Source organism: Henckelia pumila, chromosome 1 (genome assembly GCF_033568475.1).
Source record: "Henckelia pumila isolate YLH828 chromosome 1, ASM3356847v2, whole genome shotgun sequence".
NCBI classification, from domain to species: domain Eukaryota; kingdom Viridiplantae; phylum Streptophyta; class Magnoliopsida; order Lamiales; family Gesneriaceae; genus Henckelia; species Henckelia pumila.
The window spans coordinates 65,125,400-65,197,488 of NC_133120.1; the positions used below are offsets into that span (position 1 = coordinate 65,125,400).

General features: G+C 35.5%; 2 protein-coding genes and 1 long non-coding RNA gene across 11 annotated transcripts; 1 reads left to right on the forward strand and 2 right to left on the reverse strand.

Moving 5' to 3' along the window:
• Positions 1-13,920: 13,920 nt before the first annotated feature.
• On the reverse strand, positions 13,921-15,880 carry LOC140874606 (small ribosomal subunit protein uS19). The gene is made up of 4 exons (XM_073277923.1): positions 15,769-15,880; positions 15,541-15,686; positions 15,162-15,219; positions 13,921-14,382 (listed from the first exon to the last, which is right to left on the reverse strand). Exons 1-4 carry the CDS (start codon positions 15,769-15,771, stop codon positions 14,134-14,136), a joined length of 456 nt encoding a protein of 151 aa, XP_073134024.1. The 5' UTR covers positions 15,772-15,880; the 3' UTR covers positions 13,921-14,133.
• A 3,865-nt stretch (positions 15,881-19,745) lies between these two features.
• Positions 19,746-20,384, reverse strand: LOC140863873 (glutathione S-transferase T3-like). The gene has a single exon (XM_073267641.1). The coding sequence runs from the start codon at positions 20,382-20,384 to the stop codon at positions 19,746-19,748; it is 639 nt and encodes a 212-aa protein (XP_073123742.1).
• A 28,917-nt stretch (positions 20,385-49,301) lies between these two features.
• On the forward strand, positions 49,302-52,689 carry LOC140885610 (uncharacterized). 9 transcript variants are annotated; one of them, XR_012151059.1, is made up of 4 exons: positions 49,302-49,407; positions 49,525-49,739; positions 49,852-50,320; positions 51,747-52,689. It is a non-coding gene; the product is annotated as an uncharacterized lncRNA (long non-coding RNA). The 9 variants fall into 9 exon arrangements; XR_012151071.1 differs by having other exon boundaries at positions 49,343-49,739; positions 51,747-51,910; positions 52,237-52,689; XR_012151053.1 differs by having other exon boundaries at positions 49,343-49,739; positions 49,852-49,960; positions 50,054-50,320.
• The last annotated feature ends 19,400 nt before the right edge of the window (positions 52,690-72,089 follow it).

Here is a 72,089-nt window from a genome sequence, read left to right on the forward strand (position 1 = left end):
AAATAGACATAAAAATTTCACAAAATAATGCATAAAAAATGCACTTATCAACACCCCCATACTTAAACCTTGCTCGCCCTCGAGCAAGAAATGCAAAAACACTATGCAAAAAAAAAACATAAGTGAGAACGAATCATGAATGTGCACAGCCTCCGAGAAGTTCAATCACAAAAACAAAATCACCGACATGCTCTCAACTTTTCATAATACACCTTCGGTTTAACGTGAACGTGTGTGTGTAAAATGTCATTCCAGTTTCATACAACTTAGACCGAATTCGTTTCAAAACTGCTTGGCGACCTATAACAAATCAGTGCAAGTTTTACTCTTCAAGTGCCCTTTCCTTCCAAGGACCTCTAGACTAAACCCACCTCCCTTGAGATAATGAATTACACACCTCCGGATTTTGCACCCGGTATTGCTTTAGCCCCAATAATTACCCGCTAACTTAGCTATAACTCGCTAGGATACGAAAATTCATTCTATTTTTTCTTTCTAATACCCTCATCTATAGCCCGAATGGAGCATCAATCCTATTTAATCCGCATACTTAGCCTTAAATTTAATCTTTTATAGGATTTTAATCCTTTCAAGGCCCGGATGGAATTGTATATAAATTTTTTTTTTCTAGGTGCGCCCAAGATCATTAGTGTAAACTAGAGCCTCATCAAAATTCATAGAACACAATCAAGATCCACAAACCACCTATTGTCGTGCAATGGTAAAACAGATAGAAACTTCCTCAAATCTTTCGCTACAATTCACTGGTCTAACACAAGTGCTTATAAATATTCACGGTTCAACCTATGGTTTTTCATGTCAAGTCAAGAGCAAAATTTTTCAAAAAACCAATTTTTCAAATAAACTTCATCATCATTGGCTATTATGACTCATCCTACCCATGCAAGACTAAACAAACAACAACAAAAACAAACTAGATTCAAACAAACACAAAACATGACAGCTGCAACACAAACATAACTAACAACTCAATAAACTAGTCTACCCCCCATACTTATCCAAAGCATTGCCCTCAATGCTTCAGAATAATGAACAGAATGCATAACAAACATACAAATGCAAAGATGAATAAAAACACAATGAGAACAAAAATAGCACTCCCCTGGTTTTCGATTCATCATCTTCCTTCTTGACAGTATCAGCTGGAACAACAACAGCACACTGTGTATATCGGCAGGCTAGGCAAACTGGAATGGGAAAGAAGTAAAAATTAAATAAAAAAACAAAAACCAAAAATAAAATAAAAAACAAGGGAAAGAACACTGGTTGCCTCCCAGTCAGCGCTAAGTTTATAGTCTACAGCCCGACTATGCAGAAGCAACCATCAAAAAGCGGTTTCCGCCCATAGTAAGAATCATACGACTCTAAGTATGGGTTTTGATTTCCTTCGCCCTCAAGCTTGGCGTGATATATGCAGTTTAAGCTTGTCGGTCCAACAATACTCGACATAAATTTTTTCTTTTGGAAGGAGACTCCGAATCAAGGCTGAAACTCATAGAGGATGCAATATTGTGGAGTTGGCGTCAATGGCAAGAACATATCTTCTAATGGTAGACATGTAAAGACCATTGACGAGGTCAAATCTTTTTCCTTGTATGTTTCTTCCTCCTCCACTATCACTTTTAGCTCCTCGTCACATAAAGATTATTCAAAAAATAGTTCTTCTTGCTCTGGCTCAATTACTTCATTCTCTTGGAAGATCTCAAAAATTTGTTCTCTAAGAAGCACAATCTGTTCATCCAAAAGATTCAAAGACTTGATGCGGCTTTCTAAGAACTGATTTGTCTCTGTCTGCCGTCGCACCATGTTCTCCAACTGAGCCACATGATCCTCAAAATGTCCTATATACTCTTCTTGATTTGTGGAGTTTAATTGTGGAGGATATTTGTGACTCCAACCTTGCAATGAAGGATCACAATGCCAATGGTAGTCAAAATCTGTCATATCATTTAACAAGTGCATCGCACTGTCTTCATCTCTTCTAAACAATTGACTGCCAGTGGCCAAAGCTCCAGAATCTACCCAACTTCTTGTAATCTCATCCAAACCACCATAAAAAATTTTAGTGAGGGTGTAAGTCGAAAACTGATGGCATTGAAATCTGTTCGCCAAATCATTAAATCTCCCCCAAGCAGCGTAGAAAGGCTCCAAGTATTGTTGGCCAAATCTTGTGAACACCTGTTGATGGTCCATCTCCAAGTACCTCACAAGCAAGAAAAAAATAAAATAAAAATTAAGAAATAAAAAAATGCAGGAAAAAAAATTGTCTAGTCTCAAACAAATAATCTATCCTAATATTAACTAAACAGTCCCCGACAACGGCGCTAAAAACTTGACCGGCTAAATCGGTGTGATATAAATCTACTGGCAAGCGTACCAGGTCAAGTAATAGTAAAATGGACAGAGAGACCAAGTATCGATCCCACAGGGACTGCAGTCAATTCTCAAGAATTAATTATTTACCTTAATCTAGATAAAATCATAAAAAGCAATTTGATTTAAATAAAATAAGAATTTATAATAAAAACTTCTGAAGAAATAAGAATTCAAATAGTTGAAAAGAAAATTTAATTAAAACGAGACAACCAAGACACACGTAGGTACCGAACAAATCATGTAACATGTACCGATTCAGGATTCAGATTTAATCTTAGATTACGGGAATTCTTCTAACTTGTTCAAAGGTCTATTTCTAGAACAATCAAACCTATTCAAATATTGATGGATTAAACTTTCGTAATTATAATCAAATTTGAATGCATTAAATATTTGTAAAAATTCAATTTACTCCCAAACCGTACTCTGAAACCGAATTCTATTTCTAGTCGGTTTTACAATACGTTGATTATCAAAGTGATCGAAATCAATACCTCCTCTATCGACTTGGAATCGATTAACATACAAGCAAACAATTGATCAGACTATTCACAAGACAAATATAAATATGACAATAAATAAAATAAAATCAAGTCTGAAAAAATTCCAAACAAACATCCAAGTTTTCTACATGAATTTGTTCGGCCCAATCACACCGTCTTGGTTGAAAACAAACTACTCAATAATTGAGAACAATAGTCAAACAAAAATTAAGAAAGAAAAGAAGAAAAGAAGAAAAACTCTGATGGAGCGTCTTCAGTCTCCACGCCCGTAGCCGCCTCTCGCCTCTTGTCTGTGTTCTCTGCGTGTTGGAACCCTTAATCTGATGAATAAATTGGTATTTAAGTGTCCAAGGATCTCTAAAAGATAGCCTCCTTTTCGACCAAGAGTTTCCAAATATATGGAATCTGCACGCCACGCTCGCTCGAGCGAGCACAGGTCTTGCTCGAGTGAGCAACTCTCTGTCCAAATATATTTTTTTTCAGTCCAGGTCTCGCTCGCTCGAGCGAGCATAGACTCTCGCTCGAGCGAGTCAATTTTTCTGCTCCACGCGACAATTTTGAAAAAATTCATATCTTGAGATCTAGCCGTCAGATCGAGCTGAAATTTGGAGAGCAGCTTCAAAACATCTTGAAATTTATTCTGAACGGTGAAGATTGGATTTGGATCTTTCAAAAATTAAATTTGATTTTTCGACCAAAGCTGCTTCGTAATTAGTGCTTCACAAATCTATTTTCCTACAAACTTAATACCCAACGAGTGAAATACACACACATGAACTAAAACACACAAAAACACATAAAAATAATATGAATGCACATAAAATAGACATAAAAATATCACAAACTAATGCATAAAAAATGCACTTATCATCGATCCTCGCAGAAGGGCCCCAACAGACAAATGGAGCCATAGTGACTTCCTTTGCAAGAACTACTTTATGAATGGGATTGACAATGTGTTATACAATGCGTATAGTAAAGTAAAAATTATAAAGAAATTATGGGAGATGTGTAGTGACTCATCCCGAATCACTTACTAAACAATTTTTAATAGCATGCAATTAACTTAATAAAATTGAATCAGATAAATAGTGGAAACTAAAACATAGTTAGTAAAACACAATCGAAAGAAACATTTAAATACCAAATATTTTACAATCATATCGAATCAAGTACTAAAAACCCAACAGAAAACTATGGACCATGTACGCTCGTCACTCTTGACAGTGGTGCTTCTACTATCTTAGCGACCACTCCAGCCGGGTCCATCCAACCTAAGGTCTGCCTTGTGGAATGGGGTGTCCAAAAACAAAACCGAGAATGTGGGCGATGAAAATTCTCTATACGAAAGTATGAGTGCATGAATGCAAGTGTACATGATACCAATGATCAAGATCAAGAACTCTGCTCAGTCAGGTGGCGCCATAGCATGTAGCACTTTGTGACGTCGCATGAGGAGGTGACTCTCACAAATTAAAATATGTGTGCAATGATGACATGAATCCGTACCAATGGATCTAACAATCCACTCAAAGAAGAAGGGGTTGAGCAACCCCACTACGGGCTATCTCAAGAAGGTAAGATCAACAACACCTCCTTGGACTAGTCTGTCACACAGGGCTTGCCTAGTGTGGTTTACTTGGCTAATATAGTTTGCAGGCTATTGCATTAGTCCGGCGGTTTACCCAGTGCGCATCAAAGGTAGCGACTTCGGATTTTCACGTCACAAAAAAAAAAAGGTAAGCTCAACATGATGTGTATGCAGCATAATAACTGTCACATAAGATATGCACATAAAAAAACATGTCATATAAAATGAAACACATAGAACATGCATACTCAACTAGGATATTTCGGATAGTACTTTTGTACCTCAAACAAGCAACCTAGATGCACTGGGTCGAGGTCCAAGCCTATAATCAAGCGAATACCATATCACTAATACTTTATTAATAGTCTTAACTAGACTAATAACTATTCTCAAAATCTAATAAAGTTCTATACTTATACATACATCCGTCGAAAGCCCGTTGTCGAAGGCCCCACAACTTAGGCACAGCTCCGCTATGACTCCGTAAGCGTCTTGCTACCGTCCGGCCTTCGAGAAGACAATTAGAAGAACTCAAAATATATAATACACACAGCAAAACAAATCAAACACACTTAGAATGATAAATTCAAGGGCAATTTATAGACGGAGTTCGAAAGCTCAGAAACCTAGTTCGGAAGGTCTGATCTTACATGTTGTGCCATGTTTCCGAACGATGGACTTCGGAAGCTCCAATCAGCACTTCAGATGTTTTTATTACATTCATGAAATGAAGTGTCAGTTGCATCTTGACACTAAGTGGACAGCTTCCTTCGGAGGCTCCGATCCCACCTTCGGTAGCTCCGATCTTCCACGTGTTTGTGCACTTTTGACAACTTATTTGTGTGTATGGCCTAACACACTTCAGAAGGTCCAATCTAATTTCGGATGTTCCGAACTCACCCTCTACTTCCAAACTAAACATTGATCAGTTTGGTGCTTCCGAACTTACTTCAGAGGGTCCAATGCTTAGTTTTTTATTTCTGAACTATTTAATCTCTTTGTTAGTTTAAATAATGTTTCTTAAATAATTTTTTTTACTATTTAATCTCATATAACGGAACTAGGGTTACTAAAAGATGCTTGAAAATAGATACAAAAAGTATTTCGATCTTAAAATTCTCATTGTGGGACGTTTCATAGACTTAAAGATGGCAAATTCCAAATATATAGTGAGTCAAGTGCAATAATTACAATTACTACTGCATGAGATTCATGCGGAGAGGATGCGTCTAAGAGAGTCCTTTCAAGTTGTCACACTGGTCGAGAAAATCCCTTTTTGTGGAAGGATTTCAAAAAATACTTGAAGCACGAGAGAAAAGAAATGAAATTCGAATATTTGATCACAAAAGTGAGGATTGAGGATATAATCGTGATACTGTGAACAAGATGGTTTCAAAAGTTAACATTGTGGAGTCAAGTAACAAAGGGACGAAAAAAATGTATGAATGGGAAAACAACCACCAAAGAATTAGAAGAAGTTCAAGGGAAACAGTTAGAACTGCCGAAAAATAAACCATATGGAAAAATATTGCATGCGCCCAAAAAAAGAAAAGAAACAAGCAAATATGGTTCAAGAAAGATCGATACCTTTTGATTTTTCTGATCTTGACTTCACTACAGTTGTTTTGTAGATGAATCTGGTGGACAAACCAAATGAATGGTGGCTTGATACGGGTACTACCCCCCCACATATGCTCTGACAAAGATATGTTTTCCGCATACAATCCAAATTCTGGGAGGAAATTTTCATGAGAAACTTTTCTTGGTCAGACATTGTTGGAATCAGAAAGGTGGTGTTCAAGATGACTTCGGGCATGGAAGTGAGACTCGTGGATATGCTTCATGTGCATGAAATAATAAAGAATCTTGTTTCAGGTTCATCTTCGGTCAAACATGGGTTTAGCTTGTATTTGAGTCTAATGAGTTTTTATAGATAAATAATGGTCATTTCGTTGGAAAGGGGTATCTAGATGAGAGCCTCTTTAATTTGAATGCAATTGCGGTTCACCGCAACTTTGATGGTAATGACATTAAAGATTTTATTTACTTGCTTGAGTGTTTTATTTGCGGCATGCTTGTTTAAGACATGTAAATTTTATTACTCTGCGACATTAATTTGGATTTATTTTCTAAGTACAACATTGATCCCACACATAAATGTGAAGTTTGTGTTGAACTGAAAATAACTGAAACGTCTTTCCATTATATTGAAAGATGTACAAATCCTCTAAAACTGATTTACTCCGATATTTGTGCCTTAAAGTTTGTAAAAACAAAATGAGGGAAGAAGAACTATATAAGGTTCATTGATGACTATACGAGTTACTGTTATGTATATCTTTTGAGTAGTAAAGATGAAACACTTGATGGGTTCAAAACCTATAGAATCGAAGTTGAAAATCAACTTGGTAAGCGAATAAAAGGTATTCGCAGTGATAGATGAGGAGTATATGAAGCTCCTTTTGATGAGTTTTGTTCATCCTTGGGAATTATACATCAAACTAATGCTTCATATTAGCCTCAATCTAATGTGATATTTGTTGAAATTAAGAATCGAACTCTGAAATAAATGATGAACGCAATGTTGATAAGTTTGGGCTTATTCCAAAACTTATTGAGGGAAGCAATATTATCGGCTAATCACATACTGAACAAAATTCTTCACAAGAAAAATGAAAAATCGCCATATGAATTGTGTAAAGGTCACAAACCTTCCTACAAGTACCTGAAAGTGTGGGGTGCTTGGTCAAAGCTGAAATACAAAAGCCAAAGCAAGTGAGAATATGACCAAAGACGATCGAATGTATATTCATTTTTATGAAGATAACAGTAGTGCCTATAGATTTATATTGCACAATTCTGAAAATTATGAAATGAATGCATGCATGACAATTGAGTTAAGAAATGTTTTTTCAAAATATATTTCATCTTCAAGAAAGGAAAGAAGTAAGTTCCAACAAGAGATCTTTAGAAACGGATAATGAAGGTTCTATACCACAAGAAGAATCTAGACGAAGTAAAAGAGCTTGAAATGTAAAATATTTTGGTCCAAATTTTCTCACTTACATGCTGAAAAATGAACCAAATACCTTAAAATATGCATTGTCTAGCCATGAAGTACCATATTAAAAAGAATCCATGAATGCTGAAATGGATTCCATTATGAAGAATCATAATTGAGAATTGGTGGATCTTCCACCAGCAAAGGCGTTGTGATGCAAAAGGGTCCTGAAAAAAAATTATAAAGTCGATGGAACAGTCGAAAAAATATAAGGCTAGATTGGTGGCTAAAGGATATAGATAAAAGAAAGGTCATGAATTTTTCGATACATATTTATCAGTATCAAGAATAACTTACATGGTGTACTCATTGCAATTTCATCATTGCATAACGTTGATATACACCAAATGGATATCAAATCGCAATTCCTGAATAAGATGAGCTTTATATGGATCAACCCAAAGGATTTATCATTCGGGGTAAATATAATAATGTGTGCCAACTCGTTAAGTCTTTATGTGGGCTAAAGCAAGAACCTAAGCAATGATATGAAAATTTTGACAAAGCTATGTTGTCAAATGGATTTAAGATTAACGAGTGTAACAAATATATCTACATTAGGGGAAGAAGATATTCTTATGTGATAGTATGTCTATATGTGGATGACATGCTAATAATGGAAAGTCATCAAGATATATAAATGCAACAGAAAAAATATTGACAAAACATTTGATATGAAGGATTTGGGTGTCTCTAATGTCATATTAGAGATTAGAATCTCTAGGACTTCAGAGGCAATCTTCATTTCTCAGTCTCATTATGTTGAGAATGTTTTGAAAAATTTTAATGCATATGATTGTTCTCTTGTAAATATGTCTCTTGATATGAGTTTTCACTCGAGTAAGAATCATGGAGAATCAATTTCTCTATTGAAATACTCTAGCATTATTTGAAGTCTTATGTACATCATGAATTGTACACGACAGGATATTGCTTATGTAGTAATAAGCTGAGTCAATTCATGCGTAATCCAAAAGGTTCATTGGAAGACTTTGACAAGGGTTAGATATTTAAGGCACACATTAGAGTATGGTTTGCACTATACTAAATAGCCTGAGGTACTAGAGGGATATACTGATGCAAATTGAATTTTTTACACGAAAGACTATAAATCCACTAGTGGTTATGTATTTAGCATTGATAGTGGTGCAGTATCTTGGAGGTCATAAAAACAAATATCCATGATGGAATCTGAGTTAACAGAACTTGATAAAGCCGCAGAAGAAGCATATTGGCTTCGTAAATTTCTAGAGGACATTCCTTGTTGGTCAAATCTAGTGCCTGCAATTATGATACATTGTGACAGTCAAACGACAATTTCAATGGCACAAAATAGTATAAATAAATGATAAGTCTCTAAATATTTATTGAAAAAACAATACCGTGCGACAGTTGATCTAAAATGGAGTTATCATAATTTATTGTGTCAAATCAAAAGATAACTTAGCGAATCTGCTTACAAAAGCATTGAATAGTGATCGATTATATAGCTTGTCAAGAAGAATGTGATTAAAATCTACAAAATAAAGCTCTCATAGATATAACCCAATATTATTGATTGGAGATCCCAAAATCTTGGTTGAGACAACTAAATTATGAGAACTTGAGCAAACACTCAGGATTTTTCTCCAACTCATTCCTAAAACGAAAAGTGTTGTAGTCTACCAAAGTAGTGAGGTAATGTTTGAAATTTTAATGGTTCTTGCTTGGAAAAGATCAAGTCTGGTAGAATACTCTTAAAAAAAACCACCTATGTAAGTGTGAGGATGAGCAGCCTCAAAGAAACACTTGTGAAGCCAAGAGATATTTCATGGCCATAATGGACACAACCGAAAAACAACATAGAAATGAAGGAAAGTTGTTGTATATATATTGTTATCTGGTTTTAAACAAACCGCCAAGAAGTTCAAGACATCATGTTCACTTTGTGTCCTAGTAAATTTGATAGTATTCTACCGAGTAAGATTCAAAGTCACAAACTACCTCTCCTGGTGCAATAGCTTTCCCTGTAAACTCTCTTTCGACATCATGTGCATTCATGAATTAATTTCATTCATGTGGAGAATTTTGAAATTTTTATAGGCCTAAAGAATTGAAATTAAGCAAACGGACTTGAAAAACTCGAAGAAAACAAAGAAACTCAGCTAAGAACTTTTTGAGAATGGGCGACAGCCCGATCCAGCAATATCGACTGTCGTTCCAACTGAACAACACTACCAGCTTTCGGGTCAGGAGGGAAACTTTTATTATCCTTTTCCCTGGCGCAACTGGGCTAGTCCCCCCTCCCCTGAATGAAAAAGTATTGGGGGCCAAAATACGACGAGAGTTTCGAACAATAGAAATATGAATATTCAATGGGTCACCAACCAATGGTTGGAAAAGACTCCTACCTTCACTTCATAAGGAGCTGCCTGGAAATTCTAGGATTCAGGGGGGCTGTATAGGATTCCCAGTTACCGTGGTCAACACAGGGGCGCCTAAAAGGAGGCACCCCTATGCCCCCTTTAGTGCAGGCACACCCATAAGTGGAACCCCTGTGCTCACGCTTCTGTCCAGAATTTTTCCGGACAAAGCATGCAGCGCGGGGACACCTTAGGCGCTGATTCACGGAAAGGTGACGTATTTTCGAGTTATCTGGATCCAAATGACATCTCTTGAGGGTTCTAGACAGTGTTTTGAACAAAGAGATACATCACATTAAAATTGTCCTTGCAGACAAAAAACTTAAACATGAGAATTGAACATACTTTTAAACATAAATTCTCATATTTTTAAATGAATTCTCTGCTTTCAAGTTGCTTCTCTTTCTTCTTTCTACCAAAGAGAGTTTACTTCATTTTTGTGTTAAGAAACTTGTTATATATTGTGTTATTATCACAAGTTGAAGTTGTTGTATCTTGGGAGAAGATTATCGCATTCCATCAGCACCAATATCGGGACAAAATATTCTTAAGAAAATAGTATCCAAAAACTAGAATCAACTTGTTGAATATGAAATTTGTGTTATGATTGCAATTGTTTGTTTTATATGGAGTAAACAACGTAAAAAATATGCATCGAAAAAATAAAAATAAGGACACGAGATTTTTAGCGTAGTTCTGTCAAAAGACCTACGTCTACGATGCCACGCCCAGATTTCAAATGATTTCACAAAAGTTCCAATGTGTTGCAACTAAATAAAGACCTAATCAAAAACCAAAAACTCCTTTTTGTTCATGACGCCTTAATGAAGACATAATTGGACTTGTCAAAATCACTCTTATTAAAATGATGAGACATTTGAAAATTTTAATACTTTAATGTAATGTATACTTTTTCTCATTGCAAATAATGTTCTTTTAATTTTATTTCTAATACAAATAAGGGAAAACATATGTTGTGCTTGTTGGACGTAAACATGACAGAAGCACATAATGAAGTTGAATAAATTTAGTGGCGCTTCACACAAATCATATTAATCAGGGAAGAGGCAGAGAAAGCTTATGATGCATTTATGAAGAAACAAAAACAGTCTGCAACTGCTTCATTTTCTTTTCGTGACAACAGTTCTCCGACTTCAACTTCATGTTCAAGTACTAAAACCCGAATAATCTGAAAAATAGCTAAGCTATTGCATGCTCAATTTGAATTAGCATGTGAGAATCGTGATTGCAGCAAGATTTGCGAAGATGTATGGAGAGATGGAACCAATATTGGAATCCTTGCATTTGTGAGGATGATGAACTTGTTATTGCTACTACTCTTTTGTATTATTGGTTAATGTTGTTCTAAGAAATGGATATGTTTGTTGTTTTGAAATATTTTAATTTTAAATTTTCATGTCATGCATTTTGACATCTCTAATGTGTGGATTAAATTCATTTTGAGAATTTCTTTTGCACATATGTCCAATGAGTTTAAGAATTTCCAGTTAATTATTTTTAATCATTTAGTTAGGATGAACACTTTTTTTTTGCTTGTAGACTTGTTATTATGTTAACTTTCTCGCTTGCTTTTCCAATAAATTCTAGCGTACTAACCAGTGGAGGAACTGCAAGAAACATCAATGTATGTGGGACATTTTCTCTCACTAATCTTTGAGGTGCAGTGGTCTAGAAGTATTATGTTAGTTATTTTATGATCTAAATATTGGAATGATATAATTTATGTTTGGTAAAAAAAAAGATGGTACTATAACCCACATCATGGGTTGCAGTTCCGATTGTTGAATTTGTATGTCCATTGGTTCATTTTAGCTGATGGTAGGCATTTGAAACATGAGTTATGTATATCTTAAAATATTTAAATTATAGTATTTGTATCGGATACCATGCTGAATGGGTGGATGATATATTATATTCTATGAATATTTCAAAATGAGTTTAATTTGAATCCAAGCACTCATATGATGTTCTTTGTCTATTTCTGACTTACGGAACTGCCAAGCATCAAGAAAAAGCAGAAATGGAAGCAAGTAAAATCTACTTCATCACCAAAGTCTACTTCTTCTCAGTCGTGTAATAGTGGCTAACAAAAGCCTCATGTTTGCACCAAAGTGCGCCTACCGCATGCTTGCATGCCATATCCGCCAATTTATGTTGCCTACAACCGCAAGACTTTGTTGAAAGGTCGTACACCGTGCATGTACAGTTCCTTATGATTGTTTGTTGCCTTAATTTAGAAGTGCATATCATCTGATATCATAGGAGTTAGCGTGGTAGCCTTCAAAGAAATTTTAGCTAAGGTAATTCAGTGTCCTTGGACAGTTTTTTGTATCCACTATTGGCCTTTTCGCGGTTTAACTGAATCGCAACATCAACAAATTTAAGATTGCTTCAAACATTTCGATTTTACATATTAAGAAAATCATAAATTAAGGTAATTTTTATCAAATAATACAATAAAAAGATAAATCACAGTATGCTCGATACTTTTTAGAGTATAAAACAACACTTTTCCGCGATAAATATATGGCTCGATCTCGATTAGACCCAACTTAAGTAGTAAATATATATTTTTTCGTTTAATATGTTTTCAATTTTACGTCAACGACCTCTTCAACGATAAATACATCTTGCTATAGCTGTTAGTCTTAATAAAAATATTTATTAACGAAAAATAGTTACATCTTTTACGTGTTTGATTCAAATTCTATTTTAATATTTTTTAAAATATAAATTATTATCTTTCCATATACCATCTCGTCTATGAAACCAAACTATACCTCGAAAATAACAATCACACTAAATACAAAATCAAATGCTTTCGATCTTAATTCAATTGTAGGTTTGTTTCATTAAAATGCAAAACAGATTTAAGATTCAGCTTTAGTTTGATCCATAAACTAATATCCTTCAAAGAAAACAAGCGAATTTTCAGAAATCGGATACTTTTTATTTTTTATTTGGGGACAGGTTTATAAATAGGGGTGTTAATTGATCGATTCGGTTTGATTTTCGATTTTTTATTTCAATTTTCGATTTTAGAAATATATAATTCGATACTCGGTTTGATTCCGTTATTTATTTCAGTTTTGATATCATTATTTTAATTATTATTATAAATATATTTTAAAATATAATATTTTATCATTTAAATGATTTTTTAAAAAACATTAAGATGGTATTTGCAACCTCTAAAAATAAGTGATTATGAAAATTTTCTTAACAAATTTATTAAGAGAATCTTCATAATCACTTATTTTTTGAGATTGATAATCAACAATCAATCAATTAAAAATTATTAAAAATAATTTTTTATTCACTTATGCCATCTCATAAAATAGATAATATAAACAATTATATATATATAATTATTAATTTAATAAAATTTTGAATTTTTCAAACTTAAAATAGATAATATAAACAATTATATATATATAATTATTAATATAATAAAATTTTGAATTTTTTGAACTGTTCGATTTTGCGATATATAATCCAAAATCGAATCAAATAAATTTTAGTTTTAACATTTGTATCCGAATTTCAAATTTAAGTTTTCGATTCGGTGATTGATTTTTTCGATTTTGATTTACGGTTTTTATCCGAAGTTGAACACCCCTAATTAGCAATGCCAGTAGGCCAAGAGCCCTGTGGCGGTTTCTTGGGTTTACACGTGCACACTATTAGAACAATGATGTATAGCTCGGGCAACGATAAAGATACAACCCAACTGAAATAAATTTTCAGTTGTCCAACCATTTCTGCCCAACTCGTCCCCGACCACTAAAACCCACTATCGGATTTTAGTTGTTTTTAAAAAAAAAAATTCGTATCACTAAAACCCACTACCGGATTTTAGTTGTCGAAAAAGATTTGGGATTTTAGTTGTCGAAGAAAAGTTGGGCATCATTGGTACGGCAGTTGAAAATTTCTAACCCAACTGAATATAAAAAGCATAAAGACATAACTGCAACCTCTTTCCAGAATCAAAATCTTAAACAAAGATCCACAAATATCGAATGAAAATTGAAACCAGTCTTACACGATACTAGGAAATAATATCGTTTAACCACAGATCGAACACGATACTAAGAAATAATATCGTTTAACCACGGTCCACAGAACGACCGAAGAAAATGCCATTTGAAGGAGACAAGTTTATTTAAGAGGAATGAACCTTGATGAGTGGGTGGCACCAATACCAGGTCTTCCGTGCTTCACTGGCTTGTATGAAATCGAGAATTCTGCGAGATAGTGGCCAATCATTTCAGGCTTGATTTCAACGGGGTTGAAGGTCTTGCCGTTGTACACTCCAAGGACACTTCCGATCATCTCAGGAACAATAATCATGTTTCGTAGGTGGGTTCTCACCAATGTGGGCTTCTCACCAGGTGGTGCCTCGCGTTTCTGAAGTGTTTCATGATAAATATCAGATAATACGAAATACTGAAAATGCATAACATTTTATAATTACAATTTTGCCACGAATTGCTTATATGATTATATAAAAACATAACCAGGACAGTTAACCCAACTCAAAATACTGTAGGCTCATAATAGAGCAATTAAATGAGGCCTATCAAGTGTAGCTGGGAGAAAAAAAAATGACCAGTTACCTAATTTAGTGCGCACACTGGGAATAAAACGAGGCACCAAAATTTTAAAGCAAAGAACATGACAAGGTAGGTTAATGTGATGCTCCTTATTTGCTAAATGGAAGTATCAATCAAAGGTGGCTTCCATTGAACTTAAAGGCATGAGCCAGCAAACTATGCTAGACAAGACTATTAAATATTAAAATGAATGCGAAAAGACATGACTGACAATAAACTTGTTCAAAGTAAGTTCCATTCACTTGCAAGACAGAAGACAATATGCTTGCATCTCAACGTATTTGAATTGCCAAGGTAAGTGAATAAATAAATATCCAGAAAACATCACTTTGCTTACACCTGAGAATTTTGTGGACATTCATATCACTAGAGAAAGAGCAGATTTCGTCACATATATTCATGACATGCCTCACTCCTATGTACAACTTAGTTTTTGAAATTCTACTACATAAAAGCCCAAAAGCAACACAAACAAAAGAACAATAAAACAGGGACATGAATTATTATTTCTTTTGAAGAAAACCTTAAATAGTTAATCTCCATAAAGTTCTAATGTAAAGTAGAATGACTTACAGCCTTGCGAAGTTTCTTGATCAAAGCCATGGGTTTCCTCTTCAAACCCCTCTGAAACCTACAATAAAGTTACAAAATTAAGAAGGGGTTTGTACCCAAAGTGGTACAGGTACTTGCAGTGCAAAACGGGTATGCTCATGCATGAAACTATGAATATCATGCCCCAAATCATCGGTGAGTTAAGCCTATTTCAAATTCCAATTCTAGCATATCATGAACCAGCTACAAATATGGCAGGAGCCGAGGTGTATGTGTAGTTTTAGTTTTACACAGCTTAAAGATATGTCAACCAGAGCTCACGGGTCCAAACAGCGAGCTGCTTGAACGTACATTCGATTGCCACCATATAGTAACACAATTCGCATCGAAAAGAACGTACCTTCTACGAGCACGAGCATTGAAAAGCTTCACAAGTTCATCAGTGGACATGTCAAGAAGAGCATCGAGATCGACTCCCCTAAAGCTGAACTTCTTGAACGTCCTCTTCTTGGGCTGCCCAGCCGCCACCTCCGCTTCGACATCCGCCTGCAGAAACAACAAATAATCATTAAACGCACAAGTAGAGCGAAGAATTCCGCGCGTTTTAACGACAGAGCTTGAAATTTACCATGGTTGCTTGGGAAGATTCTTCGTTGAGGCTCTCTGAAGCAACGCCGCTAGGGTTTTGAGGGAGAAACGAGTCAGTTCGATTTAAATAGTGGGCTGATTGAGACGGAAAAGATGAAATGGGCTTAATACAAAATATGATAGTTGGGCTTAAGGCATAAGCAATAAGTATAAAGCAGCCCAAACATGGATTTTTTTTAAAAAAAATATATTAAATGTAAAGATTATATACAAGATTTGAGAACTTTTAAAAACTGCTTTTATTTTTTTTTTTAGATTTTTTTTCTTTTTATTAACCTCGATCCATTATTTTTCTTTGATTGGTGCCACCTTACTTTCAGTTTATTAGAGCATCCACATGCGTCTCTCATTATAACACTCACCACCTCATCAAAAAACATGGGTTCACTGTCATATACTCATTATAACAACATATTTCTTTCGCTCAAATTTTTTTAACATTAACACTCATTATTTATGAATCTCACAGTCCACTCAATCATCTTAAAATTTTTTTATATTAAATAAATACATTTTAAATATGTTTTACAACATTTAAATTATTATTATAATTTTTAAAAATAATCTTAGTTTTTAATAAAATAATTTTATTAATTTTAAAAAATAATATTGATATTTATTTAATATATTTATTAAATAAAATAGATGTTTGAAAGAAATATCACAACAAAAGTCAAACCAGTAGAAGATTTGGCATAAGACGTGGGCGCGCTAAAATTACGAAGTTGGGAAACTAGTTAAATTTATTTAAAGTTACAATATAATTATGAAATTGAAATGAAACAATAACTTAAATTAAACCACATTTTGATGAAATTAAAAATAACATATGAAATACTAATTCACAGATTGTTGTTGTATTGCCCTCAGATATGCTCAATTAAGTCGGCGCGAAGTTTGTGATGAACTTGAGTGTCACGTAGCTCAGAATTTGTCCGAAGATAATCGTGAAATCTTCGGTTTGAGTCATGGATAGGTTGTGCGGGTTCGTCACCCTCATCATTGTACCAATTAGTCACGTGACCTCCCTCATCCTCAACAATCATGTTATGCAAAATAATTCATGCTAACATGATTTGTTTTAACTTTTTTCGATACCAATAACGAGTTGGACCTCTGACTATCACCCATCGAGATTGGAGCACCCCAAATGCCTGTTTGACATCTTTTCTTGCAGACTCTTGTCTTTTCTTAAACAACTTTTTCTTGGGATCATCTGGGCAAGGAAAAGCCTTAACGAAAGTAGTACATTCGGGATATATTATATCTGTTAGATTATAAACCTTCGTATATTCAGTGACGTTCACCGTGAAATTAATCTCCGGCACATTTCCTTGCAAGACGTTGTTGAATATGGGAGATTCATATAACACGTTAATATCATTACGTGAACCGATGACTCCAAAGATACATGTCATATCCACAAGTCATGAGACGCGACCGCTTCAAGCACGATGTTGGTGACCCATGTCCTCTTGTAAATTGACATTTCCAAGAAACTGGACAATTTTTTCATTTCCAGTGCATACAATCAAGGCTACCCAACATGCCAAGGAAGTCGTGTCTCTCATCATACATTTGAAGAAGACGTTGAACATCATCAGCATTTGGCCTTCTCAAGTACCTATAGCCAAATATTTCAACCATGTACGTATTCGCAGAACTTGAAAAGATACTTGATGGTAGTTGATTCACCAATACGTAGGTACTCGTCAGGATATTCGACGGGGACTCCATAAGCCAATTGACAAATCGCAGCCGTGCATTTTTGTAGTGGTGACAACCCTTTTCTTTGCACAACATCGTCTCTCTGTTGAAAAACACTGAATGATTCTCTAGCGCATTCACTACGCGGAGGAATAACTCTCTTCGCATTTGAAATCGTCTTCAAAATATTTCATCGTGAAACATCGGGTTTGTAGTGAAATAATCATTGACGAGCCTCTCATGTCCTGCTTCACGATTTTTTTGGATGAACTTTCTTCTCCAGCGTGTTTTGTTATGTACTTGGAAAAGTTCGGAAGGTCCGAACGAGATCGGAAGATCCAAAGTGATCAGATCGAGCGATGATGTTCGAAAGCTAGATCGAAACGTCCAAAGGTGAGATCGGAACTTCCGATCGAGTTAGGTCATGCGCACTTATGACATGTCGTTGACATTTGAACACGTAGCTGCATGCATGGGATAGAAACTTACGAAGTTTAGATCGGAGCTTCCGATCGTGGCTGTTCGAGACGTGGCCATCATGTAGATCGGAACGTCTGATCGGGAGTTTGGAATGTCTAATCTCCGCCTATAAATAGGACATCTAAGATCCATTTTCAATTGCCAATTCACTTGATTTCCCTGTCATTTATTTAGAGATTTTTGTGGTTTTCAGCCTTCTTTGGCAAGGGGCGAGCCTTGGCAAGGTGTCTCCGAAGTCGCAGCGAAGTTGTGCCCAAGTTTCTGGGCAATTGACAACAAAAAGCTAACGATGGACGAAGGTATAATCCGAGTTTCTATAAATAGTTGAGAGTATCTATTAGCTTAGTTAAGACTTTAGATAATGTTTATTTATATAATAATCTTGTTATTATAGGCTTGGACAGTAGAGCTGGTATAGCTTGTCTGATAGTATTGAGGTACGAAAATACTGTTTGAGATACTCTGATTGAGTATGCATGCATTATTTTTATGACATGATTTTATCTGCATATATTATGTCACGATATTATGCTTCATACATATTCATATTGAGCTTTTATTCTTGAGATAGCCTGTATTAAGGTATTTACCCTAAGTATTGGATGGTTGGACACGTGTATTCGTGATCAGGTCACCGATATCCACAGTAGTGTGTGTGAGCCACCTCCTGGTGCGACGACACAGAGTGTTACATAACTTGGAGCCGACTCTATTTGATCATAGTTTCTTGACCTTGAGTCTTGATACCCCATACACTTGCATTCATGCTCATATAATATTTGTATACTCATATTCTTGTACTGAGCGCAGTTCGCTCACGTCCATATTTCTGTATTTATTGGACACCCCATTCGACGGGGCAGGTATTAAGTTGGACGGGCTCAGGGCGAAATTAGTTGTAGGGTTTTGGCAGTTGTTGGGAGCTTTGGTTATTCAAGGGATTGTATCAGATCTTGTTAGTTTGGTACTGATAATCTGGTTCGATTTGGTTGTAATAATTTTGGATTTCTTTTGTTTGGGTTTGTAAAATTTTGGTGTTTTCCGCTGATAAATTCTGATTATGTTTTAATTAAGATTATTGCATTCTTAAGCTTCTTATTAGTAAGTGATCACGGTGTCCGTCACTACATAAAACTTGAGCTAAAGCTGCCAGAAGAATGAGACATTTTTTGAGTAATCATGTTTTAGAATATGTGTTTGCAAAATGGTATTAGTAGAATGAACTTCTCGTATGACAGTATGTCTATATATATTGTTCTTCTCATGCAACGACTAGTTTTCAACGACTATTTTGCAACGGCTACTATACAACGACTACTTTACAATGGTTATTTTTCGAGGAATATAATAATTGAAAATCATATTAATCGAAATGATAAATACAATAATTAAAAATCACATTAATAGGAATGAGAAATAAAATAATTAAGATTTACAAAACAACAAATAAAATAATACTAGAAATACAATAATCGAAATGAATACACATTTTAGATATTCTACCTCGACCTAATATCCTGGCACAGGCATTCATGTATGATAAGTTGCTCCTTTGTCATCTACAAGGTGTCTTGTTCAAGATTTCATACTCCTTCAACTTCAAGCGACGATTCTTAGTTTCAGATTTGGACAAGGCAATTTTTGCCTTAATCTCCTCAACTTCGAGTTGTTTTTGTTTCAGATCAACTTCGGACTTCTTTACTCTTGTATACTCAGTGAACTTTTAAAAAATATTGTCGTATTTTACTGTCAGATCCTTCATGGTCGATTTTACTTTGTCTTTTCCCTTTCCTTTTGCTTCCTTCTGACCCATTGGACGAGTATCTCATCATCTAGGTCTATACTCACATCTTGGTTGGAGGAGGTGTTGCTTGGTCCCGACTCCGTGGTCCTCGTCTTCTTTATGGCCACAAAGTCAGTGGATTGTGGAGTAAAAATTGGACGGTCTTTGATAATTCTCCACACATGCTCGAGATTGAATGCAATGTCATTATTTTCGTCGCGATATTTTTCATACGCAAACCTCAATATATCTTCGTCACTGTGACCGCTTCGATATAAACTGTAAACAATATTGTAATTTGCGTTGAATCGATATACCTTTTTTTGGATTGTATTGTGCCAATGTGACCATATAACATTTGCACTTCTGGTGTTTGAATCTGGGGGACGATTTTCATTGTAGTAGCTTGCAACACGTCCCCAAAAAGAATCCGTCTTCTGATCATTTCTAATAGTGACAAAACTTCTCGCTAAGACATCATCTTCAACCTTTGTCCAACTTGACTGCTTTCTCGTACCCTCAGCATTTGAAACCGCTTTTTCTAAATTGACCACCTCAATTGGGGATTCACGGTAGGAAAGTTGAGTCTCCGGGACAGAAGTCGCAGTTGCAGGTTCATTCGACATCGGAGATGTAAAAGACATACCAGTTGTGTACGGTGTACAATTTCCAAGAATAGAGCCGTCAATTTAGGTTAGGCCCGTCGGGTCGGCTCGCCCCGCCACGCCACACTATTTAAGTGGGTTGGGTTGAAATTATTTGAACCCAACTAAAGGTGGGCCAACCCGCGCGGATTGGCCCGCGGGCCTGGAGAATTATTATTTTATTTTTATTTTTATTGTGATATATGTTTTTTTAATGAAAGTTATGGATTTTTTTGTATTAATTACTTTATATAAAATTTACACGTTTGAAATCAATAATTAAAATTTTTATTAATATGTTTCTATTAATATTTATTTATTTATGAAATGAAATTTATAATTAATTATAATGATTTTTATTTATTTATATTTGTAGTGAGCCAACCTGCGGGTCAGCCCGTCTAACCACAACCCACCTTGGATTGGGTTGCGTTGAGGATTTTTAGCCCGCCGGGATGGTGGGCCGGCCGACTCTTGACCCGCCAAAAGGTGGGTTTTCGGTGGGCCGACTTGCCCCGCCATGAGTTGGCCCGTCTAACAGATCTATCCATGAACAACCGACGACGTGAAATATGAATGGCTCATGTTTTTCCAATATTCTGCTGGTAGTGGTTGATACTTGATATGGGCCCTGGGGGGCATAATTCGGATGATTAATAGAATTTCCAAAACCTTGGAAAATTTGAAGATTTTGTGGAGCAAACTGCATATTTGGAAATGGATGTGGATATTGATAATTTGGTGGAATTTGTGAATTTTGGAAAGATGAATATTCTTTCGGGGTGTTTGTAGAATTCAAGAAATTTGTAAATGGATGAAATATAAGATTGTAGGAACTAAAAAAAATAGATGGTGAAAATATTAGATAGTAGAATTGGAGAATATAGTGAGTTAGAGTGAAAATATGTGTACACATTAGTGGGTATTTATAGATGAAATTTCGAACTAGCCGTTACAAAATTTTTGGATTTTTTAATTTAATTTAATTTAATAAAAAATAAATTGTAAATAATAAAAATAATACAAAATCAAACCGTTGAAAAACAATAAAAAAAATTAAAATCTGATGTAGAAAGCGTGGGGCCCGTGTAGGGCGGCTGCCCCACGCGTTATGCGGCACGTGCCAAAGTAAAAAAAAAAAAAAGAGGAGAGAGAGGGATTAGCGCGTTCAGCCATTTGTGCGTTAATCCCTCTCTCATATTATAATACTCACTCACAATGGGAGGGGGTGTTAAATGGGCATTATAATGTTCTTTTAACACCCCATTGTCGATGCCCTTAACCATAGACTATTTGACGTATGGTGGATGAATTTCTTATGGTAGTATTTTTAGACTTAGATTTATTTTCAAATAATTTTTGGTTTGATTTATTTGAAATTGATACGTATGTTTAGGTTTTTATTTGGACAAGTACTTTTAAAAGTGTTTTTAGGTTGCGTTTACTTAGTGAGATATGATTATACATGGATAAATCATACTAGGATTATTGAAATGAGTTTAATGGATATAGAATAATAATGGATAAATGGTAACATGTTTACTTCGAGTTATTAATTTTGACATTGAAGTAATGATTGATGGACGAATTACAATTTTACCCTTCACCTATTATAAATAATCTTATGTTTACTTTTGTATTCATAAAATTTGGATTAGATTATTTTTGAATATTTTAAATTGGGAGAGGGTAGATTAGGTTATCTATGGATTTTTTTCCAAAAATAATGATAAGGATAAGTTATACCTAGAAATATGAAGGATGAGATATCACGTCAAATAAAGGTAAAAAATGTGAAATGACAGGCTTTGAGATTTGAGGAGAATTAACTTTTTCAAGTAATTAGATGATGATATTGAATTAATAAACCCATCCTACTTTTATCAAGTTAGTAAACGCAGCCTTAGTGTTTTATAATTGTAAAATATTTTTAAAAAATATTTTTAAACAATGTGCTCCAAGTATAGTTTTTAAAGAATATTTGAGATGTGTTTTTTGATGTTTTTAGAATTTAAAACAATTATGAAAATTAAAATATATTATTGTTTATATATAAAAACATTTTTTATAGAATAGTCGTCCAAACATAAATTTATTTTAAAACAAATTTTAAAATATTTTATAAAAAATTATAAAAAAATATTTTTATAAAAATGTTTTATAAATGTTTATCCAAAAAATTCTTATCTTTATTATTTGGATGTTCTCTTGTCCGGACCTTAGATGAGGCCGAAGAACCTCAAGCCCAAGCATTTAGGGGGCCTGAAAGAAGACGATAAGTTATTTCTGTGTTAAAAAGAAAGATCTATGTGCCGTAATCAACAAGAATCCAAATACAAATATTGAGGGACCAAAATGTTATGGACCTCTTTGAATACTAAGGACATAATTAATTTTAGTAGGTCTTGTGATATTTTTATCAGTTAGAAGAGTGAATCATGTTTATATTTATAAATATTTTTTTCATGAAAACTAATACTTTTTAATAGATGACTCAAATCAAAAATTCATCTCACAAAATTGACTCATGAGTCATGATACAATCTCACGAAAGTTCTTATGAATTCTTTTTCCAAACTAAAAGTAGGAAACAAAGGAGATAAGAATCCTACACTCCATTAAGACATTAACTCATGCACACTTCTCTTCCACTCCTTGAGATCATCTAGCCCCTACCAAATGCTATGATAGCATCAAATTTTCTCCTCCATTCGAACACTATCTTTTGCGTTATGTTGGAGGTGAGCTATAATGTTGCAACAAATTATAATGATGGCTCTTTTATTTAATTTATTTAATTAGTTTAATTTTTGTTTTATATTGTAATTGTATTTAATTTGAAATTAATTATTACATTAGATATTTTTTAAAATCATTTATTTAATTGAACTAAATATACAATTAAATTCATTAACTAAACTGTAAAATTAAATTGTAAGTTTAATATTTCAAAGTGATAAAATTTAATATTAATTTTTAAAGTAATTTTTAAACATATTTTATTATTTTAAGCAATTTAAATATATAAATTTATTTAGAATATTAATGTATGGATAGTTTAATAAATGTTTTAATAAATATTTTGTGGAATAAATTAGTTGTTTAAAATAAAATAATAGAGAGTATTTTGAGGACATTCGTTTTAGTCTAAAATTCAGAGTTGATGTAATAGAGATGAATTTTTATATTTGATGTAGAAATTAGTAATTACACTATTTGAAATTAATATTATTCCAAAATAACATAATGAAAAGAAGGTATCCTCACGATAATGATTTATAACAAGTTAGTGGTTTGCAAGTATCTTTGTGCTTTATCAACGTCGAAAAAATATAAAACTATAAATTTGATGAGAGTGGTTATTCTATATTAAGTGATTCAATATATTAGCCTTCTTTTTATTTATATTTATATTTATATATACAGAATTTAATAAAATAATCAATAAATAAATAAATAAAGGCGTCACCAATACAACCGTTTTTGTTTTTTGAAACATGCCAATACAACTGTTAGACACGTGAAGTTGTAACACTCGCGATTAAAATTGTAAGACACGTAATTATTTAATTTTAATTCGAGAATATTTAATTTGGAAATATTTAGAGTTTAGAAGTAAACTCTAATATTCTTATATTATTTAGGATTGAAATTGAATTAAACGCTTGTCCGAGAAATGATTTGCAATTATGCTAAATTTAGGGGATAAAATGCAAAAATGGGAATTAATGACTTACACATGACATTTAGTGGATATCAAAGTGTATAGGTATTATTTCATTCATATCTTCAGCAAGAGCCTAAATTCAGATTTTTCAAGCTTGTTCTTCATTTTCAAACTTTTATTTTCCAAGATTCGGTTATCCGATTTCAAATCCGAGCTTAGTTCCGTGATTCTTGCAAGAAGGGCTTCATTCTAATGTAAGTATTCTTCATATTCAGGATGGTTTGAAATTATGAATGTTTGAAGAAATCAGAATTGATCTTGTATTGGGTTACTTGAAGCTTTATGTATTGTTATATCAAAATCGGATCGAAGATTGGATGTCGTTTTGATTTGATATTATTTTCCAGCCTATGCTCGAAAATTCATGCTTCTGAATATGCTGGTATATGATGACATTTTGATATATTAGGTGTATTTGAAGTAGCTATGATTGATAGATTTGATATATTTCAGTTTTGGTTACCGATTTTAATACTGTTACGCCGTCGGTTCAAGAATTGTCAAGATTTTGTATTGTTCTTTGAGCTGGACATTATTGAGTGTTTGCTGATGTTTGTACTTTGAATATCATTCATTTTCAGAATTGTGTTGAAGGTTATTGACTTGAGAATTCATAAATCAAACCGGGATAGAATTGAACAAGGTTTGAAGTCATTTTTTATTTGAAGATTGAGTTGGGGGTTTGAGCAGATTTTGATTTGAATTCTTATTGAAGATTTTTCAGATTTGAAGCGTCTATAATCCAAAAGAAACAAAGGTATAAGATGACATTGATCGTAGAGGGATTGATACTCGAGACGGAGGATTCTTGAGTTTTTCCTACAAATCACATACTTGTTTATTATATGTTCTTGAATTAGAACTTGATGTCTTGGAATGAAAATTAGTTATTGCTTATGATATGATAGGGAATTGATTCTAATGCCAAGGTCGGATACGAACCTTTATTTTCGAGTCGGATATGAACTACGATAGATGGATATCCATATCAAGATCGGATACGAATCTTGATGGTAGAGATTGGATATGAATCTTACTAACTTAATCAATTTGCAATACATGCTTTGTATATACTTTGAATCTTGAGTTGATATTTTTTGAATTGATATCATATTGTTCTTGAATGTATATGTCTTTTATACTGAGAATTATATTCTCACCGGATGTTTTTCGGTTGTTGTCTTGTTTTGTATATGTGCACGGCAACAGATGGGACAGGAGCTAGTCAGAGATGACATGGGTAGCTCGAGAGAGAGATTTAGCATGTGGTGACTTGGGTTAAGATGTATAGTTGCTATCAAACATTGTGTTTTGAAACAATTTTAGCATATGTATATTTTGTTAAAAAGTTGTATGAACTTAGTAGTTGATAGTTGGATCTAAACTCGTGTATTTGTAGTAACCTTGTGAAGTTGTAGTTGAATAAACATGTTTTGTTTCTTGTCCAAACTATTTCTTACAAGTATAACATGTTTTGGTGATGTTCTTTTGCATGTTTGAGTTTTTATATCTACTAATACATCAGAAATCCTTTTCTAGACAACAAAAGAGCAGAATTTTGGAAGTTCGACAGAGCTCAGCTCGCTCAAGCGCCGCCTGGTGCGCTCGAGCGAGCCATGAGAGAGGGTTGGACCCGAGCCCTTCTCGCTCGAGCAACACCATGGTGCGCTCGAGCGAGCCACTTATAAAAGAAAAAAAAAATTTAGTTCATGTACTTCCATGCTTAAATGTTGTTGATGATTTCATGATGTTTTAATCCTAATTGCCTGTAATATGAGATTAGCACCCAAGGTCTCCACAAAAATCCCATAAAAACTAAACCATTTTGCATCAATTGAAGTTCCTCCTTCATCTTTGTCAAGCTTAATTGATGAGCTCATATGAGTAGTTGCAACTGAACAAGTTTCCATGCCAAACTTCTTAAGAAGTACTTTGGTTTATTTGGATTGACTTATAAATGCCCCATTCTCTAATTGTTTGACTTGCAGACCGAAAAAAATGTCAGTTCACCCATCATGCTCATCTAAAACTTATCCTGCATCAACTTAGAGAATTTCTTGCACAGTTTGGGGTTAGTTGACCCAAAGATAATATCATCAACATAGATTTGAACGAGAAGTGTATGATCATCCTTTGTGAATTTAAATAGAGTTTTTATCTACTGTGCCTATAGTAAAATCGTGTTCAAGTACAAACTTGGTTAGTGTGTCATATCAAGCTCTCGAAGCCTGTTTCAGTCCGTATAAAGCTTTGTTTAGATGATAAACATGATCGGGAAACTGATGATTCACGAATCATGGTGGCTGCTCAACAAAAACTTCTTCCTGGATATTTTCGTTTAAGAATGCATTTTTGACATCCATTTGTTACACCTTGAAGTCTTTGAACGATGCATAGACAAAGAACATCCTGATAGCTTCCCGTCTAGCTACTAGAGAATAAGTTTCATCATAATCGATTCTTTACTCTTGCCTATATACTTGAGCAATTAATCTTGCTTTCTTACTTATGACAGTTCCGTCTTCATTTAGCTTATTCATGTACACCCATCGAGTACCTATAATAGTTTGATAAGATGGTCTTGGAACTAGGTTCCAGACTGAATTTCTTGTAAAATGATTGATATCTTCTTGCATACCTTCAATCAATCTACTATCTATTCATGCGTCATCAATTTTCTTGGGTTCTAATTGAGATATAAACGCTGCATGAATAAACTCATTAATCATCTGACCCCTGGTTTGCAAGGGTGCAGATGTGTTACCAATCACCAAGTTTGGTGGATGACTCTTGGACCACTCATAGCTTGGTCCAAAAGGATCTTCTGGATTTGGTATCCCTGCTTGAGTTTGTTCGTAAGTATGTCTTTGTTCATGTGCAATCTCATCATCATGTAGACGTTCCTCTTGAGTTTTTGGTTGATGAGGTTCATCATGCTCAACTGGTTAATTTGGGTGATCCTCAGCTGTATGGTCAACTGGAATTTCTCATTCAATTGATGGATCTACTAACTCGGGTTTTGAAGATTGGAAAGATCTTTTGATCATTGATGAGTCATCTTCACTATCATCTTCCAGCTTTATTTCGGTTGGTTTTTTAGAGGACACTGTTTCATCAAAGAAAACATGCATAGATTCTTCAACATTGAGCGTTCTTTTGTTAAAAACTCTATAAGCTTTGATAATGGAGGAATATCCAAGAAAAATACTCGCATGATCTGACTTTGCATCAAATGCAGTCAGATGATTTTACCATTTTTGTGAATGTAGCATTTGCAACCAAACACCTTGAAGTATGCAATAGTAGGATTGCCATTCCAGATATCATATGGAGTTTTCATATGTTTCTTACATATCATCGATCTATTCTGAGTGTAGCAAGAAGTGTTCACAGCCTCTGTCCAAAACCTTTGAGACACCCCAGAATCAGCCAACATTATTCTAGCAGCTTCCTTTAGAGTTTGATTTCTCTTTTCTGCAACACCATTTTGTTGTGGTGTTCTAGCTTCTGAGTACTCGTGTCTGATTTCATGATGCTCTAAAAATTAAGACAAAGTTTGATTGAAAAATTCAGTTTTCTTGTCACTCCTGATAATGTCGATCTTGTTTGATTTTTCATTAAACAATATTTTGAAAATCTTGATCAGTTGTGGAACACTGTGGTCTTAAGTTTTTAGAAAAATTACATAGGTGAATCGAGAGTAGTCATCAACTATCATAAGAGTATACCTCATTCCCCCTAAACTTGTTACTGGTATAGGACTAAACAAGTCCATATGCAATAGTTCCAAGCATCGGGTTGAAGAGTTACACTCTTTTGTTTTTAAATGACGACCTTCCTTGCTTCCCAAACTAACAAGCTGAGGATACTTTTTCTTTTGAAAATTTGATTTTAGGAAGTCCTGCTACTAACTCAAGCTTACTTAGACTGACAATAACTTTAAAGTTAAGGTGATTCAGTTGCTTGTGCCATAACTAGTTGCGATTAAGGTTGGAAGCTACGAGGCAAACTGATTTGCTAGAATGAACATTTCAGCATACTTTGTAAGTATTTCCACACATGTTTCATGTCAAAATAATATTACCAGAGAAATATTTGACAAGACATGAGTGTTTCTAAAATTCAACTAAATGCTCATAGTAGCACGATTGGTTGATGCTTATAAGATTATATTTCAAATTTTCAACCAACAATACATCCTTAATGATGTTGTTACCATGGATAATCTTACCCTTACCCACGGTTCATTACTGTGCATTATCGCCAGAGGTGTTCTTGGGTACCATGCATTTAATTAGTTCAAAAATTAGTTTAGCATTTCCTGTCATGTGTCTTGAACATCCACTATCCAGATACCAGACTTCATCCAGCTTCTACTCATGTTACCCGCCATCATAGATTTGAATAATTTTGGCACCCACATTTATTTGGTTCCACGAGGGATTAATCATTTAGGAACCCAAATCTGGATCAGTTTCACTAACTTACCAGTTTCAGTGTTCCTAAAAGTTTGTGCAGAGTTATGTGCTCGAGGTCGTGGTGTGTGATGTACTTTTTACACAATGTGTTATTTTCCCTTTTCCAAGTTGTTAAATTGCCTGTATCGCTTTTGAACAGGTTGTTGGTTATAGTATTAATTGGTTTCGATTTCCTCTCATAGGATTTGGTTGAGCCATAGTAATCCGATTAGGAATTTGGTTGTCTCAACTTTAATCTCCTCTTGTACAAACCCAATACCAAACTTATTCTTGTTCGTTTTTTCAATTGGCCTCTCAACTTTTAGGATTGGTTTATCATAGATTTCTCCATGTTCATTTCCCATACATGACTTTACAAAGTGCATATATTTACCTTTGCACATGTTCAGTTTTGGGAGAGTACTCGAATCACCAGTGCAATCTGTTTTACTAAACCCTAGACTACTCTTGTCTCCTGTGGGTTTATGTAAACTTTGCATCTTTGCCAGCATACTTGAAGATTTGCTCCATGGTCTTACTAAATCATTTAATTTTTGATTTTCAACTATAAGATTCATGCAGTTTATCTTAATTTGCTCATCTGATAGTTCTCAATTGGGCTCAGTCAGAGTGTCTTGCAGATCATTTTACTTTTCTTTGACTTCATCAAAAGCTAAGGACAGTTTGTGGTACTCATTTTCCATTTCATGAAGTGTGGTGATCAGAACATCTCGTGTAAACTCTTCAGAGCTAAAGTCAAATACCTGTTCGCTGGTAGATGTAGATCCGTGATCATTGGCCATTAGACACGTAACCTCCTCTTCATCATCACTAGAACTCGAGTAGCAGTTGGACTCATAAGAGTCACTGTCGGTGTCTTTCCACTTGGTTTTACTTTCTTCAACGACGAGAGCTTCATGCTTCTTCTTGGATGATCATTTGTCATCTTTAGAGCTTATTTTCTTTTCATAGGGTTTCTTCCCTTTTTCAGATGATCTTCGTTCTTCTTTCTTTGGTTTTGGACTGTGTGCTTTGAAATGTCCTGTTTTTCCACAGTTGAAGAATGTTCTTGGTTCCTCAGTTGATTCCCTTTTCTAAAAATTTCTTCTGTACGAATAGTGACATAGCATCACTACTCAACTGTTCAACTATTCCTTCCACTGGAGTTGGAGATTATACTTTGACTGTTGCTAACGCCTTGGTCAACTGAGATGTAGGCTGGTCTTCTTCCCTGGTCTTTAGTTCAAACTCATATGCCTTAAGATCAGCAAATACGTCATGAAGTTCTAGTTTGTTCAAGTATTTCGACCCTCTCATAGCCATAGTATTTACATCTCATTCTTTTGGAAGGCCTCGAATAACTTTCAGTATAACTTCTTGGTTTGGGTAGGATTTCTCGATTGCGTTTAGCTCAATCACAATGTTGCTAAATCTATCGTCAAATTCTGACATAGATTCTCCTTGATTCGTTTTGATTTTATCATACTTCTATGTTGACACAGATAAATTGTTCTCCTTGGTCTGCTAATTTCCTTCACAAAGTTGATTGAGCTTCTCCCATATTTCTTTCCCTGTTTTACACATCTTGATCTTGTTGAATGTGTTTTTGTCAAGAGTCTTGTATAAGATATATTTAGCCACATTATCCAAGTCGGCTTTCTTCTTGTCTTCTGAAGTCCATTCAATCCTTGGATTTTCAATGTACTGTGGACATCCACCTGTAATTGCCATAACAGTATTGATTTTGGTGATGGTAATAGGACCATCAGTGATGACATACCACATGTCATCATCTAATGCTGAAAGATGAGCTTGCATACGTATTTTTCAGTCATCAAAGTCTTCTTTAGAAAACATAAGAATTTTACTGAATGATGACATCTTGAAATAGTGTTCAGAAACAAGATAAAACCTTGCTCTGATACCACTTGAATGGATCTTAATGGAAAAGTTGGAAGCACGAAGAAATTTTAATAAAGTTTGAGTGTAGAGGGGGAGAGGGAGGGGGGGTGGGGTTGAATACACTTAAAATTGTTTAATGTGTGTCGGTTAAAATTATATCGGATTAGTGACTAAAATCTTAGCTTATCTTGTTGTCGATGCAAATTGACAAATAAATAAGATGTGCAAAAATATTCCAAAACACAGATTATGAACACTAATTTGGAATGTATGCAAAACTAATAAAGTAAGGTAAACTGATGATAGGACACACAGAGATGTTTCTGGATGTTCTAAGATTTCAATGACTTTTATGTCACCTCTTCTTTCTCCTCGAAATGATAGCACGAGAAGACTTTGAATCTTACAATTAACTGGCAAAACCTCACTCTAAGACTAAGATTTATACACAATTGTCTATCTTAGAGCTCCTAGTTACAATACAAAATCAGTCCTCGACTGAGTGAAATATAAGTGTGATACAACTCGATTTCAAAAGCACAAATTTGATCCTTAAATGAACAGAATAAATGAATTATGAAAGTGTGCTTCAAGTTTCTTGATCATTTTAGCTTGTGAGGATTTGAAAACTTGGAGATAATGCGATACTGTTCTATTGCCCAAAGAGCTTCCTCAACTGATCGAGATGCCTATTTATTATCTTGGATTCCAATGGTAATAATATTTGAATATCATCAAAAATCTCTAAATTATTCTCATTTTTCTGTTTTCTTCTGATGTCTCCAAAATTCTCTGAAAAAGTATATTATGAAATCGCGACGTTACGTAGCAGGCTTGTCAGTGTACGAAAAACTTTATCCGCTCAGGTAAACTGATAGTTTAGTCAGAAAATTGTAACGCCCTGTTTTTATCTTAAATGAGTTTATTTGAGTTAATCGGAGATTGCAGAGTTCTCGAGCCGGTTTGATTTTGATCAGGGTCTTTTTTGCAAATTTTGGAAATTTCATGGACTAAAACGCAAATAATGGATTTTTTATATTATCTACACTTAGAAATGAATTGACTTAGTCTCCTTGGAATTATATTCTTCTCCTCCATCGGTTCTCCTCCATTGAAGACGCCTTCAAGCTTTTCCAAGCTTCCAGATTTCCTCCCGAGCTCGATCCGGCCGTTAGAAATTATTTCTGAAGGCAGATTAGTGATCACTGCAGTGAGAGCTCCGTTATACCATTCGTTTGGAGGTACCAAGCCCAGAGTTAGCAGCTGTTTGATCGTTTCCGAGATTTGAACGAAGAACGGTATAGAGAATTTCCTTGAACCGTTGCCTTGTTGTTGTTTAGATTGTATAGTTGTTGATACAATCTCTTTTGTAGCGTATCCAGAGTTGGGAGCTACTGCATTGAAAGGTAAAAGCAGTCATCGTAGCGGGATAGCATACTCGGGACTGTGGTTTTCGAGTTTTCCCTTTGAAATCACATACTTGCATTTACACTTGTTCTAGCATGAGGAACTTGTGTCTTGTTTGATTGTATTGGCTTTTGTTAAATGACTTATGTGTTATTTTTATGTTATGCATTCATCTTGAGCCAATCTTGTTTTCAGCGGGCAGAACCGCCTTTTTTGTTTAGACGTTTGGGAACTATGATTGAGTGGCCTAGGTTGTAGTATTTCGCCTAGTGCTAGCATACTCATTATGGTTGCTCAAAGTCTAGAGGAGTGGGATACGTGGCACCACCTCGATTGGGAGGGTCGGTGAGTTGTTACGTGATCTTATCCTCGGGATCCCAAAAGCACAGCAGCAATCCCTCGTTTATCAGATTGATATTCCGGTTTAAAAGACATGCATTCATTACATTGTTATTAATTTAATTGTTGTATTGAAAGTATGTTGATTGTTGTATAAATTGTTATGTTGCTTTTACTGGGAATGTCGTTCTCACCGATTATCCGGCTGTTGCTTTGTTTTGTATGTGTACTTGGCAACAAGTGGGGCAGGATCAAGTCAGAAGAGGCATGGTTAGCTCCGAGAGAAAGTTGTAGCAGTGAGACTCGGTTTAGAAGTCGTGTCAGCATGTCTACTTAGTGTTGTTAGAACATGTTTCGATATCAAACTTCGTTATTATGTTGTATTGACATGCAAGCTTTGCCATGTTGTTATCATGGCATGTTCTATTTTGGAGTAGTTGTTGAACTCTAGAACTTCATGTATTAATCGGAGGAACTGCATTTATAATGTATGTGTTGATTTGGATTGCATTGGAATAGTTTTAGATAGAGTTGCAAAGCTTGTTTCTGCTGTTCTGTTTCTGCTGTAGGGGGCGCCCGAGCTGCAATTTTTAGTAGCCCGAGCGCACCCCACTCTGAGATCAGTAGCGCCTCTGTCCAGGGCGCGCTCGAGCGGTGGTTTTTGGCCGCCCGAGCGCGGCCCTCTTTTAAATATTTTTTTTTTCCTTTGCTTTGCTTTTAGTTCTTAGATCTTGGTTGCTTAATTTTTGTTTACTCCTTAATTAGATGTTTAGAACCGAAGTCTCACATTAAGTGGTATCAGAGGGTTAAGATTCTTGGTTGAACTAGAGTGAGCGGGTAGATCGAGTCTGCGTGTATTGGCTCCTCGCATGTGTTTGAATTATTTTAACTGTGTACTTAATTCCATGCGAGCATGCTTTATTATTGAGAGTTATTGAATTACATGGTTTCGTGATTTAATTTATAAAGCATGATCTACTTGAAATATAATTGTTTCTGTTATCGACTGGTATCCGGTATTCCAAGCGGTTGTAAGGGCACTGATTTTAGCGATTGGAATATCTCGTGTCCTAACCTTTGATTATCAGATGGGTCCTCGTCGAGTGATAAACAGAAACACTCCGCCAGTTATCCCTGCGACTGAGCAAGCTAGCACTGAAGTTGATCAGTTGGATGCTTCAGCGACTCCTATGGAAACCTTGCTGAAGAGGTTTCAGTCGTTCAATCCACCGTTGTTGATGGGTTCAGAAAATCCAGTTGACTGTGAAAGTTGGTTGGATGATATGGATCAGTTGTTTGATTCCATTGACTACACAGATGACCGCCGAATCAGGTTAGTAATTCATCAGCTGCGTGGTGGTGCTAAGAGCTGGTGGATCATGACAAAGAAAGCATTTGAGAGTAGAGGTACAGAGGTTACTTGGACTCTTTTCAAATCTGAGTTTTATAAGCGATTTTTCCCTATCTCGTATCGTAAGGATAAGGGAGCAGAGTTTGCAAATCTGAAGCAAGGGAATCTGAACATTGAAGAGTACGTGGCTAAGTTCGATAGTCTGTTGCGTTTTGCACCGCTAATTGCCGGAGATGAAGAAGCAAAGGCAGATCAGTTTATTAACGGGTTGAACCCCGATGTCTTCACGTTGGTTAACACCAACAGGCCTAGCAACTTTGCGGATGCCATGAATTACGCAAAGGGAGCAGAAGCAGGCTTGTGGAGGCAAAGAGGTAATCAGGGGGCACCTCAGCAGCAGAGGCAGTATCAAAACCAACCATCTCAGTACCAGAATCAGCCACCTCAACATCAGAACCAGCAGCAGAGGTATGAAGGTGGTAGCAGTGGGGGAAACAGAAAGGATCAGTACAAGGCAAGAGGTAAGCAGTTTAAGAGGCAAGGAAACAGTTCGTCCAGTTCCAGTGGTTCGAAGCAATTCGGTTCAGGACCGAGTTCTGGGTCCTCATCTTTGTACTGCAGCAAGTGTGGAGGAAGACACTCACCGGATCAGTGTGTGGGAGTCTTTGGCAATTGTAACACCTGTCAGAAACCGGGACACTTCTCTAAGGTGTGCCCTCAACGTAACAGAGATAGAGCTCAGAGTGGGAGTTCGTCTAGACCTGCAGCTCAGCCTGAGAGGCAGTCTTCTGCAGTGCACTCTTTCCAGCCTCAGCAGCAGAACCGACAGGGATGTAACTCTAGTGCAAATCAGCCTCCGAGACAGCAAGCACGAGTCTTTGCATTGACAGAGGATCAGGCTCAAGCAGCACCTGACGATGTCATAGCAGGTAACTGTTCGATTTTCGGTTATTCTGCTCATGTCTTGATAGATACGGGTGCTTCCCATTCTTTTATCTCTGAGAAATTTGTGTTATTGCATGCTTTGCCAACTGAATTATTGCCTACAGTAGTAGCTGCTACTTCACCTTTGGGTGGAGGAATTATTTCTGTCAGACTAGTCAGGAACTGTGAACTTTGTTTTGAGGGGAATTTGTTAGAATTCGACTGTATTGTGCTTGGGTTGTCAGATTTTGATTGTATTGTCGGTATAGATGCTTTGACCAAGTACAGGACAACAGTCGATTGTTTTCTGAAGGTTGTCCGGTTCAGACCTGAAATGGCCGACGAGTGGAAATTCTTTGGGAAGGGTTCTCGATCTAGAATTCCTTTGATTTCAGTGTTATCTATGACTCGTTTGCTACAGAAAGGTGCAGAAGGATTTTTGGTGTATGTAGTTGATGTACTGAAATCTAGCCCAGCTTTGGTCGATATACCAGTGGTTAGAGATTTTGCGGATGTGTTTCCGGAAGATGTTCCTGGATTGCCGCCTATTCGAGAAATCGAATTCAGCATTGACTTAGTGCCAGGTACTCAACCTATTTCAAAAGCTCCTTATCGTATGGCACTTGTTGAATTGAGAGAGTTGAAGGAGCAACTTGAGGAATTGATTTCCAAGGGATACATCAGACCTAGTGTATCGCCTTGGGGTGCTCCTGTTCTATTCGTTCGGAAGAAGGATGGTTCTATGCGACTCTGTATCGACTACCGCCAATTGAATCAGGCTACTGTCAAGAACAGGTATCCTTTACCCAGAATAGATGACCTTTTTGATCAACTGCAGGGTTCTTCTGTCTATTCTAAGATTGATCTGAGGTCAGGATACCATCAGCTGAGAGTGCGAGAGGAAGACGTTGCTAAGACCGCATTCAGGATGAGGTATGGTCACTTTGAGTTTATAGTCATGCCGTTTGGTTTGACCAACGCCCAAGCGGTTTTTATGGGTTTGATGAACCGTATCTTTCAGCGTTATTTAGATGATTTCGTCATTATCTTTATCGATGATATTCTTATCTACTCGAAGAACCGTACTGACCATGCAGAGCACTTGAGAATCGTCTTGCAGATTTTGCGAGTTGAGCAATTGTTTGCCAAGTTGTCCAAGTGTGAATTCTGGTTAGATCGAGTTGTTTTTCTCGGTCATATCATTTCTGAAGATGGGATTTCTGTCGATCCCAGCAAGATCGAAGCGGTTATGAATTGGCCTAGACCGACATCAGTACCTGAGATCCGAAGCTTCATGGGTTTAGCTGGTTATTACCGTCGTTTCATCGAAGGTTTCTTGTCTATTGCCAAGCCAATTACCCAGCTGACTCAGAAGAATGCGCCTTTTGTTTGGACTCCAGATTGTGAGGCTATCTTCGTTGATCTGAAGAGGAGACTGACCAGTGCTCAAATTCTTTCTATTCCGAAGGGTACTGGAGGTTTCACAGTCTATTGTGATGCTTCTAACCGAGGCTTGGGTTGTGTTCTTATGCAGCATAAGCATGTGGTGGCGTATGCATCGAGGCAGCTGAAACCGCACGAGACTCGTTATCCGGTTCATGATCTTGAACTAGCTGCGATTGTCTTTGCACTGAAAATCTGGCGTCACTATCTTTATGGTGAGTCTTTCGAGATCTTTTCTGATCATAAGAGCCTTAAATATTTGTTTTCCCAGGCAGAGCTGAATATGAGACAAAAAAGATGGTTAGATCTGTTGAAGAATTTCGACTGTGAGATCAAGTATTATCCGGGGAAGTCGAATGTAGTTGCAGATGCCTTGAGCCGAAAGCTTTGTTCTTTATCTCTTTCTACTATTGGTGTTTCTCAGTTGATCGATGATTGTTGCACTTCTGGTTTAGAGTTTGAGACAGATAGGGAGACTATCAGAGTGTTTGCTATTCAAGCCGAACCGGAGTTGTTTGTTGCAATCAGAGAAGCACAGAAGTCTGAGCCGAGCATTCAGGTTTCAGTAAAGAAAGTCAGATCTGGGCATCAGTCTGAATTCCAGGTTAGAGATGAAGTCTTGTTTGTGAATAACCGTCTTGTTGTGCCTGATGTTCCGGAGTTGAGACAGCGTATTCTCCGAGAGGCTCATTGCAGTCGGTTCAGCATTCATCCTGGAGGTCGTAAGATGTACAACGATCTGAAGAGTCAGTTCTGGTGGAAGAGAATGAAGAGCGACATCGCGAGGTTTGTATCTCAGTGTTTGAATTGTCAGCAAGTGAAAGCAGAGCGGAAGCGACCAGGTGGTCTATTGCACAGCTTATCTGTTCCTGAATGGAAATGGGATCACATTTCTATGGATTTCGTCACGAAGCTACCACGATCCGTTCGAGGATGCGATGCCATTTGGGTAATGATCGACCGATTGGTAAAGTCTGCGTGTTTTATTCCGTACAGGATGACGTATCGTCATGATCAGATGGCTGAGTTGTATGTTAGCAATGTTGTGAGATTGCATGGTGTGCCGAAGTCGATCGTTTCAGACAGAGATCCTAGATACACTTCTCACTTTTGGTACAGTCTTCAGGGGGCACTTGGTACTCGATTGCATCTGAGTACAGCTTATCATCCTCAGACCGATGGACAGTCAGAGCAGACTATCCAGACGTTAGAAGATATGCTGCGAGCGGTAGTGCTAGACTTTGGCACTAGTTGGCAGGATTCTTTGCCTCTTGTCGAGTTTTCTTACAACAATAGCTTCCAAGCGAGTATCGGTATGGCGCCTTTTGAGGCATTGTACGGTAAGAAATGCCGATCTCCGTTGTTTTGGGATGACTTGTCTGAGTCACCAGATTTGGGACCGGATATGCTCAGAGATATGGCAGAGCAGGTTAAGATCATTCAGACCAGAATGAAGTCAGCTCAAGATAGACAGGCGAAGTATGCAAATGTCAGACGTCGACCTCTAAGTTTTGAGCAGGGAGACCGTGTTTTCCTTAAGATTTCTCCGTTCAGAGGCACCGTCAGATTCGGTAAGAGAGGGAAGTTATCTCCGAGATTCATCGGGCCATATGAGATTCTCGAGAAGATAGGCGATCTTGCCTACAGACTTGCACTTCCTCCATCTTTATCTGGTATTCACGACGTTTTTCACGTCTCTATGCTGCGAAAGTATCATCCAGATTCTTCTCATATCCTTCAGCCTGACAAAGCCGAGTTAGACGAGACTCTGAGCTACTTTGAACGACCGATTTAGATCCTTGATCGGAAAGAAAAGCAACTCAGAACCAAGTTGATTCCGTTGGTGAAAGTGCAGTGGAGCCGTCACGGAGTCGAGGAAGCGACTTGGGAGACAGAGTCTGACATGAGACAGCGTTTTCCAGAGCTATTCGGATGACGTGAGTTCTTCTTACTGTCTTTAGTTTTTTATTCTATCTTATGAGTTGTGGTTCTCATTGATTTCGAGGACGAAATCTCTTCTTAGTGAGGGAGAATTGTAACGCCCCGTTTTTATCTTAAATGAGTTTATTTGAGTTAATCGGAGATTGCAGAGTTCTCGAGCCGGTTTGATTTTGATCAGGGTCCTTTTTGCAAATTTTGGAAATTTCAGGGACTAAAACGCAAATAATGGATTTGTTATATTATCTACACTTAGAAATGAATTGACTTAGTCTCCTTGGCATTATCTTCTTCTCCTCCATCGGTTCTCCTCCATTGAAGACGCCTTCAAGCTTTTCCAAGCTTCCAGATTTCCTCCCGAGCTCGATCCGGCCGTTAGAAATTATTTCTGAAGGCAGATTAGTGATCACTGCAGTGAGAGCTCCGTTATACCATTCGTTTGGAGGTACCAAGCCCAGAGTTAGCAGCTGTTTGATCGTTTCCGAGATTTGAACGAAGAACGGTATAGAGAATTTCCTTGAACCATTGCCTTGTTGTTGTTTAGATTGTATAGTTGTTGATACAATCTCTTTTGTAGCGTATCCAGAGTTGGGAGCTACTGCATTGAAAGGTAAAAGCAGTCATCGTAGCGGGATAGCATACTCGGGACTGTGGTTCTCAAGTTTTCCCTTTGAAATCACATACTTGCATTTACACTTGTTCTAGCATGAGGAACTTGTGTCTTGTTTGATTGTATTGGCTTTTGTTAAATGACTTATGTGTTATTTTTATGTTATGCATTCATCTTGAGCCAATCTTGTTTTCAGCGGGCAGAACCGCCCTTTTTGTTTAGACGTTTGGGAACTATGATTGAGTGGCCTAGGTTGTAGTATTTCGCCTAGTGCTAGCATACTCATTATGGTTGCTCAAAGTCTAGAGGAGTGGGATACGTGGCACCACCTCGATTGGGAGGGTCGGTGAGTTGTTACGTGATCTTATCCTCGGGATCCCAAAAGCACAGCAGCAATCCCTCGTTTATCAGATTGATATCCCGGTTTAAAAGACATGCATTCATTACATTGCTATTAATTTAATTGTTGTATTGAAAGTATGTTGATTGTTGTATAAATTGTTATGTTGCTTTTACTGGGAATGTCGTTCTCACCGGTTATCCGGCTATTGCTTTGTTTTGTATGTGTACTTGGCAACAAGTGGGGCAGGATCAAGTCAGAAGAGACATGGTTAGCTCCGAGAGAAAGTTGTAGCAGTGAGACTCGGTTTAGAAGTCGTATCAGCATGTCTACTTAGTGTTGTTAGAACATGTTTCGATATCGAACTTCGTTATTATGTTATATTGACATGCAAGCTTTGCCGTGTTGTTATCATGGCATGTTCTATTTTGGAGTAGTTGTTGAACTCTAGAACTTCATGTATTAATCGGAGGAACTACATTTATAATGTATGTGTTGATTTGGATTGCATTGGAATAGTTTTAGATAGAGTTGCAAAGCTTGTTTATGCTGTTCTGTTTCTGCTGTAGGGGGCGCCCGAGCTGCAATTTTTAGCAGCCCGAGCGCACCCCACTCTGAGATCAGTAGCGCCTCTGTCCAGGGCGCGCTCGAGCGGTGGTTTTTGGCCGCCCGAGCGCGGCCCTCTTTTAAATATTTTTTTTTTCCTTTGCTTTGCTTTTAGTTCTTAGATCTTGGTTGCTTAATTTTTGTTTACTCCTTAATTAGATGTTTAGAACCGAGGTCTCACAAAATTCTTTGAGAATTAGACTGAGAAGTCTTTGTGGCAAGTAGCAGTTGATGGTAAACTGATACACTGTAGAGATTGTTTAGACGAGCAGTTTACTTCTCAAGTAATCGATCAGTTTAGCTGGTTTGATGAAATAAAATTGTATCGGCGATGTAAGGCCTGGGATTATTTAATTTAATCCGAGTATATTTAATTTGGGAATATTTTGAGTTTCGATATAAATTCTAATATTCTTAAATTATTTAGGATTGAAATTGAATTAAAAAGAGGGCCGAGGACCGAATTGCAAATACTGAAGAATTGAAGGGCTAAAATGCAATTTGGCTTGAAGTTATCAGATTATTCTTTGACTTATCAGCATGTATACGTGTGATATGCAAATAATTTCAGAAAAATTGAACAGAGAAGCTGAGACCTTCTTTTTCTTTTGGTATATTGATTTTCAAATCGCTGTAACTTTTGATCCGATCGTCCGATTTTGATTCAAAAAATTGTTCTCGAATCCTTGCGACGAGGGCTTTGATTTGGTGTAAGTTTTCTTACCTTTCCAGCATGTTTTAAAGGTTGGAAGTTGGGAGAAATCAAAGACGCTTGTGTATTGTTGTTCTTAAGATTATATGTCTTGTATATTCGAAACCGGACCGATGAGTTTATATCGTATGCCTTTCTTATGATTGTACAACATGTATGTGAATTATTCCATCTGATATGCAGTAGATATATGTGGATATATGTTGTTTAAGGTTGTTGAATCGAAGTTGGTATAGTTACAGTTATCGATTTTCCGTCGTTATGCCGTCGGTTATGATTTGAGACTATTTTGGATATGGTGTGATTGAGCTGAAGTATTCCTTGAGTTGTTGCTGATAAATTGAGCTTATTATCATGTTGTTTTCAGCTTTGACAAGAGTTTGATCGACTCAAGAACTTGAATTCGAACCGAATAAGAAGAAGTCGAGGTTGAAGTTTGTTGATTGAAGATATATTGATGATTTTGAATCGATTTTGAATGATAGAGTTTAATGAAGTTTGATATGAATATTTTGATGTTATATTTCAGATTTGAAGTGTTCAAACCCAACAACATAAGAAGGTATAAGAAGACATCGCAAGTCGGGGATTTGACACTCGAGAATGAAGCTTCTAGAGTTGTCCCATCAAAATCACATACTTATTTAATGTTTTGATTTTGTATGATGTTGTTGATCCATCTCAGGTAGTGGCTTTGAGTTTGAGTCAATATGATGATGATATGATATGCTATTGAATTGATTCTATGCCGAGGTCTGAGGTGACCTTATTTTCGAGTCAAGAATGACTACGATAGATGGATATCCATAACAAGATCGGTTACGAATATTGATGGCAACAACGATATATGAATCAATTTTTAATCGATATATGCGTTATTTACTCTATTGTTGAGTCTATTATGAGTAGAGTTGATATGATTTATTTAACGCTTTATATGTAGATTATACTGGGAATGATTTCTCACCGGATTTTATCCGGCTGTTGCCTTATTTTGTATGTGTGCATGGAAATAGAGGGGGCAGGAGCTGGCCAAAGTCGACGAGGGTAGCTCATGAAAGAAGATTAGATGTGGACTCGGGTTGTTTGTAGTTGAAACAATGTTTAAAAATCCTAGAAAGCATGTTAGAAAACACTTTAGTTGATGTTCTTGAGAAGTTTATGAACACCTTGTATAATTTCATTCTTTTGTTGGATTCAAACCTTTAGTTTGATGTATCGACTTGTTACAAACATGTTTAGATCTTGTTCTATGTATGTATACATGTTTTGGGACTTTGATATGTTGGAATTGAGGGAAAAGAAGGATCAAATTTGAGCTGAAAAAAAATCAGAGCATGTTTCTGCTCAGGGCAGCACCCGGTCTGCAGAAAATAGCAGACCGAGCGCAGCCTCATTTTCCCAAACCCGAAGGTTGGAGATTTTGGGGCGCCCGGTCGGTGATTTTTTTACGACCGAGCGCACCCCTATTTTAAAAAAAATTTGTTTGATCTTCTTCCTTCCTTGTTTAATTAATGATGTTTAATTACTAATTATCCTAAGAATGAGATTAGTAACCCGAGGCCCCACAACAGTTGGTATCAGAGCTTAAGTTTCTCGGACTGAGAATAGATGAGCGGGGTAGATCGAGTTTTCTATTCTGATTTATATATTCTTGAAGCATGTTTATTCTTTGCAATGATTTACAGCTTTGAGAATTGCATGCTACCTGTTATCTGATATGATTGGAAGCAGGTTGGATTGAGACTGAATCAGAACTCGATCTTTTGAGAATTAGCACTTTCATGTATGCTAATCAGAGGATGGCCTGAAACAGAATTGTGTTATGATATGATAATGAATTGTACCCTAATCTGTTTGATTATCAGATATGCCTCCCCGACCAGCATCGAATACTAGACGTACTGTGGCAATAAATCAGCCAAAACAGACGAATGCTGCACAGGTACCAGTGATAGCACCTGAAGTAGGATAGAGTAGTACGTCTATTGATACGATGAGTGGTGATGCAACTCCGATGGAAAAACGATTCCAGTCCTTCAAACCACCGACGTTACAAGGAACTGAGAACTCTGTTGATTGCAAGAATTGGCTGGAGGATATTGAGCAGTTATTTGAATCCCTCGACTATACAGATGATCGTCGTGTTAGATTGGTGATCCATCAATTACATGGCCTTGCAAAGAATTGGTGGGAAGTGACGAAGAGAGCGTTTGAAAACCAAGATACAGTTATCACCTAGGTTGTATTTAAAACTACTTTTTATCAACGGTTCTTTCCTGTTTCTTATCGAAAGGACAAGAGAGCGGAGTTTTCCAGTGCGCAACAGGGACAGATGAATATTGAAGAATATGTTGCAAAGTTCACTAGCCTACTGAAGTTTGCTCCGCATATTGCTGCAAGTGATGAAGCTCAAGCCGATCAATTTATAAATGACTTGAATCCAGATGTGTTCACTCTTGTAAATTCGAGAAGACCGAATAACTTTGCCGATGCTCTGAATCGTGCAAAGGGAGCTGAAGTAGGAATACTGAGGCAACGAGGAGCACAGTTTGTGCCACAGCCAATGAAACAATCACAAGAGCAGCCACAGATCCCACCACCACCTCGATTTGATACAGGAGGTAGTAACAGTGGCAAAAAGAATTTCTTCAAGGGAAAAAGCAAACAGTTTAATCGTCCAAGTAATAGCTCTTCTAGTTCGAGTGGATCCAGACAGTTTAGAGGTGGAAAAAAATCCGGTACTTCTGATGTTTACTATACTAAATATGGAGGACGTCACACCAATGAGCAGTGCAGAGGAGTGTTTGGCACCTGTCACATTTGCCAACAACCGGGTCATTTTGCAAGAGTATGCCCACAGCGAGGTTCTGGAATTGCTCAGGGTGCTGGATCATCTTGATCAGTGACACAGCCAGAAAGGCAAGCATCCTCAGTGCATTCATTCCAACCTCAGCCATCCTCACAAAGCCGTGCTGGAGGAAGTCAAGCTAGAAGCCAGCAGCAGAGGCAATAGGCTTGAGTGTTTGCATTGACTGAGGAGCAAGCACAAGCTGCACCAGATGATGTGATTGCAGGTAACTGTTTCATTTCTAGTTATCCTGCCTATGTCTTATTCGATACTGGTGCATCACATACATTTATATCTGAGAAATTTGTTGCATTACATGAATTTCCTATTGGACCCTTAGCTACTATAGTGTCTATTTCATCACCTTTGGGCAGAGGTATTATATCAGTGAAGTCTGTCAGAAATTGTAAATTGCAGTTTGAGGGTCATGAGATTGAGATAGACTGTATTGATCTTGGTTTGTCTGATTTTGATTGCATTATCGGTATTGATATGCTAACCAAGTACAGAGCCACAGTTGATTGCTTTCAGAAAATTGTGAGGTTCAGACCGGAGATGGCTGATGAGTGGAAGTTTTATGGTAAGGTTTCACGAGCCAAAATTCCTTTGATATATGTTCTTTCTATGACTGATTTATTGTAGAAAGGGGCAGAAAGATTCCTTATTTACGCAGTTGATGTATTGAAAACTAGCCCGAAATTGGCTGATTTGCCAGTGGTTAGTGAATTTGCTGATGTCTTTCCTGACGAGATTCCAGGATTGCCTCCTTTTCGTGAGGTCGACTTTAGTATAGAATTGATGCCAGGTACGCAACCGATATCGAAAGAACCTTACCGTATGGCACCGATTGAATTGAAAGAACTGAAAGAACAACTTGAAGATTTGTTAGACAAAGTATATATCAGACCGAGTGTTTCTCTTTGGGGCGCTCCGGTATTGTTTGTCAGAAAGAAGAACGGATCAATGAGATTATGCATCGACTACCGGCAATTGAACAAGGCAACGGTAAAGAATCGCTATCCTTTACCTCATATAGATGATTTATTTGATCAATTGCAGGGTTCGTCAGTATACTCGAAGATTGACTTATGATCTGGATATTATCAACTGAGGGTAAGAGATGAAGACATACCTAATACTGCAATTAGAACGAGGTATGAGCATTATGAATTCATTGTTATGCCTTTTGGTTTAACGAATGCCCCAGCGGTCTTTATGGGATTGTTGAATAGACTATTTCAAAAGTATCTAGATGATTTTGTGATTATCTTTATTGATGATATTTTGATATACTCTAAGAACCTCTGTGATCATGCTGACCACTTGAGAACAATTTTGAAGACGTTGAGAGAGGAGAAACTGTATGCTAAGCTATCCAAATGTGAGTTTTGGTTGAAACATGTGGTATTTCTTGGTCATATAATTTCAGGAGATGGTATTTCAGTTGATCCAAGCAAAGTGGAAGCAGTGATCAGTTGGCAGAGACCGACATCTGTGCCAGAAATTCAAAGTTTTATGGGCTCAGCCGCCTATTACCGTCAATTTATCAAAGACTTTTCATCTATTGAAAAGCCTATTACGCAACTTACACAGAAGAATGAACCATTTGTTTGGTCTGAGGCGTGTGGAGCTAGTTTTCTTGAGTTGAAGAAAAGATTGACTACAACACCGGTTTTGACAATCCCTTCAGGTACTGGTGATTTTGTTGTATATTGCAATGATTCTAACCAAGGTTTGGGATGTGTTTTGATGCAGAGAGGACATGTTGTTGCGTATGCCTCACGACAACTGAAACCGCATGAAGTTAGATATCCAATTCATGATCTTGAATTGGCAGTTATCGTCTTTGCATTGAAAATCTGGCGACATTACCTGTATGGTGAAAATTTTGAAATATTTTTTGATCACAAGAGTTTGAAGTATCTGTTTTCACAATCTGAGCTGAACATGAGACAAAGAAGATGACTCGATTTATTGAAAAATTTTGATTGTGAAATCAAATATTATCCAGGGAAGTCGAATGCAGCAGCATATGCCCTAAGTAGAAAGGTATGTGTTTTATCCTTGTCTACTATAGGTATATCTCATTTGATTAAAGATTGCTGTATTTCTGTATTAATATTTGAGACAGATAGAAGGCCGATGAGAGTTTGTGCTATCAGTGCTGAGCCAGAACTGTTGATTCGAATCAAAGAAGCACAGAAATCTAATTTGACTGTACAAAAATCAATTGAAATGATCAGAGCAGGACATCAGTCTGAGTATAAGGTTAGTGATGATGATATCATGTATGTGAATAACCGAATTGTTGTTCCCGATCTTTCAAATTTAAGACAGAATATTTTGAAAGAAGCCCAATATAGTCGATTCAGTATTCACCCTGGAGGCAGAAAAATGTACAACGATTTGAAGAATCAGTACTAGTGGAAACAAATGAAGCTTGATGTGACTGAATTTGTATCCAAATGCCTCAATTGCCAACAGGTGAAGGCTGAGAGAAAGAAACCAGGTGGCTTTTTGCAGAGTTTATCTATTCCTGAATGGAAATGGGATCACATTTCCATGGACTTTGTGACGAAATTGCCACGATCATCCCGAGGATGCGATGCTATTTGGGTGATCATTGACAGGTTGACGAAATCTGCATGTTTTATTCCATACCAAATGACTTATCGTCATGATCAAATGGTAGATTTATATGTTCGAGAAGTGGTACGATTACATGGTGTGCCAAAGTATATTGTATCTGATCGTGATCCTAGATTTACGTCGCACTTTTGGCATACCCTACAGCAAGTTCTAGGTACGCATTTACATTTGAGTACCGCTTATCATCCTCAAACCGACGGACAATCTGAACGAACTATTCAGACTCTTGAGGTTATGCTTAGAGCTGTAGTAATTGATTTTGGTATTACATGGCAAGATTCAATACCACTTGTGGAATTTTCTTATAATAACAGTTATCAGACGAGTATTGAGATGGCTCCATTTGAAGCATTGTATGGAAAGAAATGTCGATCTCCATTGTACTGGGATGATGTGTCAGAGGTACCTGAGTTGGGACCGGATATGATCAGACAGATGACTGAGAAAGTGAAGTTGATACAATAGAGAATGAGAACAGCGCAACACAGACATACCAGATATGCGAATGTTCGACGTCGACCATTATCTTTTGAACAGGGAGATAGAGTGTTCTTGAAGATTTCACCATTCAGGGGCACATTCAGATTTGGCAAGCGAGGGAAGTTATTCTCCACGATTTATTGGGCCGCATGAGATTTTGGAGAAGATAGGCGATCTAGCTTATCGACTTGCATTGTCTCCATCTTTGTCTGGTATTCATGATGTATTTGATGTTTCGATGCTTAGGAAGTATCAACCTGATGAATCTCATATCTTACAACCTGATGAAGCTGAATTGGATGAAACTCTTAGCTATTTTGAACAACCGATTCAGATACTTGATAGGAAAGAAAAACAACTCCGAACGAAAAAACCATTCCATTGGTGAAGATTCAATGGAGTCGGCACAGAGTTTAAGAGGCGACGTGGGAAGTAGAAGATGACATGAGGCAGAGATTTCCCTATCTATTCCACTGATGTGAGTTCTTATTAAGTTTTCTGTTATGCTTTATTCTTATGAGAATTCAGACTGCATATTTATACTGTTTATGAATTTGAGGACGAATTCATGTCTTAGTGAGGGAGAAAGTAAGGCCAAGGATTATTTAATTTAATCCGAGTATATTTAATTTGAGAATATTTAGAGTTTCGATATAAATTTTAATATTCTTAAATTATTTAGGATTGAAATTGAATTAAAAAGAGGGCCGAGGACCAAATTGCAAATACTGAAGAATTGAGGGGCTAAAATGCAATTTGGCTTGAAATTATCAGATTATTCTTTGACTTATCAGCATGTATACGTGTGATATGCAAATAATTTCAAAAAAATTGAACAGAGAAGCCGAGACCTTCTTTTTCTTTTGGTACTTCGATTTTCAAATCGCCGTAACTTTTGATCCGATTGTCCGATTTCGATTCCGAAAATTGTTCTGGAATCCTTGCGCAAGGGATTCGATTTGGTGTAAGTTTTCTTACCTTTCCTGAATGTTTTAAAGGTTGGAAGTTGGGAGAAATCAGAGACTCTTGTGTATTGTTGTTCTTAATAATATATGTCTTGTATATTCAAAACCGGACCGATGAGTTGATATCGTATGCCTTTCTTATGATTGTACAACATGTATGTGAATTATTCCATCTGATATGCTGTAGATATATGTGGATATATGTTGTTTAAGGTTGTTGAATCGAAGTTGGTATAGTTTCAGTTATCGATTTTCCGTCGTTACGCCGTCGGTTATGATTTGAGGCTGTTTTGGATATGGTGTGATTGAGCTGAAGTATTACTTGAGTTGTTGCTGATAAATTGAGCTTATTATCATGTTGTTTTCAGCTTTGAAAAGAGTGTGATCGACTCAAGAATTTGAATTCGAACAGAAGAAGAAGAAGTCGAGGTTGAAGTTTGTTGATTGAAGATATATTGATGATTTTGAATCGATTTTGAAATGATAGAGTTGAATGAAGTTTGATATGAATATTTTGATGTTATATTTTAGATTTGAAGTGTTCAAACCCGACAACATAAGAAGGTATAAGACGACATCACAAGTCAGGGATTTGAAACTCGAGAATGAAGCTTCTAGAGTTGTCCCGTCAAAATCAAATACTTATTTAATGTTTTGATTTTGTATGATGTTGTTGATCCATTTCAGGTAGTGGATCTTTGAGTTTGAGTCAATATGATGATGATATGATATGCTATTAAATTGATTCTATGCCGAGGTCTGAGGTGACCTTATTTTCGAGTCAAGAATGACTACGATAGATGGATATCCATAACAAGACCGGTTACGAATCTTGATGGCAACAACGATATATGAATCAATTCTTAATCGATATATGCATTATTTACTCTATTGTTGAGTCGATTATGAGTAAAGTTGATATGATTTATTTAACGCTTTATATGTCGATTATACTGGGAATGATTTCTCATCGGAGTTTATCCGGCTGTTGCTTTATTTTGTATGTGTGCATGGCAACAGAGGGGGCAGGAGTTGACCAAAGTCGACGGGGGTAGCTCATGAAAGAAGATTAGATGTGGACTCGGGTTGTTTGTAGTTGAAACGATGTTTATAACTCCTAGAAAGCATGTTAGAAAACACTTTAGTTGATGTTCTTGAGAAGTTGATGAACACCTTGCATAATTTCATGTTTTTGTTGGATTCAAACCTTTAGTTTGATGTATCGACTTGTTAAAAACATGTTTAGATCTTGTTCTATGTATGTATACATGTTTTGGGACTTCGATATGTTGGAATTGAGGAAAAGAAGGATCAAATTTGAGCTGCAAAAAAATCAGAGCATGTTTCTGCTCAGGGCAGCGTCCGGTCTGCAGAAAATAGCAGACCGAGCGCAGCCTCATTTTCCCCAACCCGAAGGTTGGAGATTTTGGGGCGTCCGGTCGGTGATTTTTAACCGACCGAGCGCACCCCTGTTTTAAAAAAAAATTGTTTGATCTTCTTCCTTCCTTGTTTAATTAATGATGTTTAATTACTAATTGCCCTAAGAATGAGATTAGCAACCCGAGGCCCCACAGGCGAGATATCAACTGAATGAGCGATCGATTTACCTCCGACTTCTATCTCATTTATGCGATCAATTTAGAAGTTGTTGAGTGATCAGTTTAGCGATTTGGGCTTTGAGTATCTCTTGTTTAGTTTATTTTTCAAACACCAAAATTAAATTTTCCAACATAAGGTACACCAGAACTTGGTATCTATTATTTACTATAAGAGATGGAAAATCATATTTGATGGCTTTTTGTGATAGTGATTATGTTGTAGAGACGATAAAAAAAGCACTTCAAGATATGTTTTTCTCTTAGATTTAGCAGTTGTTTCATGGTCTTCGAAAAGTAATCAATTGTTTCTTTATCAACTACTGAAGCTCAATTTGTTGCAGCAACTGCATGCACATGTCAAGTTATTTGGTTGAAAAAAAATTCTTGAAGAGCTTAAATTCAAGAATCATGAGCCTATTGCCACTACAAGAAAAATGAGTATTCGCAGCGCGATATCAACAGCGTCCAATAAAAGCACCCGGTCAATGATATTATTTACGGCATGCCCTTTAGTGTTCTGTCAAAAGTTAGTAATAACAGTGCGCTTCGTGCTGTTAATAGTCTTAAAATAGAATTCAATATTTACCGCACACGGTTTGCTGTTAATACGCTTGATATATTTCGGTCAAGCAGGGTTCAAAATCCCTAAAGATCATTTTACCTCTGCGGATTACCTCTATTTTCTTTCTTCCACCGTCGACTTGAGGTAATCTTCTTCTTCTCATTTTCTCTCGATTTATGACCGAAACCCTATGTTTTCTCCCTAAATTTTTGTGTTGTTTGATAAATCACTGCAAGTAATCTGCCGTCGAACTACCAATAGAATAATTTACAGGTACTCAGAACAAGAAATTGAGATGCGAGAACAAGAAATTGAGAAGCCCACATCTCTCGCACGACGAAGAGAACAATAAATTGAGAAGCAACATGTACTCTTCTTCTTCAAGAATGCACTGAAGTTCTCTGGTTCGCTAAATCTCGGGGCTCTATTTTCATTCTCTTTGTTGATAAAATACTTTCTGTCGAGGATTCATGTAGGTAAGTTTTTGAATCCAAAAGTTTTTGCATATTCATTTGCTTTAGGATTTGTATATGTTATTTCTTTTCATTTTGTTTTTTTTTCGTTTGTCTTTGTTTTGTTTATTGACAGTCTTGGAGAATATGCTGCTGAAATCTTGTTTGCTTGACCTAAGAACAAAAGTGCTCTATACAAATTGGATTGTTCGTCACCAGTGATTGATTGGTGGACTTTGTTCTAGGTGAATTTCTGATACTTTTGGTTTGCTGGGTTTGTGTTCAATATGTTTTTTCTTCTGCATAGATGCATTCAAATTATTCCTCTTATTTTCAAGGTTAATGATCTATATGATCTTTTGGGCAAGTTTGGAATTTTATATTCTTATGGTTAGTTGCATTAGGGGGGCTGACGTGAATCCTTGGCTGGTCATGTTTGCAAAAGTTTACCCTTTTTTGGAGGAGATAAGATTAAAGAGAATGACTGTTAGTGAATAGAGATTGGAGTTATTGGCTAAGTCATTCCCGGGCTTCAAGGCTTTATCTTTGTCAAGTTGTGATGGATTCAGTGATGATGGGATCAAAGCCATTGCCACTTATTGCATGTAAGGCTAGCTTTTAGAAATTTTTCTTCTTGAATCTTTGACGCTGGTTTAAAATTTCTTTGGTTTCCTACAAATGTAAGTGTGTTTTTTTTTCATTTGATATGTGGCTTTAGATGCTAACAAGTCAGATTCATTCAAGATTTTATCTTCTTGGCAATAAAACAAGGGTCTTTATTATGCTTTTAGTTGTTTGTAGAACATCAGTGCCTTTAGTCAGATTCCTTTTTAATGTACAAATCTAGGGTCAAAATTGTTAGACGTCAGCTGTATTTTATGCACGGTACATTGCTCGTACATAAATAGATTGCAAGAAAGTAAATACTTCCAAGAAATTGGCTGAAAAGTCAAATTTATGATGTTAAGTCTGAGATGCATGAATTTGACAAATAATATTAAACTTAGTTATTAATAGGTGGAAAATTTCCTCTTCTCTCATAATTAATATATTTCATACAATTTTCATCTTTTCTTAATAAGATCCATTGAAAATGCTATATACATTCATCCGATTTCCAAGCTTCTTTAGTTTCATTAGTAACAGAAACATTAATTATATTCAATTCGAGTTATGTTGAATATCTATAATTTCCGTTCCTGCCTGAAATATTGTTAAACATGTGTGTGTAAGATATATATGCTGTCAAGGGAACCACACGTAAAAGATGAAGATTATGCAATGTTTGTAAATCATTAAAAGAATCGTGCATGTAATTATGTTTTTCTCTGCATAAAATTGATTTACTTTTAAGCACATGGCATATATGATTCTATATATATATATATATATATATATAATTATAATTTAAGTGATGTGTCTCGTTGATCTCCTATATTGAATGTCATATGATACTTAACGTGAATGTTAGATCGCAATTATCTTGTCAAAAAATCAGAATCATTATCTAGAACAGAAATGGTGGCCATTATCTCATTAATCTTTCTAACTAGTTTTGGTGGTTATTTCTGAATGTGTGGTGAATTTTACTTCGTACATTTTTGGTGACATGAATTTATTAACTATATATATACATTTGAGTTACTACTACTTTATTTTGATACTTACACGATGATTTTCGATTTCCATTACAAGAATATTACGTGATGATTTCGTTTAATTTTTGTTTTGTCATCAATCACAAAACTTGTCTTGTAATTGGTCCAAATTTGATATTAGTATCGACTCTGACACATACATTTGAAAGTGGCCTAAACGCTGTATGTTTCCAAATATTCATAGATTTTAATTGGTTCAAATTTGATATTAGTGGGGTGAATTAGATTTTACAAAGTTAATTTGATGAACCAGATTATTAAAATGATGTATCTATTAATCATGTATCCGACCAAAACTGATATATATATATATATATGACTTGTTGCTCTTGTTTTATCTATGTTTTCTTTTAAATTTCTGTTCTTGGAGCAGGAAGCGCTTGGATTCTACTCTCCAAGACTTAGAAGAAAAGCAAACATCAAGAAAGAAGCGGTTTGTAACCGTCTATGTGTATCAAAGGTCGACGACACTCATAACAGAATGGCATTTCTGGATGGTGGCACTATGCTGACACTTCCCTCTTTTTTATCTAGAAGGTACTTACTTAAATGTTGAGGTTTAATGACATCACAGCTAACATTTTCTCACGCAACTTGGATTTTCTTCTGTTTTGTTTCAAGCATCCAAGAGAATTTGTGTTTCAAATTTGTTGTGCATTTTTTGGTGAAATTACACTCCTAATCACTTGTCTCTGAAAGACGTCACTTGTCTCAGAAAAATGTCAAGTAGTCATGACGCATCTTCATGGAATCTCTACATTTTTTTTTTAAAGTTTACTTATGCAAATCTGTTAAATTTATTCTTCTTTTTTTAAGTTTAAATAAATATGAAAACTATGTTCCAAAGGTGAGCAGCAGTACAGGCAATACCATCACCAGGTGCAGATTTAATTTCTTGGTTGAAATAAGCATGTGAAATTGGATCTGCAAAGGCTTACTTAGCCATAACTCTTCAAACAATCTCGAAGCAATTCTTGTGTCTAAAGGACTCAATCTTGGGCCAAATCAAATCTGAAAGCAAAAGTTTAGGTGAAGAAGACAGCTTCGGGACATGATAAAAGTTTCAAGACTCAAGTAGGTGGATAATCAGATTCGACAGCAACGGACTTCCAAGTATATCGAGATTGATGAATAACTTTTTTCTAGTGTTAACTGAGTTAGAATTTGATTATTTTATTTTGTATTGTCTTTTAGGTAGCATGATGAAGAAACTCGTGTATTAACACTTTGAGTAGATTAAACTTGAAATTGTGCTTAGTTTGTTGTAAAGACTTGGTTCTTTCGTTTTCATGAATGAAATTAAAAGGTTTTGTTTAGTTATTTGTTTTCATTTATTCGTTTAGTTTATTGAAGTTTTTGTTACATTCGCATCATATGAGAGGCCATCTATGATCAAATAGTGTATTGTTGACATATTTTTTCGCAGCATTCAAACATGTGCTGTTAATAAACTTTTCACAGCGTGCATTGCGAGCTGTTAATACCTCTTTCTGCAGCATGCATCGCGCAATGCGGAATGTACTTTCCGCAGCGTGCAGATGCAGCTGCAGATGATACTTTCCGCAGCGTTCATTGCGCGCCGGGAAGTTAGTATTCGCAGCGCGCAATGCACGCTGTCAATAACTGATACTATCAACAGCTTTAAATTGTGCAGCACGTATTGTGCGCCGCGGAAAATAAATTTGCACGCTGCGGAAAACAGTTTTTGTTGTAGTGCATGCAATTTATTGTGATAATTGTTCAACCATATAATTGAAAGAATCCAGTCCTACATGGAAGAAGCAAGCACATTGATGTGAACTATCATTTTTTAAGAGACCTCACAAAGAATGGAACAATTGATCTCATATATTGCAAAAGTGAAGACCAAGTAAGTAGCTGACATGTACCTCAAACTGCTTGCATTTCAGAAACTAAGAGACATACTTGGTATAAAAACACCACAAAACGAGTTTGAAGGAGGTTGCACTTATTAAATTGATGTTGAGCTTATCATTTTAACCGAGGGATTGTTGAAATTGTCAAAGATTTGTCCAAGTCTTTAGTTTTCTGCCTAGTCAAATAGAGTTTGTTTGTCATGGTTTATTAGTAACAATGTGTTACAGTAGATATTTATCTTTGTGTATTTGTTATTTAATGGCCTTAGTGGTCAAGGCTTGTTGCTATTTTTATGGTTTTTTCTCTTCATGTACTTGTCTATAAAATACTCATTGATCAATAAAGAAAGACATCTAACAAAAAAATTAGTGTTATAAAAGGTGGCGCTTAGGCAGTGGGTGGTTGTCCACCGCCTCGTTTTTTTTCCAGGCAACGCGCCGCTTAGGCGGGCAGAAATCTGTCTAGAAAGATGCCGCCTAGGCGGTTCTTATTTAAAAAAAAATAAAATAATAAAATAAGGACGCGAGAAAAGAGAAAGGCAGAACTGAAACATAAAGAACGAAGAAGCGAAAGAGAAAAGAAAGCCCAAGCATCCCCTTTCACGTCGCTGGCTGCCGCCACTCTCGCTACCCCTTTCACATCGCCGCCGTCAGCCGCCAGTCCCAACTTCAAATTTTTCGGGTGAGTTGTCGGTTGTGAAGCATAATTTAAATCTCATGTTATGAAGACTTGATATCAATAATAATAATAATAATAATAATAATAATAATTTTTTTTAAAGGAACAAAAAAACTTACAAAGGAAACCAGTAGTTATTATTATTAAAATTTTATAAAAATTGCGTACAAAAACTGAAAAACATAATACGTAAAAATTATATTTTATAGTAAAACTCATGAATATCCCAAGGTATTTATCCACCTACCGCCTAGCGCTTTTTACGACATTACAAAAAAACAGAACTCTTCAGTGTCTTTGTTAATTTGTTTATATTTCATTGTTTTATTTCACACTTTCTTCATTTTTTTTTTTATGGATTGTGGAACACTCGGTTTGCCACGTGAGAGTTCCCTGACTACGAACTCTTCGTTTCTTGACTTCTTACATCTATCCACTCAATAGGTGGATTTTGTTTGAAGTTATATTTATAAAACGTTTTTTTAAAAGTGTTTTTTAAAAAAATGTATAAAATTTTTTAAAAGTTTTTTAAGAATAAATATGTGTTAGAACTACTATTCTATAAAAATATTTTAACATTTTAAAGTAATGTTATTCATTTTTTCTTTCCATAGTTTCATTCTAAAAACATATAAAAACACCTCTAAAGTGTTCTTTAAAAACTATATTTGGAGAACACTTTTTAAAAAATATTTTTCAAAAATTTTATCCAAACACATACTTTAAGTTTTTTTTTTCATTTATACAACACTAAAAATATTTTTAAAGTACATGTACAAACGAAACCTTATATTTTTCAAGATATTATTATTAATTCCCGATTTCTCATCATACTACTTCTCCATTCGCTTCCTACTACATTTTTATTTATTGTAATTGAAATGAAAACTTGGGACTTTTCATACATATTAAACATCATTTAATAACAATAAAATTGAAAAATAAACTTTTCTCGTTCTTTGAAATGTATATTTGGATGCTTTTATAAATTTTAGTCAAGTCGTTAAAAAGCATTTTGAACATAAAAAAGAAAACCATCTTCTATTTCATGACCCTTTGACTAATCATAAGGAGGACTTTAATTTGTCGTTTTAACATATTGGTTAATGAGATCCTAACCCATGGATATTACCTAAATCATGCATCCGATGGTTAATATTTTTACACATGAGCATAATTAATGAGATATTATTGATGTGGCAAATCATGACATTGAATTTATGATTCGGGTAAAACTCTTAAGGTAGGTTGAACTCTACCATATTGGACTTGCCCCATCTCTTTCTTTTTGACACTTGATATAAGCCACATTGTTCAAAAAGTATACAAAATAAATCTTACTAATTTGGTTTGACCTTCTCATTGTGGAACATAAACTAGAACCGTTGCTCAAAAATCGTTCAAAAACAGAACAGGAACCTTAAGACTCACGGTTCGGTTTTGGTAGCTGATTAATTTTAATTTTTTAAAATTTTGTACTATGCGTAAATACCATAAATTATATGGTTAAAATGTTTTATCTATGTATATAAATATATATTTTAAATTTAACCCATTATTTTTCTTTCTTTTGAATAAAAATTAAATAATAATATCATTTTAAAGTATATATAATTGTTGAACGTAACAAGTTTTAATCTCCGACATATTGTATCGTTATTTTAATTATTTCCTTTAAAAGCATTTTAATTAGTTCAAAATTGGTTTGAACCGAAAGCAAAACCATATCCAAGTGGTTTGGATCAGGTTTCACCTTTTATTGGAACTGGAACAATCTGTTTCAGCGTTGAAATCGTCGATGTTGACATTTTCAAAGTATGAGTCGAATTAAAATGTATGCTCAATTAAAAAAAAAAACAAATAATAATTTACCGGCATTGTTACCGAATATATACCTACCAAAATATTATATATGTGTGTACAGATTGTTTCATGAAAAAAAATTATATTGTATGTATGCTTATATATGTGTGAACATATTATTCATGAAAATAATCAGGAGCAAAAATTTTTTTAAAAAAATATACTTTAAATAATTTTTCAAGGTATCATGAGATTTGGAAAGGAGAAAAGGTAACACATGGACTCACTTGACTTTATGTCAGGTTCGAATCAGGGTCTTGCAACCATTGTCATGAGTAAATTAATTTTGTAAATGACTATTTTAAAGGATGTGATTCATCATAGATATCTTTTAATTTTTATCCATAATTATAGGACCATATATAGTTTAGGCTATTGTCATGTAATTGCTATAAATCATTAATCAAAATCATTGTATTTATATGAGTGTAATGGTTTAAGTAAAAGTGCGGCTTTCAATAATCATTTTACCTTTGACAAATTTGATATTTGTATTTCGGATTTATCAGTTCCAAGGATAAAAATCATCGGAAAAGAAAAGGCATAGAGAAACACGATGATCATAAAATAGAAAATGGTGTTCTAGAAGAAACACCTGATGATGAAAATTTTCTGTCAGAACCACAAACTGACGAGAATCGTGAAATCTCTATCAATTATATTAATACTGAAAAAATATGGAACCTAAAGATATAAAAGATATTGATGAGATACTTTCTTATAATGTGGCATGTGACAACATAAATGAAAATGAGGATCATGAACCAAAATCTTTTGATGAATGTAAAACGTACTCGTCATGATTGAGCCAAATGGAAAGATGTCATCCAGGTTGAATTGGATTCGCTAAATAAATGCAATGTTTTTGGACCTATAGTCCTCACACCTGAAGGTGTAAAACCTGTTGGATACAAATGGGTTTTTATTCGAAAGCGAAATGAGAAAAATGAAATAGTAAGATATAAAGCTAGACTTGTTGCACAAGGTTTTTCTCAAAGGCCTGGAATTGATTATGAAGAAACTTATTCTCCTGTTATGGATGGAATTACGTTTCGATATTTGATTAGTTTGGCAGTGTCTGAAAATTTGGAAATGTGTCTTATGGATGTTGTTACAGCTTACTTATATGGATCACTTGATAGTGATATATACATGAAAATCCCTGAAAGATTTAAGATGCCTGAAGCACAAAGTTTAAAACCCATAGAATTTTAATCTGTAAAATTGCAAAGATCATTATGTGGGTTGAAGCAATCCGATCGAATGTGGTATAATCGGCTAAGTGAGCACTTTATGAAAAAAAGATATGTAAATGATCCAATATGTCATTGTGTTTTCATCAAGAAAACAAAATCCGGATGTATAATTATTGATGTATATGTTGATGATTTAAACATCATTGGAACGAATAAAGAAATTCAAGAAGTTATGATGTACTTGAAGGAAGAATTCAAAATGAAGGATCATGGAAAAACCAAATACTGTCTGGGTTTGCAAATCGAACAAAAAGAATGTGAAATTTTTGTTCATCAGACAAATTATACAGAAAAGATCCTTAAACGTTTTAATATGGATAAATCAAATCCATTAAGTATTCCAATGGTTGTAAGATCATTAAACATAGAAAAGAATCCATTCCGTTCATGTGAAGATGATGAAATTATTCTTGATTCAGAAGTACCATATCTAAGTGTCATTGGTGCCCTTATGTATCTTGCAAATTGCACTAGACCTGATATATCTTTTGCTGTAAATTTATTGGCAAGATTTAGTTCATATTCAACAAAGAGGCACTGGAACAGAATTAAACATATATTTCGTTATCTATGAGAACGACAGATTTGAGACTTTTGTACTCAAAAGACACCAATCAAAGTATCATTGGTTATGCTGAATCAAAGTATCATTGGTTATGCTGATGCTGGATATTTATCTGATTCACATAAGGCACGTTCCCAAACCGGATATGTATTTACTCGTGGAGGCATCGCAATTTCTTGGCGTTCACAGAAACAAACACTCGTAACAACTTCATCAAATCACGCTAAGATTATTGCGCTACATGAAGCAAGTCGTGAATGTGTTTGACTAAAATCAATGACACAACATATCCAAATTTCTTGTGGATTATCAGCAGACAAGAAGTCTGTGACGCTGTATGAACATAATGCTGCATGTATTGCTCAAATGAAAGAATGATACATCAAAAGTGACAGAACCAAACATATTCCCCCCAAAGTTCTTTGCCTACACTCAAGAACTTGAGAAGAACAAAGATATTGATATTTATTACATTCAATCAAGTGAGAACTCATCAGATCTCTTCACAAAGGCACTTCCTACGACAATATTCAGAAATCATATATATAACATTAGGATGTGCAATCAAAGAAATATGTGAAGAATCACTTGTATTAACCTGAGGGGGAGTTTACGTGGCTACACTCTTTTTTTCTTGCTATGGTTTTTATCCCAGTGTGTTTTTCATAGTAAGGTTTTTAACGAGGAAATATAAAACACATAATGAAGACAATCATCATATCACGATCATCATCACAAGGGGGAGTGTTGAAAAATATATTATTATTATTATTATGTTGAATATTGAATATTGAATATTGAATATTGAGTTGTAAAATGTTGAAAATTAGTGTGTGATGATGTAGATGACGATGTTTTAATTTTTGGACTAATCTCCAAATGAGATCTATAAATAGGTCTCTCCATTTGTGTAGAACAACACAATTAATTTGAGAGAAAAATATTATAAAGTGTAGAGTTTGATATATTTTGAGTTTTGAAATTTTTACTTTTTACCATAAATTTATACTTTTTCACAACAGATATTTGTATTTCGGATTTATCGAGTTGAGAGTGTAACCCATCCAAAACCGAAATCAAATTAAGTTGGATTAAGTTAGAAAACCAGAAAGAATGATAAAAAGATAATTGTATTATGATTCCAATCTGCTAGCTTACAAAATACAATCACCGGATTTAAAATAGAATAATAGGACCAATGAAATAGTGACATATGCAATAAAATTTGGTATGTTGTTGTAACAAACAAATTACAAATCTATCCACTGAATCCTCAAAGCATTCGGATCCAATAAATAATATACTTGAATCCTGTTCGACCAACTTGACCCATGAATATTTTCTCTAGATTGAAATCGGATTGGACAGGATTGAAATTAACTAGAATGAATTCAATTTTTTTGTTAAATCATTATATATCTATAGAAATTAGATATGAGTGTCTTGTCAATTCTTAATTATTTTATTACTATATTTACATACATATATATAATATCTAATTTAGCTATATAAACCAATGTTTTAAAAATCGCTAGGAGGTAGGCGGGCGGCGACCCACCGCCTAGCGCTTAGCCGCCTAGGCGGTTTTTTTTAACTTAAAAAATTAAAATCTTGGAATATTTATGAGTTATACTATGAAAAATAATTTTTATATCTTATGTTTTTTCAGTTTTTTGTATAAAATTCTTTCCAAATTTTAATAATATAGTAAAATATATATACTAATATAGTCAATACTCAATAGTTGGGGAGACCGCAAGAAGGTTGAAGATTGAAGACAAGTTCACGACGGTTTTTCTCTATTTTCTTCCACTTTTTTTGTTTGGTTTTGTTTCTTCTCTCTCTTAATTGTGGGTTTGTGGTCCTTTATCTTCTTTTTAAATTTGCTTTATTATTTAAAAAAATTAAATGTTTTTTTTATTATTATTAATGGATAAACCGCCTAGGCGGCTGAGGCGCCGCCTAGACGGCCAGTTAATCGGGCGACGCCTCCAGCCACTAATCGAGACGGCGGGGGGCCGCCCATCGCCTAGGCGGGAATTTTTAGAACATTGATATAAACTGGTTCTGAATTAGTTCCAATATCGAAATCAAATGGACCAGATTAAAATGATCACTTCGGATTCATATTTTAGCAACCAAATCCGATTCACTATTGGAGTTGGATTCGATTCAACTCAAAATCCGCTTATAACCATGCGGTCCATGCCAAGTAAAAACACATTTACAAAAATATCTCGAATTTCAAACTTGTCTTTCATATTAAGACATTACTTATTTTTTAAAACAAAAAATGATCATGCAAGACATGTTATTAATTAAAAATGTTAAAATATATACGGGATGAGGATTAAGTCAAGATTTGTGATTTGTTAGAAATATAATACACCTAAATCACAAGATCAAAATTTCGATAATTTCGTTTGACAGTTTACTCGATGCGTGCTGTCAGAATTATATAAAATCAATTATATGATATTTAATTTGTATTTAATGAATCTTTTTCTCATATATAATACTTCAATTAATAAATTCAAATTCATTGAAAATTCTTAACTTTAAAATATCTATTCAAAACTTTCGCTCTGTAAATATAGTAAAAGTTTAAGAAAGGATCTTAGGTTGATGGAATATTATGATGACAGTCTCATGGCATTAATTAAGATGGTAATATAATATATATAAATAATATAATATAATATATATATATATATATATATATATATATATATATATATATATATATTTAACCTTTTAATGAATCAAAAAGCCATATATTCTTTGTTAACCACCACAAGTAAAGTAAGATTCAACCTGTAAAAGAAGAAAAACGATTTTTTGACTTGTTCCAAGAAATTTTGCTTGTAGTCGTGTTTTCACATCAAACACTTTACATGTTTTCTGGCGATATACAAGAATAGATTTTGCTTGTAGTCGTGTATTCTTATTTCATTTTGCATTAAAGAATATATTTAAGATTATATATTTTTGAACTTCAATTCTTTACTCACTAAATATTGTTGTAACTAATGAAATTGTGCAACAAATGTGAAGTAAGAGAAACACAAGGGATCATGCAGAATCATAGACACCCCAAAAAACTATATTACAATTACTATCGCACCACATTATAGCCAGGGTGCTGCCAATTTTTCGGGTCACAAAACTGTAACAATTTCCTGCGAAAACTAGTATTTGTGGTAACATATAAATTTGTGTGTGAGGTTCGAGTTCTAGACTCATTTGAAATATCGAAGATAAAATAATCTTGAAACTTGAAAACACGTATATGGCTTAGGTAGTGTTTGAGAGAGTTTCTTGGAAACATTTAACTCTCAGTTTTTTCTTAACAAAATTTCACAAAATTTCAAAATTTTGTTAAGAAAAAGCTTAGAAATGCTTCCTAAAAACTCTCTCATACACTACCTTAATCTTGTAGCTATTGAACACGACATTTCATGTATTGCATGGTGTTTTGTGCTGTTTCTTTCTTCTAATTTGTGAGATATAGTATAAGTTTGAATATCAAGTGTATAATGTATCATATGAATGACAAGAGGTGGGGATAACAATAACCAACTAACCAAGTACGGAATATTATTTTAAGATACATAAATCAAGGAAACACATCTTAAGAATCATGATATATTCACCGATCTAAGATACATAAATCAAGGAAACACACCTTAAGAATCATGATATATTCACCAATCTAACTTGCGCGGGCAAAAGTTTAGGATAATGATGCATGTTTAATTTGTCAAGTTGAGGGGAATGAAGCCTGGTCCGAGATCATTCGATTGAATATATATGCATATATGTGATATGTATATCTATTAGTTTATTCGTAGAATGGCCTCAAACCAGACAACATTCCCCTTAACATTTCATCACATAAAGTGATAATGAGAAGCAAATCTCAATCGAATTGAAAGAAAAAGGGAGTGGGGTGGATAGTTTGTGATCTATTGGTTTGATATGGCCGAGAACTTATTTTCAGGGAATTATATATACACACACATGAGGGGTAGGGGTACTATAATATCTTTTGACTAGTAGTTACACTTTTCTAACTTATCATGCTTTTTTCACACTCAAAACCTCATTCAGTTAAGAGTTTGGAAAAATAACCACATATGTGAGACACGATTTCATATTCATACAAATTGTTAGGGCCGAAATCTACGAGTTTTACATGATGGGAAATTGTCTTAAACTGAAAAAAATATCAAAACGAACTTTGCATGTGAATTTATTTAAAGAACGTAATACCAAAATATTCGGTCCATCCATAATATGAGTCAGAATTATTAATTCTAAAATATTGTGGATTGCCAAAGTTGACATATTTTTAGTTGGAGGTTTCAGGAAACTGGAACAAAACTACACCATAAATCAAAATGTTAAATCCCTAAATTTGGTACATAATAAACAATAATTCATTATTGTAAATTTTGCTGCCTTATTTTGTAAAACAGGCTATCGACTGTTTGCTTTGAAGATCACTCGTTCGGTCGTGAGAAGTCACTCTCATAGTTACATGTAAAAGCCTGCACTTGTTCGGTCTTAAGATGTAAATCACTCGAATGACCACCATGACAAGATCTACTCGCCTAGTCTAGACAGCTCTTGACCGTTCACCATTAAAAGCATATATTTCACAACGAGTTTAAGGAATGTCTTCTGATCCAGAGTACAAATTGATCTGAGATGTTTTCTGCTTTTCAATAAAGTATATTGTCAAGACATGCACAACCAACAAGAAATCAAGAAAATCAGAATGTTTTCTCGAATCGTTCACCGATGAGCTTATGATCAGAGACTATCTGCGGCCATTGCCATCTTGATTTGGAAAGAGCCAAATATCGTATATATTAAAACATACTACATTTCAAGAAAGGACAACGTCAACTGTACCTTTGCATTAATGATCTTTAGAAGAACGTTGAGTCTCTCCATGCAAATTATACTATAAATAGAGAATGCTTGAAGAGGGAGAAACCATCGAAGCCTTATCTTTGTAACTTGAATCTCTCGCATCTAGCTACTGTGCTAGCAATCTCACTTTGTTGGAACATGCTTAGTTTTGGTGTTGATAAATGTAGTGATCCATACCCAAATAAGTAATTAACTTGTTAATCATGATTAAATTGGATAAAACTTGATTAAGAGATTTTCAAATGAGTCTATTGAGTTCAAAAATGGATTCAGAACGATCACAGTGGTCCGGAGGATCCCAAGTTAAGGGATGGATTGGAAGTTCCGAAGTACAGTTTGGATGGTCCGAACTGCAGAGAGATCGGAAGCTACGTTGCGTTCGGAAGCAGCTGAGATCGGAAGATCTGATCATCGTTCGGAAGCTCCGATCGTACCCAGCCAGTGTCCAAGAGTGATGTCAGCGTGATGATGTCAATGGGGAAGATCGGAGCTTTGATCTGGGTTTGGAAGTTCCGATCAGGTTGGCCAGACACTTTTTGAGAACTCGTTACATGCGGCGGTTGGAAGAAGATCGGAAGCTCCGATCTGGTCTATAAATAAGGGTACGAGAGCTCATTTTGGTACACATATTCCACCTCTCTTCTCTTGTTTTCTAGTCCCTTTAGGCGATTCCTAGCCTTCTAGGCTTACCCCAGGAGTTGGCGAGGTGTTCCAAGAGTCGTAGCGGAGCCGTGTCCAGGAGTTGAGACTTCGACAGCAAAGGGCAGACGACGGACGTAGGTATAACTTTGAGTACCTAATAGCTTTAGGGAGTATCTAATAATCTAGTTAAGGCTTTTAGAGAAGTATTAGTGACTTGGATAATATTGAATTGTAGGCTTGGTTCTAGACTTGTGATCCTAGAGATTCAGGTGTTGAGGTACGTAAGTACTGACCGAGATAGCTGGAATGATATATACATTTATATGTTGCATTTATGTGCCATGTTTTACTGTCATTTGCACATGAATGATCATATTGGACTCGTATCTCGTTGGAGATGAGTCATAACGGTAGGGAGGCTCAGTCCTACATTTATTGTGTTTTGCCTATCACCGGGAGACGTCGCGATGGTAGAGACTGACGCTAAGGTAATAGGGCAAGTATGTGAATGTACCTTGTGGAGTGGATTCCCCGATGGTACTGCATATTCGATTGGCGCCCCTGAGTAGACTATTTTAAACCAGTATTTGCATGCATCATATTTGTTTATATATATATATATATGCTTCCGTATTGAGCTGTAGTGACCCTTACCGAGATCACCTACTAAACAGAACTTAGACATGCAATTAACTTAATCAAACAGTAAACCAGAATAAGCTGCGGAAACCATAAACAATAATACAATTTCAAGAAAATGAATCTGCAAATACCCAAATAGTTATACAACCAGATCGAACGCTGTATTAATCCAATACAACATAAATAAAAACCTAGACGAAGCTCCAGCTGACTAACCACTGCCTAGCCCCTCTTGGATCCAGCCGTCTCGTCCAATCGCAAACCTGCCCCAAGGAATAGGGTATCCAGAAATACAGAGTACGAAACGTGAGCATAAAACGCTCAGCACGAGAGTATGAGTATACATGCATGCAAGTGAACCGTCTACTGACTGGAGGTCAAGAATCAGATAACAAAGACAGATCGGGCCCTGGTATGTAGCACGCTGTGCCGTCGCTTTAGGAGGTAGCTCACATACCAAAATACCAGTGGATACGCGGGACCCAAATCAATGGAAGTCCATCCACTAACAGGATAGGGTAAACCCTACTAATAGACATCTCAATAGAGATAGCTCAAGATGTAAATGCATGCAGCATAAAATCAGGGCATATAAATCATGCAGTCACATAATACATGCATACTCAGTCAGGATATCTCGAACAGTACTTTCGTACCTCAAATACTAGGCAAGTGCTATCAGCTCTAGGTCCACGCCTATAATCCGCACAATACTGCCAAATGATACTAATATCATTATAGTGCTCTAAAAGCCTTAACTAAGCTATTACATACACCTAAACATTTTTAGGAAGCAAAAGCTATACCTTCGTCCGTCGTTAGCCCTTTGCTGTCGATTGCCTCAAAACTAGGCCACAACTCCGCTACGACGCCTGGATCTCTATGCCACTTCCGGATTCCCAATGGGACACCTAAAATTCCCTAGATCTGAGTTAGAAGGCTAAAGAATTGAGAGAGAAGAGGTAAAAGGTGTGCTCAAATGTGAGCCTCGGCACCCCTATTTATAGACCACGAATGGAACGTTCGTTCCTCAACGTTGCGTCCGTTCTGCCTGACGAACGTTGCGTCCGTTCACCATCGTTGCTTTCGATGGTGCCAATGTCACATCAAGTACGTAAGCAGTGACACATTTCTGATGGCACGAACGTTGCATCCGTTCCTAGAACATTGCTTCCGTTCTGCCTGACCTTCCGAATCATTTCTGATCATTCTGGGTCTAATCCCGGGATCCGTTAATCCATTAAAAGTCTTCTGAATCCAGTTTATGGGTTTAATTAGCAATTACTTACTAAAACTGGGTACGGGCTACTACATTCTCCCCCACTTAAGATATTTTGTCCTCAAAATCAGGTCTTAAGTACTGAACGTAAAACAAGGTGCAGAACCATTCTTTATTCAAATCATACATTTACAACTGAATACAATTCGAAAATGAAATCAAAATAACTCAGGATGTTCTGTACGCATCCTGCTTTCAAGTTCACAAGTAGCTTCTTCAGTGCCTCGGTGCTGCCACTGAACATTCCAGAGGAATGACTTTATTCCGCAAGACCTTATCCTTATGATCCAGGATACGAATAGGTCTCTCAATATAAGTCAAATTCTTATCCACCTGAACCTCAGATCGCTGCAGAATATGACACTACAACAAAAATGCTCAAACACAACACTTAAAAGACAACGTTTTTTACAAAAAGCGTTGTTGTTTTTTAAATTACAACGCTTTTTGTGAAAAGCGTTGTCTATATATATTTTATATTCATCAAAGAAAAAAGCGTTGTCTATGAGCGTTTTTTTTAGGTCAAAGACAACGCTTTTAAAAAAGCGTTGTCTATGAGCGCTTTTTTTTCTATGTACAACAACGCTTTTTAAAAAGAGTTGTGGATGAATTTTTTTTATTTTTATTTTTATTTTAAATAATAATAATAATAATAATAATAATAATAATAATAATAATAATAATAATAATTAAAATACATATACCCAACCCTTCACGTTGAAAAAATAAACCCAAAATCCCCAAACCCTTGTCGTCTATTTCTACCTCTCGTTTTTGCTCTCTTTCGATTCCAACTACTTCTTTTCCATCATTCGCGATTTTTGCCGCTTAGCCGCAAAAATCTTGTAGTTGACGAGCTTGAAGAAGGCCTTGACGAGGGACATCTTGTAGTTGACGAGCTTTTTCGCAGTCCGGAACCTTGCTCTGGTACTTGGAGACTCCGGCGACGAGGCGGTGGCCATAAGGTCTAGGGCTTTGCGACATCAGCATATGACCATCGGTGCCATTAATGCTCACCCCTGCCTTCTATCGCAGTTTCTCGCAACCAAGCCGTACGTGTTCCATTCTTCTGGCCCCTCTTTAGCCCTAACTTGTACACCCCTCTTTTTTTCCCTTCATATGTCTTCTTTGATACACGTGGGGAGGATTTATATCTTTTTAATGGATTTTTGTTTACTTGGGCTTCTGTTTTTTTTCTGTTTTTTTTAGCAGGACACAGGTGTCGGAGCTGGTCAAGGAGAGGTGGCGAGAATGGGGGAAACTTTTGAATTCGGTAATGTCGGCGGATGGAAAATGAGAGATGAAGAGCACGGGAGTATATCTAAATTCATAATGATTTATTCGGTTTTTTTGTTTAACAGATTGATCCCCTTCATCGGTATGGGCACAATCTACATTTATATTATGCAAAAAGGTTGGATTCTCAAAGCAAAGAGCCCTTCTTTTACTGGTATATATATACGCACAATTGATAATTAATTAGATATAATTTTGTGTTTCTACGTGCTAATAACAATGCAATTTGTGCAGGCTTGATGTAGGATAAGGAAAGGATGCTAATCTCGTTTTACTCTTTCATGGGTCTAAACCGAATAAGTCTCGATAGGTACTAAAATTTGAGATTGACACATCACATCTCTACCTTTATAATGGTATAAGATCTTCTCAGTCAATTAAAGTAAGCTTCAATAATAGTATTGTATCATTTTTTCAAGTTTAAGTTTGTGGAGTCTTTATTAACACTTTATAATCAAATTGAAGGAGCCATTATGGCAGGGATCTTCACTTGGAGTTAGGGTTCGAGCTCTTTTTATTTTATTTGAAATTAATTATCAACTATATATAGGCTCCAATTATGATCAAACAAATTAGCTCATTTAATATTAAATAAATTATTATCTAGTAATGTTGATGAATTTGTCAGACTTGGTAGCTATTTATCGTGATTTGGATTCCAATTCGGCTCTAAAGTATATTCGAACCTGTGTTTAGCTTGACTAGTCTTTGATACTTTTAAAGACGATCAAATGATATTTGAGTTTGCTTCATAGTGAGATTCGAACCTCCGGACCTTTTGAAGGTTGATCTCTTTGTATTTTCAGTTGCTTTTATTTTATCCATCAAAATTCTCATTAATATTTTTTATCAGTAGCTGTCTTGGTGCTTTCACTATTCCATGTTCCATTTGATAGTTTTACAGTGATGATCTTATTTATTCTTCTTCCAATCTGTTAAGTTTGTGGTTGTTAATTTTGAGCAGAAAGAGGTAGAATTTGTGTTCAACGACATCCCAACAGCCTATCAAACTACGGTAGACAGAGAGTAAATTAACACATAAATATATTCCTAATAATGTTACATTAACAGCCTAATATACATGCCTCGTGAGATTGTTCATGTGCTCCGCTATCCACTGTTAGATACATCCGTTTTCCAGATATTGAGCACCTGTGTTTTGGTATGCCCCTACATGTTGTGCGTAAGATTGATTTGATTGTTGTTGATATTGGTTAGATTGCTGTTGATACTGGTTGTATTGCTGTTGATATTGACTCGGTTGCTGTTGATATTGATTGGATTGCTATTGATATTGATTGGATTGCTCTTGGTAGCCATTATAATACGCTGCATATCCTGTGCTAGTATACCCATAGGAATCAGTGTTCGGTTGTACAGCATACCCACTATAACCTTGTGTCGTAATTGTGGCTCCTGAATTTGACGTGGAGGCACCAGAAGCTGCACTCATCCCGTCTTGAACATTTCTCAAGGTTATCTCCACTTGCTGACCGTGAATGTAGTTGGAATCAGCCACAATTCCATTCTCCTTTGAACTATGATTCTCTCCTGGCATGCTCCATGGCACCGCAGCAAATTTTGGAGAGTAATATGGTGTATGAGCTTGATGTGGATCAACAATATGATGTTTCTGATACATGGAGGAGGAACAATAAACAAATTTTAATTCTTCTTCCAATCTGTTTCAATTCACACATTCAATTGTGCTCCCAACATTTTGTGTTTCTATTTAATTTTAGGTGATTGAACAAGAACAACTTTAATTGAGGAAGTAAGTTGACTTTCTATTTCTTCTTCTTGATTTTTTTTAAAAATATATATATATATATAATATATATATATATATATATATATATATCTATTCTGGCTTTCAGAGACCAGTCATAATTGTTAATTAAATTCTACTATATATGATTGAAAAATAGAATAACAAACATACACGAAAATTTACTTCCTGATATTTTTGTTTGGATGTATTGTTTTGTTCTCTGATATCCCTGTGCATTTTAGTAATTGGTAACTTTGGTACTGTAATTTTGCTACATGCTTAATTGAGGTTATCATGGTTTTCCAAGCATGTAGATATGGGACTATGCATGATAACGTCATCAACCTTAAGATTAGTGACAAACTTAATAAATTCATCAAGGGCAGCAACTTCACTTTCCTATTGCTTCTTTCCTCACAGGTTGTTCTAGCCAATGGAGATATTATCAAGACAGGTTCCCGTGTCAGGAAGAAGAGTGCTGCTGGGTGCGTTTCTTTTTATTTTTTATTTTTGCTTTTTTCAAATTTCTTTCTACTCTGTATTTGTATCTTTGATGGGTAACACTTATGTTTTATTAAACTTCATTCAGATTAGAAAAGCACAGATATAGCTAATTATTATGGCAAATTCTCTCGTGTTTAACTAAGAGAAACAAATAATTTTTCTTTGACAGCCCTGGCTCTTAAGCTTAGTTTCTTTTATTGTGTTTATCTAGTTTAGATGGTAGATGCTTCATGTCTGCACAAACTGCTGCTTTCCAAGCACAGTGACATTTAGTAATCAATTTTTTTGATTTATTATGCTGTAAGATTGAATGTTTGGATATTTCTTGGTGTTTATTTGTCAAATCTGGTTGTAGAGGTTGATTCACAAGTCTTCCCATTTTGTTTGTAGCTTCCCAGTAGGCTTAAGTTGTAATCTGTATTTTTTTTCCTGGGACGTATGTACATGAATGCAAACTAAATATATGTCCAGAATTTTGATTACTCAGATTAATGTATTATATTTGTTAATGGTTTTTTGCATCTTTGTGGCATCCTAAATGCACTGTGCTTTGTTGTTTTAGAGTTTATCTTTAAGTTGGAGTGTTCTTTTATGCAAATGGACATTTATTATAATCCAAAAATTGAGTTTGCAAATGGTCGCTGCTACATCCAAATTCCAATTCCCGTTCTTTGTAAACTTTGAACCCTTATTATCTAATTTCATTTCATCATCCCAAGTAAAGCTCTTAGCATTAATAGTGTAGCTTTTTAACACGATTCTGTTGTTTTTTTTTTCTTTTATAGATTACTATGTCTCTTATTATTATTGACTATACAAAATGCAACTCTATTGAAAACAAAACTAGATTTAATGATGGAAAAAAATTATGCTTCTTTTCAGTTAAGTTTAGCTTCGAGTTGGAAAATATTTATGCTTATTTTCAGCATTAATAGTGTAGCTTTTTAACACGATTATGTGGTTTTTTTTTTCTTTTAATGCGGTCGTTTGACAATTCATTTGGAACGAGATCTTGAATTCGAGTAGCACGCATAGGATAGTGGATAAAGTTTCTGTCTTGGATGCTAAAATTATATGCATGGCATTTAAATTTCAGTAAGATGGATCTGCCACGTCAAAATCATGGAAAGCTGATATGGGTCATGATGTGATTACCAGATCAGAAATATTTTTGTTCTGCACCAGGACATTTTTCTAATGTCAAACTCGATGAAAGAAGAAAATAATTATGACTAATGTGTTGTCTTTTTGTTATCATTCTAAAACTTGCACCTGAAAAAATGACTTAACGCTGAATTGTTTCTGGATGGATGGAAAAATTTGTCTTTTTTCCCTCTCCTCGTTGGTGTTAGTTGAGCAGTGTGTGACCGTTGATGATCTTTTTGACCTTTATGTTTTCTTCTGTTCCATCAGTATTCTGTCTCTCAATGCATATATAATGTCTCATCTGGCATGTAGTTTTTGTTATACTGGACATGTACACTGGACATAATATGATAAAAATTTGGACATAAATTTACGTGTTTTGGTTTTTATCAGGAAAAGAGAAAGGGCACATGTGAAATTGGCCCCATAGCATTTATTGCCACTTCTCAGTCCCTAACTGGTGTTCCACAGAGCTTGAGCTCTTATGGTTAGTTACCATTCATTTTCTTGACAGCAGAATGCCATGAAAAGTATCCCGTAACTTTTTTTGTTGAATCGCACGACCTTACAAATAAACTAACTTGATTCAGGAAGATTTGATTTTCATGTTAAACTGGTGGTACCTTAAGTCACCGCATTCCTGATGATGATTGGAAATATGTAGTGGAAATGTGAGTTCATGTTTATTTATTTTTATCAAATATTTATTTCACTCATTAAAAAACTCATATATCAAGTATATGAAGGGCCTTGAGATTGTTTACATCTGTTATTTCTCTTTCATTATAACGGTCTCTAGTCAGATTCATCCTCGATTATTTGACCTGTTTTTATATAAGAAATTTACCGTTTGAGAGGGTAGTGAACAGATTGCATGTGCTTTGTTTAAGTTTCTGTCATAGTTTTCGACCGGTCACTTGATTCCAGGAATGACATGGATAGGATTTGCAACCTTCAATGAACATGGTCAAAGAGTGATTGGAAACAATTGTTTATATACTGCTTCTTTGTGTTTGTATTAGTATTTTATTAGCCAATGGATTGGAATCTTTTTTCTATATTATTATCCTGCTAGCTGGAGAAGGACAACAGGGATATAGTAGAAAACTTTTTTAAAATTAGAGCAAAGGGGATTAAGCTGTAAACTAGTAAAGGAGGGAAAAAGTGAATGTTTCCATTTCTCGTAGAGCACTCTTTATCGCATTTTGAATATGTTGTTTCATGTTTACTAAACACTTTCTCTTTCTCTGGAAAAACGCAAAAGCCAGCAACGTAACTACTCCGCTTGAAAAGGAGGATATGGATTATTACTGGCGAATTAGACCAGGGAGCCATTATTTATTTTTCCATTTTTTAATCTGAGTTCGGTGAACTTACCTAAAAGTAAACTGGATCAGAATGTCTAAATCGGAACCTTGGACTTCCTAGCTTATGATTTAAAGTTTTTAGTTCTTCTAACTGCATTTTATGGAGGCTTAGATGTAAAAAAGAAAACTGTTTCTTGGTGAAGGAATTTTGAAATGGAACCGCGGGAGTGAAGTTCGGCAAGGAACCTAACAATCTATGCAACATCCATTCATGCAAGTACTCTGGTAAGTTACGTGTGCTGGAATTTTTGTTCCATTTTACTTGAACTTGTCGAAAGGAATCTGCTGCGGAAAATAATGATGAAAAATAGACTTATTTTTTTTTCAAGGTAAATTCTTACATTAGTGTTAGGGGATAGAGATCCGTTGATTGTTTAGCAGTTTGTGTGGGAGTATTTGCTACATTTATTTTTAGGAAACACGATCTTTAGGTTGTTTTCAGCTCCTTTCTCGAATGTAAAATGGATTACTAAGAATTTGAAAATCCTCAAACGAAGTCTTGTTTTGAATATATTCTTAAGTACTCTCCTTTTGATGATATTCCTCAAGGTGTTTGTTGTCCTTGAATGTTCTTCTTGTCCTCATTCAATTTATGTTTCACTTTCGAACCTTTAAAAACCCTCCTGGATTTGACGTAGCAAATGGCAACCATTTGATCTTTAATGATCGTAACAAGTATAAGTCTATGTTAATATGAATATATTCATCTGTTTGTATGATAAGAGGGTTTTCTTTAATAATCTATATGGGTCATCTGTAAATTTGCATTATGGATCAGAATTATTTGAGTTGGTTTTGACTTTTTGATTTATATTTTTCTATTCAAATGTGTTCTTTATTCATTGATTGTGTTGATGATGTGATGTCTTGAAATTAATCACACCACAAAAT

Excerpts from the sequence above, each read along its gene's own strand:
- LOC140874606 (XM_073277923.1), bottom strand. Across the intron at positions 15,220-15,540 it reads AATGCTCGTGCTCGTAGAAG|GTTTCAGAGGGGTTTGAAGA; the intron begins GTACGTTCTTTT and ends ACTTTATTGTAG. Across the intron at positions 14,383-15,161 it reads TCAAGAAACTTCGCAAGGCT|AAACGCGAGGCACCACCTGG; the intron begins GTAAGTCATTCT and ends GAAACACTTCAG.
- LOC140863873 (XM_073267641.1), bottom strand. The coding sequence starts at position 20,384 with ATGTCGAATGAACCTGCAACTGCGACTTCTGTCCCGGAGACTCAACTT.